General features: G+C 44.2%; 3 protein-coding genes and 1 pseudogene across 5 annotated transcripts; all 4 read left to right on the plus strand.

Moving 5' to 3' along the window:
* Positions 1-10,899: 10,899 nt before the first annotated feature.
* On the plus strand, positions 10,900-15,230 carry LOC136481451 (signal recognition particle subunit SRP54, chloroplastic-like). 3 transcript variants are annotated; one of them, XM_066478792.1, is made up of 15 exons: positions 10,900-11,055; positions 11,155-11,260; positions 11,668-11,735; positions 11,821-11,922; positions 12,206-12,358; positions 12,448-12,525; positions 12,721-12,846; positions 13,005-13,107; positions 13,369-13,469; positions 13,861-13,998; positions 14,090-14,233; positions 14,318-14,393; positions 14,494-14,579; positions 14,665-14,793; positions 14,877-15,230. In XM_066478792.1, exons 1-15 carry the CDS (start codon positions 10,900-10,902, stop codon positions 14,955-14,957), a joined length of 1,647 nt encoding a protein of 548 aa, XP_066334889.1. In that variant the 3' UTR covers positions 14,958-15,230. The 3 variants fall into 3 exon arrangements, 2 of the variants coding, with proteins under 2 accessions (XP_066334889.1, XP_066334890.1); XR_010764720.1 differs by lacking the exon at positions 14,877-15,230 and having other exon boundaries at positions 14,496-14,579; XM_066478793.1 differs by lacking the exons at positions 10,900-11,055; positions 11,155-11,260 and adding an exon at positions 11,275-11,411.
* A 584-nt stretch (positions 15,231-15,814) lies between these two features.
* Positions 15,815-20,885, plus strand: LOC136479336 (uncharacterized). The gene is made up of 5 exons (XM_066477230.1): positions 15,815-15,832; positions 16,555-16,697; positions 16,789-16,851; positions 17,039-17,128; positions 17,617-20,885. The coding sequence occupies exons 1-5, from the start codon at positions 15,815-15,817 to the stop codon at positions 18,068-18,070; spliced, it is 768 nt and encodes a 255-aa protein (XP_066333327.1). The 3' UTR covers positions 18,071-20,885.
* Positions 18,170-19,775, plus strand: LOC136479337 (plant intracellular Ras-group-related LRR protein 2-like). Its single transcript, XM_066477232.1, has 2 exons — positions 18,170-18,589; positions 19,116-19,775. The coding sequence occupies exons 1-2, from the start codon at positions 18,170-18,172 to the stop codon at positions 19,773-19,775; spliced, it is 1,080 nt and encodes a 359-aa protein (XP_066333329.1).
* A 12,474-nt stretch (positions 20,886-33,359) lies between the features above and the next one.
* LOC136479338 (uncharacterized) lies at positions 33,360-36,378 on the plus strand (annotated as a pseudogene).
* Positions 36,379-71,839: the final 35,461 nt, after the last annotated feature.

Genomic DNA, 71,839 nt, shown 5'->3' on the forward strand with positions numbered 1-71,839 from the left:
AGTGAATCATTCATCTCCATTTCGGACAATGAAAGTGTTAAGCATTGGTTCAGATCATAAAGCTCCCAGTCTCCGATACCCTACAGAACCAATATATCCATCCCTTAGGTGCGTTAGGCCAGTTTCTGAAGGAAGTTTTGTTCTAGGAGGATGAATCCACTACAGACTGTTTAAAAGGGATCTGGTTGGTTTCTTGGCAGATGAAATCAGATGGATCAAAATCACCCATAGGCCTGAGAAACTAAGCATTAGGGATGGCAGCTGATGGAATCAAGATCTTGTTCCTCATTTCCTAGAAATCGGATAAAATAAATTCAAGAAGAAAGAAGATGTGGGCTGGCAGCCGACACTCGGAAAATGGAAACTTGGAAATATACCTCAGGGATGTGGTCGGCGGTCGCCATCGCGGTCAAAAATTGGTTTGGGTCTAGCGAAGATCGCTTGGACGATGGCTCATTGGAATAGATGATCTGCTAGGGTTTGAGGCCTCGGCGATGACGGTGTCGGCTGTTTGAAGTTGGCTTAAGGAGAAAGGGGAAAGTGAACAGGCCGAGTAAGTTGCAAAATATACTGTTGGGATGTTATATAGAGCTTGGGCCAGGAAGTTAGGAGTCGCGCATATATCTCGGATGCTGCAGTTGCAGTGTAGTAAACCAGTGAACCGGAATTTCAAGATAAAATCATTTTATCCCAAAATTGGGGGGCATGTATTTACACCAAAATTTGGGAGAAGAGCGCGGGAACTCGCAGGCTTCCAGAATTATGCCAATCAAGGAGTCGATAGAGTAAAGATTGATACCTGTTGGATCAAATGCAACACTAGATCCATTCTCTTCGAATGACGTCAGCAGATAACGATGACAAGATATGATTGGCGCTAAGAAGATACATATCGGACTCTACAAAAGGAGAAAGATTAGAGTCCAAGTTATCTTAAGATAGGAATATTTCCTTCATACCAAAGAATTACATTGAGTCATACTCGAGTAGGGTTTGTTTTAGGCTCCGGGTATAAATACCAAACCCTGGCTATTGTAAAGACAATCAATCAATCAAATACAAAGTCAATTACTTTTTTCGGCTCCGGACACCCCTTAGGAGTAAGAGTAGAGTAGATCTCGGTGAGTTCTTTAGCAAGTATGGCTGCATCGATCCAGTCGACCTCCACTACTTGTTTGTAAGTACCGTCATAGTTTATACCTCTGTTCGTATGGCTGCATCGATCCGGTCGACCCCCACTGCGACTCTGGTATAGGCTAGTTATCAACTCTTGCCTAATTCAAGTATGGCCTGTGTGATTCTGCCTCACACCCCACTGCTTGAATTGGATCAAGGTCAAGTTATCGGCTCTACCTTAGTATGGCAGTCTTTGGTAGATTCATTAAGTTACTGATATTGCTTATTGCTTTCATTGTTTATCTAATTACAGCAATATCACTCTGCCTGATTGAGATTGATCTGGATTGGCCTTATATTTTATTTAACCCATTGTTTGCTAATCTAAAGTTGACTTAATTTGCACCTTAAACGATGAGTTATGCTTTATCGGTTGTTTTTTATATCAATCTTAATCGTGCATAGCGTGCAGTTAAGGCATGTCCGATCTCGAGTAGATCTATTAGTTAATGAAAACCGTTCCATGGCCCATCATCACGGCCTGTGGGATTCTGCCTCTCACCCCACTATTGACACCATGGAGCGGGGATCGTTAGTTGGTAGACCCGTTCCTGAGAAGGCATGACCTTAACTATGCGCTATGCTTGAATTGGCTGTTTAGCCGATATCGAATGCTTTCACGAACAGTTCACATCACAAGATCATTGAAGTAGAAATAAGTTGAAAGATATGTTAGCCCCATGATCTTGTTATTGTATTACGGCCTGCATGATTCTGCCTCATGCCCCACTAGTCATGGCGATAGATGAGATCTAACATATTCATTAGATTTATCTTTATTAGATGGTTAAGAGGTGTTGAGTTGTTTCTTTATATAAAAGGAGTTCGGTTACTTGTAATCATTGGCTCAGTACAAACCAATCACCATTGATATCTTATTGTCATTGATTAATATTTGCTTAAATAACATTTATCTTGAATGATAACCGATTCTTCTTACACAACCCCATGAGCTTTAACCGATTAATTCTTGTGAATATGCTGGGATCGACTATTTAGTCGATTTCCTCTCATATCGGCTCTCAGAGCCGCACATTCAGGACTGTCTGGCAACATCGGCACGTTCTGCCCTTAATTACTGATGAGCTTTCTCTCCTTGTCAATTGCATGGTCAAATTGACTGGCATGTCTCGGGAGGATTGCGTAGGGTCGACCACCCTTGCGCTAAAGCTAGGTGGATCTGCTCCATCGAGCGGACCCTTCCGGCTTGTTGCGCGTGTCCTTAGCACAGAGACGAAAATTCTATGTCAATAGCTACCAACCTCGCCTTGTTTCCCACTACCACCCCATCCTCACTCTGTTTGTTCTTGAAAACCCACTTAGTACCTATGGGATGGCAATCTGGTGGAGGTGGTACTAAAACCCACACTTGGTTTCTCTCAAAGTTCTCTAACTCCTCATGCATAGCATTGACCCAATCAGAATTAGATAATGCGTGCCCAACATCTCGAGGCTCAAAAGAAGCAACAAAAGCAGAATGAGCAAAGTGAGAAGTGTGATAAGACTTGGACCGCGTGACTCGCTAGTCAATGTCACCAATCATGGTCTGAGGTGGGTGGCGACGCTGAATGTGCTGAGGTGCTTCCCTTGAAGAAGTCGCCTCCCCTTAAACAGTAGCTGGGCCTCCTCAGGTGGAGCCAGTGAAAGCTGAGGAGGCTACTCACACGGACCCCAAGTAGTGGAAGAAGAAGGGTCAGAGCCGTGAGTAGAAGTGGTCGTCGCAGGCTCGAGAGGGGCAGCTAGTGGAGTCGGCTCGGGATCACCCCAATCGGCATCTTCCTGCTCCTCCTCCACAAAGATGCTTTTACCAATCTCCTGATCACCTGCACAATCAAAGATAGGAGTGGAACAAGGCATGGTTTTGTCGAATGTGACCTCACAGGTCTCCACAACTCGGTTAGTTTCAAGGTTAAGAACACGATATGCATGCGAGTGAGAAGCATAACCAAGAAAAATACCATCGGAAGACCTAGACTCAAATTTGTCCAAATTACCTTGTTTCAGGATGAAGCATTTGCACCCAAACACCCTAAAGTGGCTTACCTTGGGTGGTCTTCCAAATTGCAACTCATAAGAAGTCTTCTTCATGAAAGCTCAAAGGAAAATGTGATTAGAGACATGGCAAGCTGTGTTGATCGCCTCGGCCCAATATCTCCTAGGAGTCCTATGCTCATCGAGCATCGTCCTAGCCATCCTCAACAAGGGTCCGATTCTTACGCTCAACAACGCCATTTTGCTGGGGGACGTAAGGAGAGGAAAATCGATGCTCGAGGCCCAAAGAAGCACAAATGGTCTCAAAATGAGTATTCTTGAATTATGTGCCATTGTCACTGCGAATCGCTCTCATGGCATTCTTAGGGAATTCATTTTGCAGCCGAAGAATCAAATCTCGAGCATGTGAAAAAGCCTCATCCTTACCCTCCATGAAAAACACCCGAGAATAGAGAGAAAAATCATCCACGATCACTAGAACGTACCACTTCCCACCATCTGACCGAACCAAAGCTGGACCAATTGTGTCCATGTGAAGTAGCTCATCGGGTTCCTTGGTCATGACTTGATTCATAGGTGGATGAGAAGCGGCAACCATCTTCCCATGATGATAAGGGTGGCAAACCAAATCCTTCTCAGATTTCAACTTGGGCAATCCTTGGATTAAGTCAAGTGAGCTCAACGTAGCTAGTAAGTAAAAGCTCAAGTGACTAAGTCTCCTATGCCACTTCCAAAGCTCAGAAAGAGGATCCAGCCACCAAACACCGAGAAGAGCCAAAGGAATGAGAGAAATCAACTCGAAAGACACGGCCAAAAGGGACAATCTGACAAACAAGATTTCCCTGAGAATCAAGAACTCGAGACAAGCCGGTCTTAAAGCGCACCTCAAAGCTATCCTGAAGGAGTTGCGAAACTGAAAGAAAATTGAAATGCAAATTCGAAACCAAAGCAACATCCTTCAAGATAAACTCTCATTGACCTGAATGGTCCCACGAGAAAGCACTTTACCTTGCTATTGTCCCCGAATGTGATGTACTCCTTACATTGCACGAGGTTGAGGCTGGAGAACCATTTTGAACTTCCGATCATGTGGCGCGAATAGCCGGAATCAATGAGCCATGTGTTCTCCAGGCCTCCGTCCTACATCAATGGAAAGACATGGGATGAGCAAATGGCACAACACTAGGGTTAGTAAACTATGAAGGATACTAGTGTTGCCTCATTTGACCTAGAAAAGTGTTAGGAAAAACACCAAACATGCCATGTCCCATTTGAGGAAAGCAATCACCATGTGGGGGAAAACATGGTCCGCTAGAGCCGTAGGACTGAAAGCCACTACCATGAGGTCCAAAGTCATATTCATCACGACCTGAACCACACCGGGCATGACCACCATGTGGTCTCGCAACCTAAGGCCTAGCACCTTGAGGCAAAGCACCTCTAGGCCTAGCATTGCGCCTCTGAACAGGTGGTACATGCACATCAAGGGGCGGGCAGTATGTGTTCCGGTTGTTCAACTCATACTCTCGCCACTCATCTCTCTTCCTCCTAAAGCAAAACTCAGCAAGATGACCATCCCTATGGCAATAGTCACAGTGATACCTTACCTCTCTCTTGGGTGGTTGTTGGCTCACTCTCTTGTGGTTATGGATCACTCTTGGTGGCTTGTTGGCTTTAGGAAGGGGATCCTCAGAGATGTTTGGCAGAGTATCAAGTGGGTTCTTGAGATGGTTAGGTTTTGGAACCCAAACTTGTTTTTGGGGTGGAGCTTTTGGAGGTTCTTCAAACACTCCATCTTTGGTGGTAGGCAAAGTGGGCTCAGGTGGAGTGATCTTGATTAATTTAGGAGTAGTGGTAGGTTTTTCACTTGGTTTCAAACCACTATACTCTCCAACCTTGCCATAGAGATTTTCACCCTTCCCACCTATAGCAAAGTCTACACCTGATGCACCAGTTCCCCGCCTAAACTAGCTCATCATCATGCCCAACTGCGGCTCACTATAGGACACCTAGCTTAAGATGGACCAAAGACTTGTGTTATCTTCCTCGGTTCTCATCTTATCATGCCTACAGGACTCAAGCTCCAGCACCAAACTCTCATAGCATGCACACTCAACAACTATGCTATCTAAACATGCCTTCTCTAGCAAAGAGATCTTAACAACCTTCTCTGTCAGCTCAGATTGCAAGCCCAAGCAGGACTTGCACGCACCCAGCAAGCTAGACCTAGACTTCAGCCCATCATTCTCATCAAGTAAAACAACATACTTTGACTGCAACTCAGTAAGGTTGGACATGTGAATAGCACACTCATCGCACTCAACCTCATCAGACACTACCATAGCAAGCTTCTTAGCTTCCTCAAGATCCTTCAAAGCAATTTCTAGCTTGTCCTTATACTCTTTCCTCTCACGAGCAGCACGCTTCAACAACTTATCTTGGATAAACAAAGTATCATTCATGGTCTCAAGCTCAGCAACAAGATCATCAATGAAAGGTGTTACCTCAGTAGTGTCGTCATCGACGTGAGCCACATCCTTGCTAGCCTTCACTTTGGCATCGATCGCCATGGTACAAAACCCTCTATGGGTGGAGTCGGCGATGAAGCAGAGTCCGGTAAGCTTGTCCTCGCACTTCCTCTTGGACTCATTCTCACTCGAGGAAGAAGAAGAGCGGTCATCGTTGGTGTCGTTGTCGAGGTCGCTGAGGGAAGCAAGGAAGGTGCGCTCCTGGGCCTTGGCCTTCTTGAGTGTCTCCTTGTTGAAGCCTCCCTTCGACTTGTGCTTGCCGGAGGTGTACTTGTGCTTGTCCTTGCGCCTACCGATGTTGAGCTTGCCAGAGGAGTTCTTGTTCTTCTTGGGGCAGTAGACGACGAAGTGGTCGGGATCTCCATAGCCATAGCATCCCTCCTTCGGACCACCACCGTGCTGGTGCTTCAAGCGGTTGTTGTGAAACAGCAAGAACTGGCTGATGGCAAGCGCCAACTCATTGTCCCCGAGGACCTCCAGCTGCTCCTCTGTGATAGACACCAAAGAAGACAAGGCAAACGACATCTATGAAGGGTTAGCTGAAGAACTTGAGCCGTTACCTGAGACCAAAGCCATCGTCGGTGCAGAGGGATTCTTGATCTTGGCTTGGGTCTGGTAGTCGATCTCGGTGGACTTGAGCTTGCTGAATAGCTCCTCCACCATGAGAGTGCCATAGCTCGCGGACTCAATGATAGCAAATACCTTCACATCCCACACCTTCTGATCTAGGGCATATAGAAGCTTGAGTGCCCTCTCATGATCATGATAAGGTAGCTATGCTTTGTTTGCTCGCATCTTGTTGACAATGGTCTGAACATGAGAAAACATGGCATAAATGGACTCGCCATCTAGCCAAGAGAAGTTCTCGTACTCACGCTTGTACGTCTCAAAGAGTCTGGTTTTGACATGAACGGTTTCCTCATGATAGCTTTGAAGCCTCACCTAGATCTCTCGAGCATTTGCACAATCAGAGACTCTCTCGAACTCTGGAAGAGAAAGACACAAGAAAAGAACACTACGAGCTCTACTATTTGTGTTGTGCTAATCCCTTTGTTCTTGAGTGGTACAGGCACGAGGTTCAAGCACAACGTAAGTAGTATCCTCGAAAATCTCCCAAACAAGCCAATCGATCCCTTGAAGATGCGTGAACATGCAGATCTTCTAATAGGGATAGTTTGTTCCATCAAAGAATGGTGGTTTGCTAGAACCATGCTCTATGTCGCCTTCGTGGATCACTAACCAATTAAGGTGGAATGATCCTTAACCGGCTTTGATACCAATTGAAGGACCAGAAACGGTGATCAGAGGGGGGGATGAATGGGAGCCTCAAATTTCTTTTGAAACTTTCAACCACTATCCCAAAATCAACCCCTAAAAGGCACACAACCAAAAGCAATCAAGAGAACCTAGAGAAGTTCCTTAGAAAGCTAGAATCCCAACGGAAAAGACAGAACTCGAATCGGAGCTCAAAAGATCGAGAAGCGAACAACAAGATTCAGCGTACAAGCCCTCCTACCAGACATGTTTGGTGTGCTACCGGACATGTATGATAAGCTTGTAAAGAACCAGAACAAAATCAGACCCGTAGCTTCTACCGGACATGTCCTGTGTGCCTACCGGACATGTCCGAGATGCACTGAACAACATAGAGCAACTTCGGGAGAAGAGTCATAAGGCTTACCAAACTGTGTCCAAATAAAATGAAATTCTAACCATAATGTCTAGACACCTTTGGGTAGGTCTCCACTAAATCTCAGCTCCAACCTCAAAAGTTTGTCTACCAGACATGTCCGAGATGCACGAGCAAACTTCGAGAAAAATCGATTCCAAGACCACAACTCAATCAAACCAACTTGGATTGACCTGCAACTTTGCAAAAGGATTCACCAGGGAGTAGGAAGTCTACCTCCAAAGGATCATGGCCCAAAGCAAACCCTAACTCCGTGAATCGATGAAAATCTAAGCAAAGAAAAATTTTCCTCCCAAAAATTGAAATGTCCCGATCTATGAATTCGTGAGTAATTAGATGATTTCCTTCAGTGGAAAGATTCAACTCACATCCTAGTTCATCTCAAATCAATCGGTCCCAATTGAAACGCCCCAAAACTCAAGATTCAAGCAAGAACGTGAGAGGGGGAAAAGGGGGAAAACAAGAACACCAAGAACAAGAACGTGAATCACAAAATCTGCTCAAACCGTGAACCCCAGAGGGCACGAGGAGGTTAGGGCCTCCATTCCCAATCAAAAACACAGGTTCAATACATAGGTAAAGTGGCTAGAACATATGTGGACCTCTAAGCAAGAAACCCTGAGGGGGGAGGGAGGAACTAAGGAGAGGAAGAACGAAATGCAAAGAGGTAAGGAGGGGTTGGGCTCCCCTCTCCTATTTAACAGGAATTATTACACTGCCCAAACAACCCCTAAACCTAACCCTAACATGAGCGAACCGCCTAGTCTATAGACATTGCGATCCAACTCGGAGTAGTTGTAGATCCGATAGCCATGCGCCTTCCTCATCCTTAGCTTCGCCTCGACGCAAGCCTCAAGATGCCGCCACGTGCCGCCTTGCCCACCTCGGGACTTCCGCCCGGGTTTTGTGGAGCAAACCCGAGAACCGCCACCTGGGTTTTGAGGCCCAAACCCAGAAACCCTACATCGATGGTTTTTGTGGCTCAACCACCAAACCAAGCCCGAGTTTTGAGGCCCAAACTCAGAAACCGACCCACCGATGGTTTTTGTGGCTTAACCATCAAACCAACCACGAGTAGCGCACTCCTGCGCATCCCCCGCCGACACGTGCCACCTCATCCTCGACCGCCCGAACACCGAGTCCTCCTGAGCCTTCCCGCTCAACCCGCTCGCCTGCCGTCTTGACTTGGTCAACATGGTCACCTCCATGTACACTTGCGCTTAACGATGTCCCTAGATGTCAGCCACCGCAGCTAGCCACCTGACCTCCTAGTCCCTCGGTCCAAGCCTCACGTTCGTCCTTCACCGCTCCTGGTCCATCGGCACGGCACGTCCTCCTTGACCTTCACCTCGCCGTCGACCACCGCCTTCGGGCTCTAGATCTGCACACCACAAGCCAAGAGACATGCCGCACAACCCAACTCACGCAGTGGTTAGGTCACATACTCAACCTAGATCGTGAATCACATTGACAATCACTCATCACAAATCGAACCATAAGGGCACTTATCAACCTTGTGTTCGTAAAACGGCAGGGCCACTTGACTTGAGTAGGGAAAGCCCCGTGATTGGTTACAACGTGCCAAATTTGGGCGACTAAAGGGCCACAAAATGAAACCGCGTTTGGGTGTGGGTTTTTTATTTTTATAGTTTCTTATTCTAAAAAGAAATCATTTTTATTTGCAAAATTATTTGACTCAATAAAATGATACAAAACTATAAAGTTGGTGGGATATTGGTTACCACCGGTTGAATTGGTGGAATTTATTTTTCTCTGCTAGCTCATCTTAAAAAGTTCTAACTTTTATATATAAACTCGGATGAAGATAAAATTTATGAAATTTGTAGAGAAGAATAACATCTGCGACTTTGTAGTGTATGAGTTTTTTTATCATTTGAGATTATTTTGACACTAAAAATTTGATACAATGTTTAGATCTACTCTCTCTGACCAATTTAGATGGTATTTTAGAGCATCTCTAAGAGTTTTCAAAATCCGCACTCAATCTAGATTATTTTTGGCAAGATTGAAAGAACTGCTCCCCAACAACTCCCTATCTCAACTCTCAATCTTTCTGCACTTGGGGAAAACAATCCAATCACGTGAAAATATCCGCGTGCGTATTGATCCGCCAATCGGAGGTGGAAAGGACATGGAAAGAATAAATGGTAGGATAGGGTTTCCAATGCAAATGTACAAGAATGAAAGAAAGTCAGTATAAAAGTGGTTGGCGTGATTTATAAATAGTTCAGGATTTCTGATGCAAAATTGTCTTCAATATTTTAGGGGCGAGATTTTGGAAATGTTGGAGTAACCCAACAAACATGCTCCCAACATTTTTTAGCTACATGGAAAACTCATTGATTTTGGGTGTGTTTAGGATTGCTCCACGAACTCCGCTCCACAAACTCTACCGTGGAGCAGCTCCACAAAGAACATGGAGTTTGTGGATCACCTCTTTTTTCCTGAAGCAGAGATGCATGAAGCTAAACCTGTTTGACTAAAAAATGTGAAGCAAAGTTAAAAAAATTGGAGTGAAGGAGTCCCAAACACCCCCTTCCTTAGTATTATTTTGGGAACTATTGAAGATGCTCTTAGGTCCGTTTGAATCTCTCACGGAAACCAACGCTAAAACCAAAAGACAAGTGCCCCTTAAGGAGTACTAAGAAAAGATAAAGGTGTATTGGGTAAATAGAAGTATGCACTGGGAAGTGAGAAGATCAAGTATTTTGAAACAAAATTTGAATGTTATATGGTTATATATTTTTGAATGGAGGGAGAGTGTGTGTGTGTGTGTATATATATATATATATATATATATATATATATATATATACATATTCAGTAGCCAGCTACAAAATAAGTTATTCTATAGCCACCTCTATTTACGATAATTTTATATACTAATTTACGATAATGTCAATACATATTTACGATAATTGAGTTACTATAACATATGGGGATATTTACCATAATGCTATAGTAAACCATCTAGTAAGTAGTTACTGTAATCTCGTAAATGAAAATAGTAATTATCGTAACTCAAAGTGACTACAGAATAAGTTATTTTGTAGCCAGCTACAGGGTACTATATATATATATATATATATATATATATATATATATATATATATATATATTGACCAAGCCATCCGGCAAGCTTTATTTATTTGAGAACATCGTTACATCGTTTGTTAAAAAAAGGAAAAATAGGGGGTTTATCGACCCAAATACACGTGCAACAAACGAAAATGTTGTGAACTAATGAGCTTTCCATTCTTTGTCTAAAACACGTCCTCTACACTCGATGGGCTCCTACTGGGATTACGCCTAAAGAGGTGCGGTGTATTCAATAAAGGCCCGTTTCTCTTAGTTGATGCCACACAGGCCACGGAACATTTTGGCCCAAATGATTCTCTTCATCGGGGGCCCACCTGAAACCAAGCGCTCGATCGCTCTTAGCAAGCTGCTCGGCGTCGTCCGCTCCCTCTCCCTTATCTACCCCTCCCGGAAATGGAAGCCACCGCGCCCGCGCTCGCGCTCCACTCGTCCCCGGCCGCCGCCCGCCGCTCGGCAGGGAAGCCAGCCTTCGCCTCCCTCCACCGTGGCGGGCCCTCCACTTCCTCCTCCGTCCACCTCCGCACGTGCCAGACCCCCGCCCGCTCTCCGGTAATTTGCCTTTGTTGGTCCATTCATTTTTTTTTTTTTTTGCATGCGGAAGCAGGTTGCATTGCTCGGCGGGAGCGTGCTCACGTCTGGGGGTTTTAGGTATGGAGGAGGCGGAGGAGGGGGAGCGGGCTGGTTGTGCGCGCGGAGATGTTCGGCCAGCTCACCACCGGGCTCGAATCCGCCTGGAACAAGCTGCGCGGCGTTGGTGCGTGGCTCTGCTTCTTCTTCGTTCCTACGATCAATAATGCGCCTTTTCTGTTGCTTTTTCATGCGTTAAAGACTTAAGAGGAGGCTTTCATACCGAGCTCTGGAAGGCAGTCGTAGTGCTGCTCTTGCCTGGCCTGAGTTTTGAATTGGTAATGTAGCAAGTACTAGTACTGAAATATACAAGTTCAGTGCATGACCATTACGCAATCATTTGCATTCTACTCCTATGTTTGCTTGTCGAACCATATGATTGCAAGACTATAGGTGTTATGTGCTTGTTAATTTCTTACTACTACAGTACTACTTTGTTGCACACTTCTGTAACTTTTTTTTTTGGAACAAAGTATGTGCTTTAATGACTAACTCGTGAGCATTATCATTAACACATTGCTATTTTCATTTAAGACGTGCTAACAAAGGAAAATATTGCTGAACCAATGCGGGACATTAGGCGAGCGCTTCTGGAAGCAGATGTCAGTACCTTGCATTTTCATGTTCTACTCATCTTCATTTATACCTATATAGTGTGAGCACTGAAGTTTCTCCTGCTTTCGTCAGGTTAGTTTACCTGTTGTTAGACGATTTGTTTCATCTGTTAGTGATAAGGCTTTAGGTGCAGATGCTATCAGAGGAGTCCGACCGGACCAGCAATTAGTAAAGGTATTTCTGCGTCACACTGCCATTAAGGAATTTACAGATAATAAGAGCACGAGCGTTTGCTTGGGAGAACCATTTAATTTGTTTGACTTTGGTGTTCTCCGCATCTTAATACATAGAATTTTTTAGTGTTAAGCTCCCTCCAGAGTAATAGTGAATCACACCAGCAAAGAAAAATACTATACATGCACAGACAGTCTTCTCTGAAATGTTCAGTTGAAAACACGAACAGCTTTTCAAACTAATTAATTTCTAGCAGAGGAGGATAACCTAATTGGTGCTGCAGATTGTGCATGACGAACTTGTACAACTGATGGGTGGAGAAGTATCAGATTTGGTATTTGCAAAAAGTGACCCGACAGTTATCCTGCTCGCAGGCCTACAGGGTGTTGGGAAGACTACTGTTTGTGCAAAACTTGCATTCTATTTGAAGAAACTGGTGCATTCTTCACGCTCTGATTTTCAAGCATCTAGCAGGAGATTAATGCTTGATAACCTGTAGATACTTATACCAGAGTTAGGTTACAGGGGAAGAGTTGTATGCTGGTTGCTGCTGATGTTTACAGGCCCGCCGCCATTGATCAACTCACTATACTGGGTAAACAGGTAACGCCCATGAAGCTTCATGATGAACTGTTCCTTTTTTTCGCCATTGAATAGTTGTATGTGATATCTCCAACTTTAAGGGGCCAATATGCCCTCAGATTTTGTTTGAAACTTGGAAGTTAAACTGGGTACCTCTGCTTTTGAAATGCAGTCACACTTATGCCCTTTAGTTATTTTTCTTTTGAGCATTGACAGGTGGGTGTACCAGTTTACTCAGAAGGAACAGAAGCCAAACCTACACAAATAACCAAGAATGCTATGGAAGAGGCAAAAAGCAAGAATATTGATGCTATTGTGGTGGATACTGCTGGAAGACTGCAGGTTAATCTTCATTATACTCTAATTTCAGTCTCAAATGCCAACTTATTTGGAATTATACTCTGAACCTGATTTATCCATACCTTTATATAAAACTTATAATTCATATGTCATACAAACTAGCATTATTAACACCAGCTGATGACCTTTCTGCCATTCAGATTGATAAATCAATGATGGATGAATTGAAAGAAGTGAAGAAGGCTGTTAATCCTACAGAAGTTCTGCTTGTCGTTGATGCCATGACTGGCCAAGAAGCTGCAGGTATCCATCTGTTTCTTGCCATTGTTGCAGCCTGGTTGTTGCCAAGGGCCACATTTAGTAAATATTGGTTGGTACTGCAGCAATAGCATAGTTAGCCAGGAAACTGGCTATTGATCTAGAATTTTTTTAAATTAACAAATTATTAACAGTTTTTACTGCTCCTGGTGTACTCTACACAGCATGGCATTGTTCTGTTGATAGATTTTCAGTGAGACTGTAGTACTGCGACAGCCCCATATACTATTTATTTCTGATATGCAGCACTAGTCACCACCTTCAATATTGAGATTGGTATAACTGGTGCTATACTGACTAAATTGGATGGTGACTCCAGGGGCGGAGCCGCACTAAGTGTTAAAGAGGTAGTCATTTACTAGAAATCATTTCTATTATTGATTTCTTGATTACGCAAATAAGATTATTATTTGTCATTGTTGCAACTCAATTGCACTTTATTTTGCTAATTGACAATCAGCACTTTGTAGTTCAGTAGTGTTGATGGCAGTTTTTCACTAGCATAACTTTCACACCATGTGCGCATATCTTATTCGTTTCATTTTTCACTTGCTTGTTGCAGTTTTGAAGAAAAAAATGATTTATCATATCAAACTAACTTTTGGACTGCACTGCATGCATAAATCTGAGCAGTCTTTAATCCCTGGCAGTTGTCTCCATGCACTGTAGTGTGTTTAAACATTTTTTTGTTTTCAGCTGATATAAGAAGAGAACATGACTGCTTAATGAACCATGCAGGTCTCTGGGAAGCCCATCAAATTTGTTGGGCGTGGGGAACGATTGGAGGACCTTGAGCTTTTCTACCCTGATCGCATGGCACAGCGAATTTTGGGAATGGGAGATGTGCTTTCATTTGTGGAAAAGGCACAAGAAGTAGTAAGTAGCTTCCTGTGAAACTGCTCCGTTTTGTGTAAGCAATGTTGCAAGGATTTTATGTTATTTACATCTCTACATGTGGTACAAATAGATGCGGCAAGAAGAGGCTGTAGAATTACAGAAGAAGATCATGAGTGCAAAATTCGACTTCAACGATTTCTTAAAACAATCTCAAAATGTTGCGAAAATGGGTTCCATGAGCCGCATTATTGGAATGATGCCAGGCATGAACAAGGTACATGAGCATGTGGAGTTAAGCATGTTCTCCAACTTTACCACTATTCATTACAAGCATGTTTAAGTTTGATACAATAAACAGATAACTCCTGCACAAATTCGAGAAGCTGAGAAAAGACTTGCATTTGTGGAGTCAATGATAAATGCCATGACTGCTGGTACGTGTTTGCCCTGAATTCTAGCTACATATATGAAGCCTAATTGGATGCTTGTGCTGTGGACATGGATGCTTGATTGTATGTTTTCTGGGATGCATAGAGGAAAGGGAGAAGCCAGAGTTACTGGCTGAATCACGTGAGAGGAGGATAAGAGTGGCTGAGAAGTCTGGAAAGACTGAACAAGAGGTGAGGTTTTGTTCTATTCTTATCTGTTTTAGTAATACAAAACCGTGGAGCTAACAAGATTGTCATTTTAATTTTTCACTATTAGGTGAGCCAATTGGTTGCCCAGCTTTTCCAAATGCGTGCTCAGATGCAGAAGTTGATGAGTATGGTGCAAGGACAAGAAGCAATAGCAGGCATGGGAGATCTCATGGACTCGCTTAAAGATGAGGAGAAGGTAACAATGTCTGATGGTGTGAATATTTCTGAACAGTTTCCCTGGAGAACTTTGTGATTTCTGAACTGTTGTGCATCATTCAGGCACCTCCAGGCACCGCACGATGCAGGAGAAGGAATAGCAAGCCCAAGCAGAGGGAGCTGGACGCGGTTCTGAGCTTGTGACCTAGTGTGGCTTGCATTGGAGTTGAAAGTTTTTAACTGGAAGTTGCTCCTGCATGCAAGAGCAAGACTGAGGACAAGACCTACGCATTCCTCATCGATTGTGGAAATGTGTTTGGGTTCAGAAGGGCTGGGACATGTATTGTGAAAATGCATAGTTGGGCACTGCACTGTTCAGTGTAATTGTGGTTAATCCGGCACAAATTTCTGTACATAAAGTTTACTCTCATGAAGGAAGATATGCTTGTTTAAACTACGGACTCAATTATTAATTAGTGCTAAACAATGGGATTCTAGTAAGAACTGTCCATTCCGATGTAAATTCCACCGAATTACATCAATTCTTGGGTCAGGTGGAGATTAGAAGTTTCACCATAAAAAAGACTTTTATAATATATATCTATTTATGTTTAATATAATATATAGTTTTGGAAGACATGACTAGTTGAACTTAAGTTTAGAGGCCGGATCCATATTCTAGTAGAATTTTTTTTTGTGAATAGAGGAAGTAGAGTACTTTCTGTCTTTTTTTTTTTTGAAAAGTAAAACTTCCATTGCATCACAAATATGTTACAAACATGTTACAGAGAGAGGATCTTGTTACCCTAGTTGGCACGTGCATTTTTCATTGGAACTATCCGTTATCCATCCTAATAGCTCAAAAAGTGTGGCGCGTAGTTTTAAGGGCGTGTTTGGTTGCTGACGTAGTTTGCCAAGTCTAACATTCAGTAAAACTGTGGTTGCCATAAAAAGTGTGGCGACCAAATCGAGCAACACTTATGGCAAAGTTTGACAAAAAATAAGTCTATGACATACGAGACAGGATGCTAAGATATATGTGGCACGTCATAGTTGTGACAATGAATCAAACACCTACCGTAAACAAACGGTGACATGACTAACCTTTGGCACCAAGTTTTGATCACGAACAAAACATGAATATTTGTTTCTCATACAGTCGTCTCAGTTAACAATTTGTTCTAATTGTATAGCCTGTTCGTTTCGACTTATTCGCTCATATCTGACTTATAATCCACAGCTTAAATAGTGTTTTTCTCTCACACCAAACCATTCAACGAACAAGCTGGTAAATTCAAATTTCAAACCCATCGTACACTGCTGGCTCTGAATCAATGCGTGCGCGCAGCTTTATTATTGGCAGTGCCAACACGAGTACACGACGCACCATGTGCATTGGCCACCACTGACCTGACGCACCACTGCCAACAGCTAGCTAAGCAACCTAGCAGTGGGCCAACCGGCCAACATGGCCAGTTCGTTTAGCTGAAAAGTCATTGTCATGTTCGTTTTGGTTTATTCGTTCGTATTTGGCTTATAATTCATGGCTTGAACAGTGTTTTTATCTCACATCAAATCAGCCAGCACTTTCAGTCATGGCTTATAAGCCAATTCAGCCGAAACGAACAGGCTACATGACTAAAAATATTATACGCTGATTTGATGTGAGAAAAAAAAATTATATTTCAACTAAAAAACAAGCTCAGATTATAACACAAGCGAACATGCCCACGCGGAGGAGTCAGGAGTGTACGATGCTCCGGCGACTTGTTGACTCCGCGTAGCGGAAGCCTGGACCTAGAGGCTCGAGTTGCGCCTTCCTTGTGCAGATCCAGCTCTGATTGCTTCATTGCGCTTGCACACACACCTCGCTCAGGGGAGAAGGAGCGCGGCATTGGGAGATGTCAGAAGCAAAAGCAGCAAGACATCTCGTCTGAGATCCAGGTATCTACGCCATTCTACTTCAATACGACAACAGTTTGCACTCCAGCCGTCCACCGCCTTCTAATCTTCCTGCTTACACCAGTAATTTCAGACTCTTCACAGGTAGTACTGAAGACAGAGCTGTTGATTCTTCTCTACTTGGCGCTCTGGTATGGTATGTTCATCTTTAATCTTTTCACCTCTCATTTCCCTATTTGATTGATGCAATGCAAGGCGGCGCTAGTTTATGTTTCTTCATTATTGCCTAGAAAAAAAGCCCCACCTTTCTTTAGTCCTACCACCTAGTATTCGTGACAATCCCATTGATCTCTTCCCCTTTCGGCTGCTTCTTGTGATGGCAGGGACAGGAAGGCTCTGAAGGCTTGCCTGCAAAGTAAGAAGCCCCACATCAGCAGCATTCATCAATCAAGAGGCTACACTTGTTTTCGCAGGTAAGAAAATGGGAAACTGACTATATGACTCTTTTGCTTTGCAAAGAAAACGGTTACTTATTTCCAAAATTCAATTTATAGGAAATCTGGGCGCTTAAACAAACATGGTTGGTATGGAAGCTGCTGCAGTGTCCGCAGCAGTATCTGGAACGTTGAAACTTGTGTGCAACAAGTTAGGGTGTGTTTAGTTGGGGAGGTGAAAATTTTTGGGTGTCACATCGGATGTGTCGGAAGGATGTCGGGAGGGGTTTTTGGATACTAATAAAAAAACAAATTACAGAACCCATCAGGAAACTCCGAGACGAATCTAATGATACTAATTAATCGGGCATTAGCACATGTGGGTTACTGTAGCACTTAAGGCTTTCATGGACTAATTAGGCTTAAAAGATTCGTCTCGCGATTTTACCGAGAACTATGCAATTAGTTTTTTTTTCGTCTACATTTAGTACTCCATGCATGTGTCCAAACATGCTCTTTTACTGTAGGAGGCAAAAAAAAAATTGGAAACTAAACAGGGCCTTAGCTCCACTTGTCATCAAAGAATACAGCTCTATAGTAGGTGTCGAAAAGGACCTCCGGGAACTCCAAGATCTAGCTCTGGAGATCAATCAACGGCTGGAAGCAGCAGGAGACAGAGCTATGGGGGATGCTCCATCGCTCAAAAAGTTGAAAGAAGCCGTTTATGAGGTTGATGATGTTGTGGATGAGTTCCAACTGAAGGCTGAAAAATATGAAGCTGATGGTGATTGTGGTTTTGTGTCCAAATACCTGCACACAAAACCAAAATCGTTTATATTTCAATGCCAGGCTGCCAAAAAGATCAAGAAAATTAAGAAGATGTTTGATGTCCTTGTGAAGCAAAAAAGTATTTTGAATTCAGTGGTGGGCAATGATCCTGTTAGCCATATGGCCCCGTTCAGCTTGCTGAAACTTGGCTGAAAACACTGTTCTGGCTGAATTGTTGTGAGAGAAAAACACTGTTCTGACTGAAAAAAACAAGCCAAACAAGCCGCTTTTTGGGTAAGCCGAACGGGGCCTATGGATATGCAAACACTGCCCTTCGTGGATGAGGCAGCAGTAATCGGAAGAGACCAAGAGATGAATGATATTCTATCTGAGCTGCTACAGGATGATGACCAACAGAGAATCAAGATAGTTTCAATAGTTGGACTTGGTGGCTCTGGGAAAACTACTCTGGCCCAGCTGGTTTTCAAAAATGTCGAAACTATGGAGAATAATAATTTTACAGTTAAACTATGGGTTCATGTGTCACAGGAGAAATTTCAACTTGAAAAAATTCTCAAGAAGCTATTTGAAGCTTTTTCTAATGTGGGGTGTGAAGGACTTCCCTTGATGAATATGGTCAATAAAATCTTTGACAGGTTGACCAACAAAAGGTTCCTGCTTGTATTGGATGATGTTTGGGTTGAAGACCATAATAAATGGGAAGATTTCATGGTATATTTGAAGAATGGCTCGTCAGGAAGCAGGATTCATACAATACAAGCAATTGATCGACCAATGGATTGCTCATGATATGGTCACGGAAGATGGTATTAACTATTTGGAATATGTTGGCGATGACTACTTTAGTCATCTTGTGCAAATTTATTTCATACAAGATGTGAAGAAAGCAGCAAATGGAAGAGTTGAGTGTAAGATGCATGATTTGGTGCACGATCTTGCCAGATCCATTTTGGGTGGTGAGATTTCACTTGTCGTGCCCAGGAAGGCAACCAATTTCATAAAGAGCTGCAGGTATTTTTCTCTAGAGGAACACACAAGACATCTTCCACCCAAAAGCACATTTCAAAAGGCACGTGCTGTGTATATTGCTGAACACGATGATTTCATATTTGGCAAGGCGATTAAGAATGCAAAACATTTGCGCAGTATCACCGTGGAATATATGCATACATCAACACTTACAGCCATACTACAGACAAAAAATTTGAGGTACCTTCGAATTTCAAGATTGAAATAGGAAACACTTCCTGAGGTTATTTCAGAAATCTGGAGTCTGCAAGCTCTTCATGTAACATCAAGTGACCTTGTCAAGTTACCTGAATCCGTTGGTAAGCTGCAGAAGTTGAGAGTGGTCAACTTGTCATACTGTTCGAGGCTAACAAGTTTGCCGGATTCCATTGGCAACTGTGTCATGATTTCTAGCATAGACCTTTCTGGTTGTCACAATGTTGCTGCTTTACCAAGCTCTATCGGCAGGAATAAAAGGTTAAGATTATTGAGATTAGGTAGTACCAAACTTGACAGGCTACCATCAAGTATCACCGCACTGGAAAATCTGGAATGTTTGGACCTTCAATGCTGTTCTAAGTTGGTTGAGTTGCCTGAAGGCATAGGGAACTTGAAGAAGCTTGTTGTTCTGGACCTAAAAAATTGTGAAAAGTTAGGAGGTATTCCCAAAGGGATTGCACAGCTTACTCGACTTGAAACGCTGGGACTATTTGTTGTGGGAGAGGATGATGAAAATGATGCACATATCTCAGAGCTTGAAAACGTCAATAAGATTAGTGGGGAACTAACTATCCATGGTATTGCACATTGTATGGACCCAGATGTTGCACACAAGGCGTGCCTGAATAAGAAGACACTTACAGAACCTGACACTGATTTGTGCAAGTAATGTGGGGGTAAACTCTGAAAATCAACTGGAAGTGTTGGAACCACCGCCTGGAATTAAAAGCCTCAAAATTGTCAGGTATTCAGGTCAGGAATCCATGCATTGGGTGTTTCACTTCAGGATATTGAGGGAGTTGGAACTATCAGATTTCCCAAGATTGGAGCGTCTGGAGGGGCTAACAGAGTTGCCTTGTTTGGAGAAGCTTGTGCTAAAAAAAATGACCGCTCTTAGAAGCATAAGGGGAGGTCCGTTTCCTTCACTACTGGAGTTATCTATGAATGAAATGCCATGTTTGGGCGTGGTTTGGATGGTAACAGAGGGGAGCTTGGCTGACATGGAAGGGGGGCAACTGCAGATTGGTAATTGTTTATCACATGTATTTATATTTGACTGTCCCAAACTGATGGTGATGCCATCCTTTCCTTCGTCGCTGAAGGACTTGTGTTTGGCAAGAAGCAACGTGCAGCTGCTGGGACTTCCAGGCGTAGACCAAAGGTCCTCATTGCCTTCAAGCAGTGCAAGATTGCCTTCTTTTAGTTTTAGCCACCTATACTACCTTGGATTAAAAAATATGCCACCACCAGCAGGAGCGGCATCGTATGGATCTGGATGTAGATGTAGATGGGAGCTGCTGCAACACTTGACAGCACTGGAGATGTTGAAAATTGATAGCTGCAATGGCCTAACCCAGCTGCCAGAGAGCATGCGGAACGTCGCATCCCTCCGAATCTTGTGGATTTTTAGGTGCCCAGCTCTCTGTATGCTTCCCGAGTGGCTGGGGGAGCTCTGTTATCTGGAAAGGATGCACATTTGGGAGTGCGGTAGTTTGAGACCTGCTCCGTCAATGCAGCCGCTCAGGGCCCTCGAAGTACTGGATATTGATGAGAGTGGGTGGGTGGGGGATCTCTGCTCTCCGTCTCTGCAGACTCTGTTGATTCAGAATTGTGACAGCATAAGTAGCCTCCCGCAATCATTCAGGCAGCTCACCTCACTCACGTATCTTCAAATAAGAAATTGTAAGTTTCGCCGGGCCTTGTTTAGATGGCAAGAGTTAGAAAAATTTGGCACTGTAGCATTTTCGTTTGTATTTGATAATTATTGTCTAATCATGGACTAACTAGGCTCAAAAGATTCGTCTCGTAATTTATAATCAAACTGTGTAATTAGTTATTTTTTTATCTACATTTACTGCTGCATGTATGTGTCCCTAAATTCGATGTGATGAAGAGAGAGTGAAAAAACTTGGAACTTTGAAGCAATCTAAAGCAGGCCCCAGTTGCCAAAATATCTAGCAGAGTTCCGCTCTCTACAAAAGCTACACATCCATTCATTAACCAGGTTGAGCAGCCTTCCACAATCATTGGGGTACATCACCTCCCTCCAGGAGCTCCAAATACAAGAATGCGATGCACTTGGCCACCTTCCCGATTGTGTTGGGGAATTTCGTTCTCTAGTTGTATTCAGGATTTGTGGCTTGCCGAACCTGACGTGCCTGCCGCAATCATTGGGGCACCTCACCTCCCTCCAGGAGCTCGAAATAGGAAGCTGCAAGGCACTTGGCCAACTGCCCGAATCGCTAGGGGAACTCCGCTCTCTAAGGAAATTTCAGATACTGGACTTAACGGGCCTTAGCTCTGTTCCTAAATCTATGTGCTGCCTCACCTCCCTTGAACAACTTATGATCTATGGTTGCCCGGGCATCAAATCCTTGGCAGAGTGGATTAAAGGCCTCACTGCTCTGCAGAAACTGGATATCTCTGGCTGCCCTGATCTGGAAAGGCGCTGCGAGAGGAGGAAGGGGAAGGACTGGCATCTCATCTCCCACATCCCTCATCTGAGGATTGGGCAAGCAGATGCCCGTAATCGCTTCCTGTGGTGAGTTTGTTGAACTCTGACAATTGGTTCCCTTTTATTACCTTGCGCAGATTCACTGGCCAACCTAATTCCTCATCCAATTTTTTTAAGGGAACTGACTGGACGAACGGTCCCCACCTGAATGTGGCACCGTAGTTTTGAAGGCCAGTCTCAACGGTGGTTTCATCGTAGTTTCGTAGACATTAAACAGCCTCACGTGGCACCGTATTTATGAAGAGAGATGATAAAAGTTTTATAGGAATAGAGAGAGTTTTATATGGATAAAACTCTTCTACACTATTTCTAAAATATAAACATGTTAAAAATTGAGATATGAAACCTTCACAGAGACTGACCTGATATCAGATCAAATCCAGTGTGTGGAGGGTCCAAAGGACCCAAGAGTTGTGGCTTGTAGCCAGAGGTACAATATGGGCAAGGGAGAGTTTAAATTACATCGAGGAGATTGAGCTCAAATTATATAGAGAGGGGAGCTTCTAGGTAGTCTGACATTGCCAAAGCTTCAACGTCGCCTCGCATGATGCGACTAGCCGATCGACACTGGGTACCATGTTCCTGAACCCGACATCGTTAGCCTGTTCGCTTGGTCGTAAACGATCGTAAATTTCTAGCCAGAACAGTATTTTTCTCTCACACCAAACTAGCCAGCAGTAAATAATCCACGATCGTTTACGGCCTGCCGAACAGGCTGCGTGCCGATGCTTCCACAGTTCGCAGCAGAAGAGCAGGATGAGACATGACGTCCGTGCTGGCAATCCTGTTGCATCACCAGCCAATCCTGTCCTAGAAGCATCGAACGAAGGGGCACTTGGATATGATGCCCTCGGCGTCTTCACGGCCACCCCCACACAGTTCACAGGTGTCAGCCTGCAGGATCTTTTTCTTCGCTAGGTCTGCTTTGCATCCGCGAAGGAACAGTGTTTTTTCTCGCAACAAATCAGTGAATAGTACTTTCAACTGTGGTTTTTCAGCCAAGATCTTGTTCTGGACCAATTCCTCATCCGATTCATGTTGATTCATTTGATTATGGAGGTGTGCAGCACGATAGTTCAACCTCATTGTGCTTTTGTAAAGTACATAGCTTGGTCACATCACGATGTGTGGTGTCTTCAAGATAGTGTCAGACCATTTCTAATGATGCAAGGTAAATGAACAGAGACAAATCCGAACTCCTAAAGTGCTGTGGAAATGCTTCGAAGTGTTTTGTTGAAAAAATTCCTGCTGCTATTAAATGCTTCAGTTGTGTATTACTACCTCCGTCCTTCAAAGAATGCGACTATGGGTTGCGTGCTACAAAAGGTGGTTCACGTTGATCAAGTTTTTAATACATAATTTTCACAGTTATGTCTTTAAATTAATGTAGTACTACACTGAGACTCCATTCTCGATGCAAGCCACTCGCCCGGTCTCATATTAACCATATCCATATTTCATTACTTGTACCTGAACAAGGTACCAACTTGAATGATGAAATCATCATCCCTCAGGACATTTCCTGAGCAGAGAACCATTGAGAATGATGAACTCATCATGCGACTCTTAAAAACTAAGCAGGGCTAAGCATCAACTAGCATATAACTACCCTAGGGTGACAAGGAAATGTATTGGAATATCAAGGTAATCATGCAGCAACGGGTTTCAAATCGGCCCTTATAATTTAATGCACATATTATAGGACTCAAATGATAAAAGCATTTGTAAACAACAAGGAAGGGGTTGTATGCTCTGGGGCTTGCCTGTGTTGTCGGGAAGGTCAGGATCCGTAGAAGTCCACAGAAGTTAAACCCAACACACGGGTGGATGAACCTTCACCGAAGCTTGATCAACACGAACTTTCTCACTCTCGTGCACTACACGTAATAAAATGATGCATGCTTAACATGATGAAGTGCATGACGTGATGCATGATGAGACACATAAAAGTGCATAGATGAACTCAAACAAAAGTTAACAAACTTGAGTACAACTTTCCTTCACGGTACAGTTGCAAGCCAACAAAACCAACTTGTTACCAACTAACCAAAGTTTTTCATTTTAGTGTTTAATTATTCCATAAATCAAGTTATTACATGTTAGTAGGAAAAGATTAAGCATCCTCGGAACAGCAGGGGTTTTTGTGTTCCCAGGTTCTCAACAGTGTATAAAACACACACAAGTCATACAAGAATTTATTTGAAGCATTAAAGCATTTATTAATCATTTATAAAGGCATTTGACCAGGCTTAAATTAATTATCCAACTTAATTTTATCAAAACAGTACCAAACTTTTTGTGAGAGCAATTATGAACATGATTAACATACACAAAAAGTTTCAACATCAAAAGATTAATATTTTGAGCTACACAATTATTTTATTAAGCATTCTTCTATTTAAGTTCAGAATTTTTAAGCATACAAGAATTACTGAACATGGCTAAAACATATTTTTTCATGTAGAGCATCTCATAACAAAGCTAACAAAATTAGTTTCACCATTTTAGCATTTTTTAAGAATTATTTAAGCATTTTACAAGATTTAGCACATTTTAGTATTTTCTGAAAAACAAAAACGCTAAAAACCCTATTTTACCGCAGCCCTACCCAGCCTCAGCGACTGACAGGCGGGGCCTGGGTCATCTACACCGTGCCCCCGCGCGTGACCGCGGGTTCACGGCCTTTGATCGACGGGTACTTGCCGGCGGCGACCTTGCCGGTGACGAGACTGTCACCAACGTGCTCCCCTCACTCTCGCGCACACATCTAGGCTATCAGTTGCTCGGGTTAGGGCTTGGCGCTAGGGTTTACTACCGCGCTCGGGGTGCTCACCGCGACTTGATCGGCTGCTCGGTTGGGATAGGGACGAGGCGGAGATGCTCGGTCGGCGTTGAGGACTACAGCGGCAGCATGAACCGACGAAGACGATGACATTCTGGCGTGTCCTGCACAGTAGCGACGAAACGAACAAGCCAATCACAACTAGGGCATCAAGGTGAAGCCAAAGAAAAAGACGAGAGAGAGGGAGAGCTTCACCGGAGCAAGCTGACCACGGCGAGGTGCATGGCCTGCAGCGGCGCTGGCGGACGGCCGCGGCTAGAATGGCTCACGCAGGCGATTCCGGTGGTGAGAGTTGCTGCGACAGGGCTCAAACGATGTGCAAGGAGAAGGCGGAGCTGGCGGCACAAGCTATAGGGCGGGGATGGCTCAATGATGGCGAATTTTGCCGGCGACTAGAGATGGCCTGTGGCAGTGAAGAAGAGAGGAAAAGAGAGATACAGCGGTCAGGCTAGCTTAAGAAGGCGATGACAACATCTCTGGGCTTCACCCACACCTTCTCGAGCGAGCTACGCAGACAAATGCGCGCCCAAACGCGAGATACAGCCAAACAGCGCACGACGGGGGCACGACAAGTAGGCAGCTGCTGATGTTACTATAGTAGCCTTACAGAGATTTTGAATTTTGAAGATTTTGAAATTCTTACTAGTTTTGAAGATTTTATAATTCATACTAGTTTTGAAGATTTTGAATTTTGAACACATGAACTCAAAACTGAAAACCTAGATTCAGTTAGGTTTTTGATCAAATAGTTTTGACTAGCTAAGTTTGGTAATTATTAGTGGCCAAAACACTTTCAAACAATCCAACCAATGGCATAGTATCAAAGTACAAACTTCATACCAAAGCATAGAGCCAAAGTTTGACAAAATTTATTTATAAAATTCTATTTAATAATTCCTCCAAAATTGAATTTGATTACTGTTTTCCAAGACAGCCAAATATGGCTGTGGAATTCAGTATTGAATTCAAATTCGGAGTTCAAATTTTAAAATGTTTGACTTGAAAAATCAAACAAACCTTGATTCAATATTGTAGAACACACTTTTCACTTCAAAGTTTATTCGAACAAAATTGTATTTGTTTAAGAAATTTTCATTTCATAAAATCACAAAGAACCTTAATTGATATTGTTGATAGCATTTCATACACTCACATATACTATATATATGAACCAAAATGCATTATGATTGATGCATCCAAAGCATGTTTGATACAATGCTCGATGAGTATGATAATGATGCTCATGATTAGGTTTTTATTAAGTGCTTAAGACCGAGGGTGCTACATCTTCTAGGTTGCGGCTATGGTCTCCTCCTAGACTTTGAACTTTGGCCAGAAGACCTCAAAGTGGAAGCGCGCCTTTGTCGTGGCTCCCAGGGTATTAGTGTGCAGGAGGAGCGGACCGTGATCCGAGGCGTCGGAGTCGAGACCTCTCAAGTGGGAGTTGGGGAACATCTCGTCCCAATTAATGGGCACCAGAACGCGGTTGAGGCGCACGCGAGTGTCGTCCTCTCCCATTCGTTACTCCAAGTGAAGCATCGCCCATGCAGATGCAGATCCTGGGGTTGTAGCTCTGCCATGACGTGTATGAATCGGCGGAGGTTGGCTCTATCGATGCGCTGGTTCTTCTTGTCTGCGTCATTGAGAATAAGGTTGAAGTTGCCTGTGACATCCCAAGGCCCAACACAAGCGTCACGAATGGCCTCTAGCTCTTCCAAGAAGATGGCCTTCTTAGCATCATCTTATGGCATGTAAACATATGACAGCCACCAGCTTGAGTCCCCTATATCCCCTTGGCCGGGCCGCTGCACCCGCACCGTAAATGGAATAGCAGCCTACATGGACGTCAGAGATCGATCTCCTGTTGGCATCCTGCGATGAGGATGCAGCCTCGCGTATTGGGCCTAAGATCGGTGACTAGCGTTGTGGCCGCTGAAAGCTCTAGTTTGGTTTTGGTTAATTGATGAAACCCTAAGTGCTAACCTAGTTTATCAAAGTGATTATGAGATATGTAGCACTATTCTAAGTGGTGAAGCAAATGAAGATCAGGACATGATGATGGTGATTCCATGGTGATGATCAAGTGCTTGGACTTGGAAAAGGAGAAAGGAAAACAAAAGGCTCAAGGCAAAGGTATAAGTGGTAGGAGCCTTTTCGTTTCGGTGATCAAGACACTTAGCGAGTGTGATCACATTTAGGTTCGATAGCCGTACTATTAAGAGGGGTGAAACTCGTATCGAAATGCGGTTATCAAAGTGCCACTAGATGCTCTAACTCATTGCATATGTATTTAGAATCCAGTGGAGTGCTAACACCCTTGAAAATGTTTGTGAAAATATGCTAACACACATGCACGAAGGTGATACACATTGTGTTTAGCACTTGGGAGCAAGGGTTTGAAACTCCACCGGTGGAGTGTCCGCCCGTAGAGTGCGCTGCCACGTCAGCAGGACCAGACGCACCCCACCAGCGTCCGGTCACTAAGTGACCCAGCGTCCGGTTGAAGACCGACGCCAGCATCTTCACTGCTTTCACTGACCGGACGCGGGGTGAGTCCGGTCAAGGGTAACCAGACGCGTCCGATCGTGAAAAATTGTCTCTGGATGCTTACTAGAAACGACCGGACGCTGAGGTCCTGCGTCTGGTCACTTCGAAGGAGCGCGTCCAGTCACAACTTAAATGTACTGATGACCGTTGAGATCGGGCGATCAACGTTTGAAGCAGGGGCCACGTGGCATGCATCGCACGACCAAACGTTGGGGTCCAGCGTCCGGTCGATCTGACCGGCACGTCCGGTCGCCCCGTTTTCCAGTGGACTAAAGAGCCAACAACTCTATTTCGTGGGGGCTTCTATTTAAGTCCTATGGCTGGCTCAAGCTCACTCTCTTGGCCATTTGCATTGACATATCAACCTTATGAGCTTAGCCAAAGCTCTCACACGTATCTCCATCATTGATTTATCTTCTTTGTGAGATTATGAGAGAATCCAAGTGCATTACTTGAGTGATTACATCTAGAGGCACTTGGTATTCGTGTTTCGCTGCGGGGTTCACTTGTTTCTCTTGGTGGTTGCCGCCACCTAGACGGCTTGAGGCGCGAGGATCGTCGAGCGGAGATTGGTGATTGTCTCTGGCTCCAATCGTGGTGATTGTAAGGGGTCTTTGTGCCTTCCCCGGTGGAGCGCCGAAAGGTAACTCTAGTGGATTGCTCGTATCATTGAGTTACCTCACTTGTGGGTAGGTTCTTGCGGTGTCCAATTGTGTGGATGAGGTTCGTGCAACACCTCTTAGCCGCCGAACCACCAAGTGCTGGTCGACACAACGGGGACTAGCGTGCCGACAAGCACGTGAATCTCGAGAGAAAAATTGGTTGTCTCTCACCATTTGGTATTCTCCCGATGATTGATTAAGTATTCATCTTGTGATTGGTTCACTCCTATACACGGCAGTATAATCACCATACTCACTCATTTATATTCTTGCAAACTAGTTATAGCAAACTCTTTAGTGTAGCTAGAATTAAGAGCTTGCTTTGTAGTTTAAGTTCATCTAGTGGAGCTCTTTAGTGTAGCTAGAATTGAGAGCTTGCTTTGTAGTTTAAGTTCATCTAGTGGAGCTCTTTAGTGTAGCAAGTATGAGAGCTCTTAGTGAGTAGTGACATAGCAAATTATGTGTTTAGTGATCATAGCAACTAAAATTGTTGGATATGTGGCTTGCAACCATTGTAGAGCTAGAGCAAGTTTGCATTTCGCTATTTGTTGTACTAATCAAATTGCTCTAATTGGTTTGTAGATTTTTAAATAGGCTATTCACCCCCTCTAGTTATATTAGGACCTTTCAGCCGCACATGACACGAGAGAATGATCTTGTTATCCATTGAAGTATGCGACGGAAGCCGGTGTTCTTGGCTCAGATGGCCCCTCCACTAGGTCCCGCCGAGGTGCTCGACCAGATTTGCATTTGCTCGCTGGGAACAGCTCATCCAAAGCGGCAACTTGACTCATCGTCAGTTTGCCGGTGAAGATGGCGTCGTAGGATCGCTTTGCCGCTGATGAGACTGGTGCGGAACACCCATCTTCTTCGTGAGCAGCACCTCACCCGCTTTTGATGCAGGGATGTGAATGAGCTGCTGCGCCACAATTTGGGTGCTCCTGATGGGCATGGGCTTGGGTTTGCTTGGCGGCTTCGGCTTTGGCAGTGTTTTGATCATGGGTGACCGGGTGGGCCGGCCTGCTGTGCTCTGCCTCGGATTGTTGTGGCGACGGCAGGGAGCAATTGATCTGTTCCACTGCCGCCACTACTTGGGCTGCGTCAGGCATCGCCAATGGGCCAGAGGGTGCCTCCTCCCGCCGCTCTGGGCTGGGATGCTGGGCCGGCCTGCTGCGCTCTGCTGCTTCCTCCGCGTGGTGCTCTTCGGCTTCCTCCGCGTGGCACAGCTGTGCCTCGTCAGGAGAAGCCAATGGGACCGCCTGGGCAGTTGCCGTATCAGCTTGGTGCAGCGTAAGGCTGGACGAAAAACTCGAAGCTCGTTAGCTCGCTCAGCTCGTGGCTGGCTCGACTCGGCTCGACTCGGCTTGTTAGGATAACGAGTTGAGCCGAGCCAAGATTTTAGCTCGTTAGCTATAACGAGTCAACTCGAGCCAGCTCGAGCTTACAGGAAAAAAATATCAAAATTTATATTAGTTTTTGTATTACTTCATGTCTTGCACTTTACAATTGACTGGTAACTGGTCTAGACCCTATAAATTGACTGGTAACGGGTCTAGATGCATTTCTTTTGTATTATTATTATTCTCAAACTTTAGATAAATACAAATATTATATTTTATGTATTTTTTATACCTGGCTCGCGAGCTTAACGAGCCGAGCCGAGCCGAGCTGGCTTTCTGGCTCGTTATCTTAACGAGCCAGAACGAGCCGAGCCGAAACGAGCCGAGCCGGCTCATTATTCAGCCTTAGTGCAGCGTATCAGACTGGTGCAGTATCACCATATTCCACTGAGATTTCATTTCTTTCTTTAAGTTGATTAGGGTTTCATTTGCTCTACAAAAAGAGAAAATTAGTTGAGATTTCGAATAAACTTTGCAGCAATTGTTTATTTGAAGCAGCTGTCGCATTGCAAAATGGGAAAAATCAATTGATCAGATGGTGTCTTTTGCCCTTTGTTGCGTGGAAAACACGCAGCCCATAACAGGCATTACGACAGGAAGTACAAGCACAAATTCGTATTGCAATTTTTTGTTTTTTGTTTTCAATTTTCATTTCATTCAGTACACATAATTTAGGCTTCTTTTCTTTTATTGTTTTGCATGAAATGTAAACGCCGCCCCTTCTACAGAGCAGGAGTTCACTATCGGCTTGAGCCTTGTTTAGTTGGCGAATTTTTTTGGAAAATGGTACTGTAGCACTTTCGTTGTTATTTGGCAATTAGTGTCCAATAATAGTTTAATTAGGCTTAAAAGATTCGTCTCGTGAATTTCGTCTAAACTGTGTAATTAATTTTATTTTTTATTTATATATTTAATGCTTCATGCATGCGTCCAAAGATTCGATGTAACGGGAAATCTTGAAAAATTTTGTAAAATTTTAGGAAATAAACGGACACTTGGAATCGGCATCCGTACCGGTTCCGCTACCAACACAACCTAAGCGGCAGTGATGCGGCATCTGTGCCGGTTGGTCCATCCGTGCCAGCTCTGTTGCAACTGGTACGGATGTCTAGGTAGCGAAGCCCAGTCCTACAGTAATGTGTGCATAACAACGTTCCCTGGTTGAATTGAAGTGTGTTGAGGGGGAAATAAAGTTCGGAATTACGTACTCCAACGTAACTGAGAAGGTAAACGCGCGCGTGGGGTTTGACAGTTGCTTCTTCTGCTCTTGCGATTACATATACTTTTCAAATTTCAAGGGATGGAAAAACGAACATATCTATAGGAGCCCACCCTATGGTACCCTATAACGAAGATAAGGTTTTGTATAGAAGCTAATGAATGCTTGGCTGTCATTGACGTGCAAGACCCTGGTGACCAAATCATATCCAATCATATCAGCAGGCCTTTCTTTGTACGTAGTCATCCTTGACGATGATGGTTTTCTGAAAGAGATCAACGATGTCAAGATGGAAATTTTGTTTGACTAGATTTCGATTCGTAGGTGCATACTGCGAATATAGAGCAGAACCTAGTATCTCAAGTCTACATTTATTTTATCATATGGCATTCCGGTGCTTAATTTCGTACGGGAAGTCACATCTAAGATGCTTTGACCACGTATAGTTTGGTTTTCGTAAGGACTAATGTTGCTGATAGACTCGTGTCGTCATTTCCTAGTTGTTTCAATTCTGTTTTAAGTTACAAAACTTTAATTTTGTACCAACCCACTCCTTTCAGAATCACCTCGCAATATCTAGTAATACCTATCTGGTGACCTAGACGACCTCAAATAAAAATCTTGTTAACTACAAAGTTTTAGATCCCATCGAGATCTACAACTTTCATATAGGTTAATTATTTCTCCATCTGAAGCCATTTGAAAATTTCAAAAATTTGTTTGTTCAAATAGATCCGAAACATGTAACGCATATTTGGGCACTGAAACGATCTCAAATGAAAATATTGTTGACTATAAAGTTATAGATCTCGTCGAGATACATAATTTTGATATAGAGTTTGTCTTCATCTGACTTTGTATGTAAAAGTTATGCTTTCTACAAAAAATCTGTCTGGGTTGATTTATGTAAATTGATTTACAGAGGCGGTTGTAAAGATGTCCGCCTCTTTAAATCGATTTATAGAGGCAGACCTCAATATGCCCACCACTATAAATGCTTGATTTACAGAGGTGGTCGTTCTTATGGCCCGCCTATGTAAATTGATTTACAGAGGCGGGTAATGGCGTTGGGCTTGCTAGCTAACTGTGCAGGCAGTCCAAAATCTTGCCTACTTGTGCTTAGGATTGCCAAGCGCCTCGAAAAATATTTTTTCTAATAGTGACTTGAGACATGTTGTGTTCATGTTGAAAAGGTTCCATATCATTGAATGAGTAATATACTATTGTATGTCAAGAAGGTGTCTAAAATTATAAAAGAAAAGTCACTAGTAGAGAACAAACTTTCTATTTTTGGCTTTAGTCTCGACACAATTTGGCCCTGGGAGTAAAGAGAGAATTAGTCTCGGTTGGAGCAACCAACCGGGACTAAAGTCCCCTGTCCAACGGCTATTGTTGTAGGCTTTTGCAGGAGGAACCTCTAGTCCCGGTTAGAGCAACCAACTGGGACTAAAGGTCAGCCTCTAGTCCCGGTTGGACCTACTAGTCGTGACTAAACCTTTAATCCCGGTTGGTGGCTCAAACCAGAACTATAATGTGACCTGCAATCCGTGTTTGAACCACAAACCGGGACTAAAGGTCCCGAGCTATATACTTTCCGCTTCCTCCTCTAGCCCGAGCCATTTCAAGCTCACTGCTTCCTCTCTGTTCTTGCTCGTGGAAGGAGTTCATTCTTGTGGCATTGTGGTGAAAACTTCATTCCTCCATCCATTCTTTGGTTCTAAAGGTTAGCAACTTCATCCTCTCATGTTTCATCACTAGCATGGCTCATTTCGTGATCTAGAAATAGAGAATAACGGTGGATTTTTTTTTATTTATACGCCATTTGAGCTCAAAATCACTTGATAGTTTGCATATGTAGATGAAGGAAGCTTATAGTAGTTCATCAAAACTAGTATGCACCTTTCTTTGCTAGTATATAAAGCTCATTTCATGGTTTAGAAATAGAGAAATTTAAGAAAATGATAGTATGCACCTTTCTTTGCTAGTATATAGCTCATTTAATTTCATGGTTTAGAAAATGAGAAATTTATAGTAGTTGACGAAAATGAGTATAGAGAGTAGATGGCGACTGCTTTCGGGTCCTCGGCCTCGCATCGGGTTCCTAAGCGACTGAGGCCGAACCTCCCTCATTGCGTGCGACGAGTGTGAGCAGAAGATTGTGTTGGAGGATAGAGTGAAGAAGGAGGGTCCCAACAAGGGCTACATCTTCTACAAGTGTTCGGATCGCAATGTGAGTTCTTTTGGCCACGTTGTTTTTATGGTTTGTAGCCATTTTTGTGATGATATTTTGATTAAAGTCTTGATTTGGTGTTCTAATTTCAGTGGGATGGTACTAGATGTGAAGGCTGGTACTGGGAGGAAGAGTATGTTGAGCACGTGCAAAACTTGGCTAATGTGGCTGAGACAGCGGATGAGAATGCACCTATGCATGAAGGGACAATGAACCAGCAGGAGAATCCCATCAATGAAGAAGTGAAGAAGAATTTGTCTGTTTTAGTTGGAATTGGTGGCGAAATCCTTATTCTGTTGAAGTGCATTGTAGGTTTGGTTCGTTTAGTGCTAGTTGGGATTGTATACATTGTATCAAGGCATTAATAAACTAATGCTCAAGTTGAATATCTATGGTAGGATATTAATTATTCATGTTTCGAAATGTATATTTTGGACCTTTTATTTAATTGATCATGCATGTTGTGTAATATATGGATATTGGAATGTTCAAATTTTTGATATGCTCAAGTAATGCAGATGAACTAGCAATGGATGTACAATGCTGACCGCCGCTCCCAAGAGTTCATTGAGGGTGTGCCTGATTTCATACGTGTGGCAGAGGCAAACACGCGGAATGTTTTCATGAGTTGCCCATGTGTTCACTGTAAGAATGTGAAGGATTATGCTTCCTCAAGGACCCTTCATGAACACCTGTTTAGGTCAGGTTTCATGCCAAACTATATTTATTGGACCAAACATGGAGAAAGCGGGGCTATAATGGAATAAGATGAAGATAAAGGGAATGATGACAACATTATTCATGGGTTTGGTGAGTACGGTGCCTTTGATGATATTGCAATGGGGGATGCTGAAGAAGAGGTAGCACATGATGATAAGCCCACTGATGATCTTGGTCAGGCCATTCGTGATGCACAGAGAGGCTGTGAAAGTGAAAAGGAGAAGATCAAGTTCGAGCGCATGCTAGAGGATCACAAGAAATTGCTATACCCTAATTGCGAAGAGGGGCAGAAAAAGTTCGGTACCACACTGGAATTTCTGCAATGGAAGTCAAAGAATGGTGTATCCTACAAGGGATTTGGGGAGTTATTGAAAATCACAAAGAAGATGCTTCCAAAGGATAATGAATTGTCCACCACTACATACGAAGCAAAGCAGGTTATCTACCCTCTGGGATTATAAATCCAGTGCATGTCCTAATGACTACATCCTCTACCACGGCAAGGAGTATGAGAATTTGGATGCATGCCTAGTATGTCATGCATCGCGATATAAGATCAGGAAAGATGACCCTGGTGATGTTGAGGGCGACGAACAATGCCCTAGGAAGAGAATCCCTGCCAAGGTGATGTGGTATGATCCTATAATACCACGCTTGAAACATTTGTTTAGAAACAAAGAGCATGCAAAGTTGCTGCGATGGACATAAGGTAGACAATATGTTGAGATACTCCGCTGATGGGTCCTAGTGGAGAGCAATCGACAGAGAATTCTCAGATTTTGTAGATGACGCAAGAAACTTAAGGTTTTCTTTAAGCACAGATGGCATGAATCCTTTCGGGGAGCATAGCAGCAGTCATAGCACTTGACCTGTGACTCTATGTATCTACAACCTTCCTCCTTAGCTATGCATGAAGCAGAAGTTCATTATGATGTCAGTGCTCATCCAAGGCTCGAAGCAACCAGGCAACAACATTGATGTGTACCTGAGGCCATTAATTGAGAAACTTCTACTTTTGTGGAACAGAACAAGCGTGCGTGTGTGGGATGAGCACAAATAGGAACACTTTGACCTACGAGCATTGTTGTTCGTAACAATCAATGATTGGCCTGCTCTTAGTAATCTTTCAGGATAGACAAACAAGGGATATAATGCATGCACGCACTGTTTTGATGACACCAAAAGTATATATTTGAAAAAATGTCGAAAGGTCATGTACATTGGCCATCATCGATTTCTTCCTTTGAAACACCCCCTAAGAAGAAAAGGCAAGCATTTTAAAGGTAAGGCAGATCACCAGACAAAGCCTAACAACCGTAGTGGTGAGGATGTATTCAATATGGTTAAGGATGTACAATTTGTCTTTGGGAAGGGACCTGGCTGCCAATCTATTCCAAGTGACGCTAACGGACATGCACCCATGTGGAAGAATAAATTTATATTTTGGGAGCTACCCTATTGGCAAGTCCTAGAGGTCCACAACGCGATCCACGTGATGCACCTAACGAAGAATCTTTGTGTGAACCTGCCAGGATTCATGGGTGTGTATGGGAAGTATAAAGATACACTAGAAGCACGGCAGGACCAACAACGTATGAAAGAATGAGACAACCTGCATCTAGAGAAGATAGATAATGGATGCCATTACTTAAGTCCTGCTAGCTACACTCTTAGCAAAGAAGAGAAGAAAAACATGTTTGAATGCCTAAGCAGTATCAAGGTCCCGTCTAGCTTCTCAAATATAAAGGGGATAATAAATGTGGCAGAGAAGAAATTCCTAAACCTAAAGTCTCATGAATGCCACGTGCTTATGACGCAATTGCTTCCAGTTGCATTGAGAGGGATTCTGTCTGATAACGTACGATTAGCCACTGTGAAGCTATGTGCATTCCTCAACGCAATTTCTCAAAAGGCAATCAATCTAGTGAATCTAGCAAAGCTATAGAATGACGTGGTCCAATGTCTTATCAGCTTTGAGTTGGGGTTCCCGCCATACTTCTTTAATATTATGACGTATCTCCTAGTTCACCTGGTCAAAGAGATTAGTATTCTCAGTCCTATATTCCTACACAACATGTTCCCCTTTGAGAGGTTCATGAAGTCCTGAAGAAATATGTTCACAACCGTGCTCGGCCTAAAGGAAGCATATTCAAGGGCTATGGAACAGAGGAGGTCATTGAGTTTTGTATTGACTTTATTCCTGACCTAAACCCAATTGGTCTTCCTGAATTGCGGCATGAGGGGAGACTAAGTGGAAAGGGAACACTAGGGAAGAAATCATACATTGGTAGGGATGATGATTCTTTCCGTAAAGCATACCACATGGTTCTGCAAAATTCCTCCTTGGTTGATCTGTATATCGAGGAACACAAGGGCATTGTACGGTCCGACTTCCTAGGGAAGTCTGAGGCCTAGATTACGCGTCGGCACATGAAAACTTTCAGTGTTTGGTTGAAAAAACATCTCAATGGTGATGAGACTATTGATGAGCAACTGTACTTATTGTCTAGGGAACCATCTTGGCATATCTTAACATTCAAAGGCTATGAGATAAATGGGAATACATTTTACATGATAGCCCAAGACAAAAGGAGCACCAACCAAAATAGTGGTTTCCGCATAGATGCCATAGACCTGAATGGCAATAAGGAAACATATTATGGCCGCATAGAGTACATATGGGAACTTGGCTATGGACCCTCTTTTAAGGTCCCTTTGCTTTGGTGCCAATGGGTGAAGCTGACCGGAGGTGGGGTAACAATGGACCATCAGTACGGAATGACAACAATGGACCTCAACAATCTTGGGTACAGAGATGAACCATTTGTCCTAGCCAAGGATGTGACTTTGGTGTTCTATGTGAAGGACATGTCTACCAAACCGAAGATTAAAGGGAAAAACGACAAGTCAGACAATGAGCCATAGTGTCACATAGTTCTTTCAGGGAAAAGAAACATCATGGGAATCAAGGACAAGTCAGACAAGTCACAAGATTATGAAAAGAATGATGAAATTCCTCCCTTCGCAGTTAACAATGACCCAAGCATCCTGCTAAATAATGAGGACGCTCCATGGTTAAGGCGCGATCATAACCAAGGAACATATGTCAAGAAGAAGTTCATTGCTGTTCTTGCTTGATGGTGATATGTTTAATAATGTATTATACCTATTATGTAACCAAGACTCAGATTTTTTTGTAATTTCATATTTTCTACGATTTAAATGAATTTATGCTTGATGGTGCATTTCCTGTCGTGCATGTCGACAATTTGTGATGAAAAAGCCAAATTATTAATTTTAATATGATGTGAAAACTCATTTCCTATCCAAAAGCAATAATTTTAAAGATTTAGTTAAGTACTTCATTTTTGCATGAACAAAATTGTAATTATAGCCTACAACATGTTAAATATTTATAGGGTAAAACAAAATAATTTCAATTATATATTTTTATTGTGTACATCAAAGCAAAACCAAGCCAACAAATTTCTTCAATAATTTTGGACTTATATTTTATTTACTACTCAATTAACAACTCACACCATATATTTATATAAAAGAAATATATAAAAAGACAGTAGTATGCACATTCCTAGCCCGAAATGAAACTGTAGGCCACTTGTAGTCCCGGGTGGTAGATCCACCCGGGACTAAAGATGGGCCGCAGTTTAGCGGCCCGCCAAAAATTTATCTTTAGTCCCAGGAGATGGCTCCAACCGGGACTAAAGATTAGAACTTTAGTCCCGGTTGGAGCCACCAACTGGGACTAAAGGCCTTTAGGCCCGGTTGTTGGTTGTAACCGGGACTAAAGGTCCCCCCTTTATATACCACCTCCTCTTCTTCTCCCCTTCAATCCTCCATCCACTCTCCATCTGTAGGGTTTCCTCTCTGCCACGCCGACGAGTTAGCCACCGCACCTCAGCGCCGTCCCCGCGTCTAGCCCTGACGCCTACCCCCGCAGACGCGCCTTGTCGACTTCTCCGCGCTGCCGTCGTCTGTGGATCCATGCGCGCTCACGGGTCGTGCACACGGATCGATCTCCTCGATCCGTATGATTCTGCTAGCCTGGTTCGTGCCTCCGTCGTGCTCCATGCCCCGACGTCTCCACGCACCGTGGTCCTCGTCCGCCATCCAGCCGCGCAGATATGGATCCCACCATCGTCATCCTTGTCCATCAGCTATGCCCGCGCCAGTGTCATGTCCTCGTCCTCACCGGACCCACACCGTCGTCGTCCTCGTCCAGCGTGAGCCCTGGCCCAGCGTGCATGCCGTCTCTCCTTTGTCACCGGCGCCGGTCTCGTCCTCGTCCTCGCCCGCCGGCCTCGCCCCCGTCATCGTCGATCTCGGCCGCCTCTCCGCCGCCTGTGTACATGTGGGATTTCGATGTGTGTGTGTAGTTAGTGTTGTGTGTGTGTGATGTGTTAGTGTGGTAGAAAAAATAAAAATGATTATTGCCATAGAAAAATTGTAGAAAAATATATAGAAAATATAGCTGATTTATTAATTATTGCATAGTTTGATATATAGAAAATGTAGATGATTTATATAGTGAAAATGACTATTGCATGATACATGTTATGAAAAAATATATAGAAAATGTAGATGATTTATTAATTATTGCAAAGCTTGATATATAGAAAGTGTAGATGATTTATATAGTGAAAAAGATTATTGCGTGATACGTGATATATATATTGTATATATATGCATGAATTTTGATATATGAACTTTGATATATTGACTTTAGTGATGAGATGAATTTCAATATATATTGTATTTATGATCGAATATCAACATCTTGGCTTATTTGAATTTTGATATATATGGAACTCTAATTATAAACCCGAGCTCGGCGCATGCAAACCCTAACTTGAGCTCAGCGCCAAACCCTAACCCGGTCGTGCTCCACGCCAAACCCTAATATCCCGAGCTCCATTTTTGCATATGTATGACTTTACTATGGTTTTGACTTTTGATTTATATATAGTTGTGCTAATTAAGATGGCCGACTGTAAGGAAAATGGACCCTAGGCCCATTTACTTTGGATTTTGGTGTTTGATGACCAACACAACTAAATTGGACTAATGAATTTGCATGTGATTGTTTTGTAGTTCAATAGGGTGCAAGACGTGACTTGGCCGAAGGGACATGATGATCCGATGATCAACACCTTAAGCAATACCTTAGAAGCATACAAGAAGACCCAAGATATCAAGCAAAGTCCAAGCACGAAGATAGGAACCAAGTCGTACGTAAGATCACGAAGAAACGAGCTTACAGAGGTGACCGGACGCTGGAGGAAAGTGACCGGATGCTCCGATCAAGAGGCTCGGCAAACAGGCATCAGCAGCAGTGACCGGACACTGGACCGGACGCTGGCGGCAAATCGACCGAACGCAGAACTGCAGCGTCTGATCGAGTACAGAAAGGTTCTAGAGCAGCGAAATTACGACTGAACGCGTCCGGTGGCATGTGACCGGACGCTAACAGCGTCTGATCGGTTGATCGCGGCTCCAATGGTCTGGACGACCGAACGCATCTGGTCAGGATGGGTTCAGCGTCCGGTCAGTAGCAGAAAAGCGGGATTTCATCCCCAACAGCTACTTTCTCAGTGGGGCTTATAAATAGACCCCCAACAGCCCATTTGATAAGTGTGGAGCCAAGGAAACATACCAAGGGTGTTGATACACCATTTTAGTGATCTCCACTTGCATAGTGCTTAGTGATTTATTAGGTGATTAGCATATGTGCTTTGCGAAGTGCTTAGGTTGATTAGACCACCGCTTATGTGCTTGCCCTAGGTTTAGGCCTAGTGTTTAGTGAGGTTTGCATACCTCTTACCACTCGGTGCTTGCGCGCACCATTGCTGTACATTGGAGGGGCTTGTAGTCTTGCGAGATCACACCAACCGCGTTTGTGGTGTGGCCGCCACCGTGTACTGGAGGGAACAAGGCCCGCGGCGTTTCGGCCGAAAGCTTGATAGTGAAGACGGCGGGGAGCATCCAGGAGAGGCTTGCCGAAAGGCACGTCGGAGACCCACTTGAGCGTGGGGAAGGCCCGAGGCTATCCACGGAGTTACCCGACCGGGAGCTTGGCCCTTGCGAGGGATTCCTTGCAAGGGGCTCCAACGAGGACTAGGGGGAAGCTTGCGCGCTTCTTGATACCTCGGTAAAAATACCGGAGTCATCGATGAGAGTTTCCATATCTCTACCTTGCTCTTTAGCTTCCGCATTTACATTGATTACATTACTCCTTTTGCGGTAGAGATAGCAATACACTAGCAAAACCGTAGCTACACATTTAGATAGCTTATCTTTTGCATAGGTTTTGCTAGGGTTAGAAAAAGAGGCCATAGTTTAGAGTTAGAATTTTAAGTTGCCTAATTCACCCCCCTCTTAGGCGTCACGGTCCCCTTCAATTGGTATCAGAGACGGTTGGCTCGATTTGGACATTTGGCTTAACCGCCGTTGAGCCGACGCTATTTAGAGTGGTTGGGATGGATACCTCTAGGCCTCCGCACTTTGACGATACTAACTTCCCTTATTATAAAGCTAGAATGGCTTGCTACCTTGAGGCGGTTGATTTGGGAGTTTGGAGAGTCACTCGTGATGGGATGAAACCCATTAAGAATCCCGAAAAACCCACAAAGAGTGATGAAAAGTTAATACATTTCAATGCTAGAGCTAAGAATTGCTTGTTTGAATCTTTTAGCATGGATGTGTTTAACCAAGTGTTCACTTTAAATATGGCACATGAAATTTGGTTAAAACTCCAAGAGCTCCATGACGGCACATCTAATGTCTGTGAGCAAAAACATTGTCTAGCTAAACAAAATTACGATTCCTTTGCAATGAATGATGTTGAGCTTGTTCGTGATATGTATTCTCATTTGAATCCAATTATCAATGAACTCCATTCAATAGGATTAATAAAGCTAGATGATGCGGACATCGTGAGGAAGATCATCTCCGTGCTACCACAAAAGAAATATGCAAGCATCATCACCATCCTTCATAACATGGAGAACTTGAGCACCATGACCCCGGGCATAGTCATTGGCAAGATAGTGGCATTTGAAATGTCAGAAAAGATGGGTCAAGAAGAAACCTCTTCATCGAGAAATGGCAAAGCTCTCGCATGTAGCAAGAAAAAGAAGATGAGGGGCAAGCAAGTTGAGACAAGCTCAAGGTCAAGCTGCTCAAGTGAAGATGAAGAAGAAGATGAGGATGATGATGATGATGAAGATTCATGTGATGATGATCAATCTTCCTCCTCCACCTCCGACCTTGATGAAGAATCAATCAAACTTATCAACAAGGTGGAGAAGATGATCCAAAGGCTCAATGTCAAGGGTGTGCCCATCCAAATCCAAGATATCATCTTCACTAATCAAAGAAATGAGCAAAGAAAGAGATGATGCTATGGATGCGGTGAATTGGGGCACTTTGTGGAAGTTTGTCCAAACAAGCCCACACCCAAGACAAAGAAGAAGGCATGCAAGAACCAAGCCCTCACATCAATAAGGTCATGGGATGATTCTTCAAGTGAAGAACACCATCACAAGAGGCGAGGCCGCAAGCACTCATCATCAAGCTCTTCTCGCATGTGCCTTATGGCATGAGGTAACGAAAGCTCATCCTCTAGTGAGAGTGATAGTGATGATGAAATGCCTTCTTATGATGAAATTGTGCAACAAAATCTTAATTATGCTAAAGTTTGCACTAGTCAACAAAAGAAGCTCAAAAAATTAAAAGGAAAGCTAGATAGTTCACAAGAAGCATACAAAACTTTGCTTGAACAATATGAGAACTTTGCTAATCTCAATGTTGAACTATCTACTAAAATTGAGCAACTTGAGGCTAGTGCAACAACAAATGCATGCACAATTAATGATGGGCAACTTGTAAAGAAAAATGAAAAATTAAAAGAAAAGTTAGCTAGCTCACAAGATGCTTATAAAAGTTTGCTTGCTAAAATGGAAATCATGTGCAAACATTGTGATGAGCTAACTAATAAAGTTGCTAATCTCGAAGCCATTAGTACAACCCCCACCAAGGCATCTAAAAAGAAAAGTTCTATCTTTAACATGTCTAAAAAGGATGCCTCTACTTCTTGTAATGATTTATGTTTGACTTACCTTTGTGCAACCAAGTTTGTGTTGAGAAAGTTGTTGTAGATACATGCACACAAGAGGTTGCAAAGGAGAATGAGCAACTCAAGCAAGAAGTAGCTCGTCTCACCAAGGACTTGACTCAAGTAAAAGGCAAGGCAAAGCAAGCCCAACTTCATCAAGATAACACCGTCAAGGGAGTGAAGAAGCTTGATGAAGGACAAATCGTGGTTTGCTACGTGTGCCACAAGGAAGGTCACAAGTCCTATGGGTGCAAGGTGAAGAATGGGGGAGGAGCAAAGAAGAAAGAGAAGAAGCAAACAAGCAAACTCTCCAACACCTACACCAACAAGGTGGACCAAAAGGCCTCCACACCTTATCTCTTGAAGAAGAAGAAAAATGACAAGGTGGTGGCCATCAAGGTGAACAAGCAAGCCAACAATGGGGTCAAACGCTTTTGGGTGCCAAAAGAGATATTTTCCAACATGAAGAGCACCAAGAAGGTTTGGATCCCTAAAGGGAAGTAAGAAGTCTAATGGACTTTGGGGAATTTGGAGACTTGGCAAAGTATGGGTGCATTTCATGGGGTGCATCATGATGGACAAGATCATTGCCAAATGGGTTAGTGAATACTATGGACCCAAATTCCCCTTCCCATGTTAGGTAACTAGATTCAATTTCCTTCAACTAGTATCAATTTGCATTTCCTACAAGTGGTATTTCTTACAAATTGGTATCTTTAAGCATCTAGTTACTTTTCATGCCTATGTTTGCATTTGCATACTTATATCTTTTGTCATGCATACACTAGGTATATATTATGGTAGGCTTGCTCGGTTTCATTCTTAACCCTTGGAGCAAACCTACATGGTTTAAAATTGTTTAGGAGCACGACACATAGCTTGTCCTTCGATTGTTCATCTAATATGTGCCAAAGTCCAAATTGTAGATAATTTCTCCCGAATATCGGCTTTGAAAATGACTCTCATATTCATGTGATGTCATCTTTCAAGTGGTATTTTGATTCTAAAATCAATGTGCATGATTCCTACAAGTATTCCATACTTATGTGCACAAATTTAGGGAGAGGCTACTCTACAAGTTGGATTCTTCGAGACTAATACCTTTTTAAGTTTATCATGTGTGTAGTAGTCTCATTGCAAGGAAAATGGAGTCCCCAGAGTTAAGCATCATACTTCAAATATCCACCACCTATTGCAAGTGGTAGAAATCAAATTGGTTTCCACATTTGGTATTTCTAAATCGATATCATCATGTTGATTTCATTTTGATATTTATAAGCTTTCTCCATGCATTATATAGATTAAATTCCCTTGAGCAATAATTTGCCAATTATGCATATGCTTTGACTTCTACCATATGTATGCATATATTTAGGGGGAGCTTAATCTATATAATGTGAAAGTCAAATTTTGTGACCTATTCCACTCTACACACAAAGGATCACAAAGTTTGACCCTCCCTTGTGCTACTAATGTCTTTCTTTTTGGTGTTTGATTCCAAAGGGGGAGAATTTAGAGGACCAAAAGCAAGCATTAATTTGTAGGACCAAAAGCTAGACTATAATAATTTACAAGTGGTAATGGTCTACAAATGGTGTCAACAAGTGGTAATGGTCCGAGAAAGGGAGGATAGTGGATTATGGATTAGTCTATCCAAAGAGGGAGATTTTGTAGGAAGTAAGGCTTAAATCCATAATGCCACATGGGGACATTTGCAAGGGCAAGATAAGTTTATATGTAGTATCTTTTAGTCTTACAAGTAGTATCTTTTAGCATCATATAACCTTGCCCCTTGCATTGCATCCTAGCAAGTAGATAGCTTTTAAATTGCAAATTTTTATTATTTGCTTACTTTGGTCATGTTGTCATCAATCACCAAAAAGGAGGAGATTGTAAGGAAATGGACCCTAGGCCCATTTACTTTGAATTTTGGTGTTTGATGACCAACACAACTAAATTGGACTAATGAATTTGCAAGTGATTGTTTTGTAGTTCAATAGGGTGCAAGACGTGACTTGGACGAAGGCGACGTGATGATCCGATGATCAACACCTTAAGCAAGACCTTAGAAGCATAAGAGAAGACCCAAGATATCAAGCAAAGTCCAAGCACAAAGATAGGAACTAAGCCGTACGCAAGATCATGAAGAAACGAGCTCACAGAGGTGATCGGACACTAGATCGGACGCTCGAGGAAAGTGACCGGACGCTCCGATCAAGAGGCTCGGCAAATAGGCGTCAGCAACCGTGACCGAACACTGGCGGCAAATCGACCGGATGCAGAACTGTAGCGTCCGATCGAGTACAGAAAGGTTCCAGAGAGGCGAAATTGCGACCGGACGCGTCCGGTGGCATGTGACCGGACGCTGGCAGCGTCCAATCAGTTGATCGCAGCTCTAACGGTCCGGACAACCGGACGCGTCCGGTCAGTAGCAGAAAAGCGGGATTTCATCCCCAACGGCTACTTTCTCAGTGGGGCTTATAAATAGACCCCCAACCGCCCATTTGATAAGTGTGGAGCCAAGGAAACATATCAAGGGTGTTGATACACCATTTTAGTGATCTCCACTTGCATAGTGCTTAGTGATTCATTAGGTGATTAGCATATGTGCTTTGCGAAGTGCTTAGGTTGATTAGACCACCGCTTATGCGCTTGCCCTAGGTTTAGGCCTAGTGTTTAGTGAGGTTTGCATACCTCATACCACTCGGTGCTTGCGCGCACCATTGTTGTACATCGGAGGGGCTTGTAGTCTTGCGAGATCACACCAACCGCATTTGTGGTGTGGCCGCCACCGTGTACCGGAGGGAACAAGTCCCGCGGTGTTTCGGCCAGAAGCTTGATAGTGAAGATGGCGTGGAGCATCTGGGAGAGGCTTGCTGGAAGGCACGTTGGAGACCCACTTGCGTGTGGGGAAGGCCTGAGGTTATCCACAGAGTTACCCGACTGGGAGCTTAGCCCTTGCGAGGGATTCCTTGCAAGGGGCTCCAATGAGGACTAGGGGGAAGCTTGCGCGCTTCTCGATACCTCAGTAAAAATACCAGAGTCGTTGACGGGAGTTTGCATATCTCTACCTTGCTCTTTAGCTTCTGCATTTACATTGATTACATTACTCCTTTTGCGGTAGAGATAGCAATACACTAGCAAAACCGTAGTTGCACATTTAGATAGCTTATCTTTTGCATAGGTTTTGCTAGGGTTAGAAAAAGAGGCCATTGTTTAGAATTAGAATTTTAAGTTGCCTAATTCACCCCCCTCTTAGGCGTGATGGTCCCCTTCACCGACCTGGTGCAAGACAACAACCAGAATGACACCATGATGGAGGTTATCAATGACGTCACTCAATATGGCCCAACGAGGCCGATAACCCTTATTTCGAAGACAGTAGTCAATACTTAAATTTTGATGGTGATGAGCAATTGCAAGAAAATGATGCGCAAGAGAATGTTGGTGAGGTATATATATTGTTAATCAAGCATCTATTATTTATGAAATTAAACATAATTCTATTCGGATATTACGTACTGAATCTTTATGTTTGTGCGTAGCCCTATGGATCAACGTCGTCGAAAAGTAGAAATGTACGAGGGCCGACAAAATAGTTGGAGGGATGCTACATAATCTTAGAAGTCAATACGAGTACCGGCAAACCACTTCTGCCAAAAGCAAATGCAAAGAAATTCGTAAATCACTATGGGTTTCTTGTTAGGGACAAGATCCCGATCAGCGTTCGTGAATGGAAAATGAAGAAGGAATCTCCTCAAATCAGTTTTGTCTCTGATTTGGACAAGAGGCTTATTTGGAATGAAATCACTGCACATTTTGAGCTACCAGGAGATAACAATTTAAAAGAAATAGTTAAGAGTTGGGCTCTCAAGAAGATGGCTACACAATTCTAGACCTGGAAGAAGACCCTATACAAGGATTTTGTCAAGAAGAACCTGACTCCAGATTTCAATGCTGGCCCATACAAAAAGTGCAGGGCCCACTAGGATGAATTTGTGAGGTACAAGACTTCAGAAGAGGGTGAGGCGCGGGTGAGAAGAAACCAAGAGAATGTGCAACAAAAGGTATACCATCATAGACTAAGAACTGGTGGCTACAAGATTGCCATTGCCAAGTGGGAACATATGGAGGCAGACTTCGTTGCGAAAGGGATCACACCTCGTACCTTAGATTGGCCTAAATGCTCTAGGACTTGGTTTTTTGGGCATGCGGGATCACTGGACCCAGAGACAGGGGCCTATATTATTGGCGAAACATTCCAAACAGCCGCACAAGGATGAGTTGATGTACGCCCTTGGGAATCCTAAACACCCTGGATGAACGCACGGAAAAGGGGCGATTTCATGGAAGGCTGGCTTCCCTCAGGACACCGAGAGCTACAGAAGCCGTCAGAGAAGAAAGGCAGAGGAGGCAGAGCAGATCCACAAGTTAGAGGAGGTGGTACTTCGGTCGCAGGAGTGAGAAAAAGAAGTAGATGTGAGAATGCAGGAAGAAGTCAGATGGCAAGTGGAACTAGCATTGAGTTGCCAATGGTAGACCGCATCAGAGCCGACAGTCAACATTAGCCCCGCTCAGCTTAGAAGCAGTTGCGCTTCCATGGAGCTCCCAAATAAAGATGATGAGACATTGCGGCCCTACCTTGTGGATGACATCACTCAGATGATGACGCCTTGTGAGTTGCACATTCCAATGGGGAATATCACAGTTCTGGTGGCTACCGCTATTGTTTCTTGTATGGACCCTAACAAATCACCACCAAGAATCCATGGGAATCTGGTTTCAGCTGGCTATGCTAGCGTCTTGGTGGATAGAGTTGTCAAAGATTATAGGGAACTAAGTCTTGACATTCTTGGAGGTGATGGGGAGATGGCCCTAGGACAAGCAGAGCATGCATTCATTCTATGGCGCAAGCGCTACATCATCCTTCTCGGCGCGCCTAAGCTACCATTGCCTCCTCCTCAACAACCTCATCATAGGTGCGGATGAAAGTGAATGGAACAATTTTTCAATCATTTTCAATTTGCTTATCGTAAATAATCATTTCCTCTCACTCATTTTTGTACTCACAGGTCCCCCAGCTTAAGTAAAGTTGTTCAATCTACAGATCATGAGAGTGCTCTAGATGATGATGCCTTCCATGGCAAGGCTACATCTCCATCGGCTTCATCTCCTCCGTCACCGTGATGGTCTCCCCCTCCTCCGCCTCCCGCGCTCGGTCAGAAGCATAAGAGGAGGTCCCTGCCCCCCCCCCCCGAAGAAGAAAGCCCCCTCCCGAGAAGCTGTCTTATGAAAAGATTGAAGAGGAAGTAAGAGCGTCGGTAGCTGCCAAGTGAAGTCTTATTTCGCTATCGAAAATATAAAGAAGCGTCGTGCCAAGATACAACTGCCGAAGTTCCTACCCCTCAATGTACTAAGGTAACAAGTCGACCAACGCGAATCAAATAGGCGTGAAAAAGCTAAGGCCCCGCCATTATCAGACTATGAGCACTCTCTCAGCAAGTCAAATAAGGCAGCGATGAAAGCAAAGAAAGCAGGGAAAGATGTTGCGCAACTCGGACAACAATCTTTGCAATCAATCAACCCGCTCGTTGTTCACGACGATCCTCCTGATGGCGGAGTTGATGAAGAGGAACTGTGAGCGTTGATGGATTTAACTGGTCTCACAAGGGATAAACTTTTGACATGGAGAGGATCGCCACCAAAAGCCCAGTGCCGTGATAAATGGCAGACCTATGAGTATGGCAGGGGTCTTGTCAACCCTGAGTCGTTCTCATCACTGCCAACAGAAATGTACTTGTTGAACCAGTGGTACTTAGATGCGTGTAAGAAGGAACTGGCATTTATTATTGTAAGAGTTAGAAACCAACATTACTTCCATGGCGACGACATGATACATGTTGAGTTCAGTGAATTACACCAACTATTCCACCGGGACGCTCTCAACAAATCTCTCATCAGCTGCTTTTATCCGTAAGTGATTCTTTCTATAATTTAAGTCTATTGTATGTTATTTCGTTGTATAAATATAATTATATATCCTCACACTATATTATTCTGTACTATACATATGCAGAAAGGAGATGTTGGAACACAAAAAAGGGACCTATGATGTTGGTTTCTTTGATCCATATACCATATTCCATGATAATGTTGCTCAATGGCCTGCTGAAATGGAGAGGAAAATGTTCAGGTTCTTACATAAACAACATTACAAGTCAAAGATACTCTTCCCTTACCACTTCGAGTGAGTGTCGTTAATGTCTTGTGCACATTTTATTTTGCTTACTCCATATTGAGTGTAATTAATGAGGTATGCTTGTGTATAAACATGCAGCTTTCACTAGATACTGTTGGTCATCAAGCTTGACAAAAGTTGTGTTTGTTTCTTGGACTCAATGAGAAAAGACAGATCAAAGTACCAAGACATGTTAGATCTTCTCTAGATGTAATTTCGGTCTCACACTAAACCTCTTATGCCATTTTCTTGATATCATGGGAATAACTCCATTTATTTATTTTTCTTGGGCAGTGCTTGGGAAAAATTCACTAAGAGATACCCCGGTTCATGGAATGTGCCTCTGTCGATAGTCGACCACAGGGTAAGTACTAGCTAGGTCACCGTATCTTTATTTAGTTCAATTCATTATTACCATGCTTCATTTCTTGATGAATTGTTTCCTCGTAAAGTGGTGTCTGAGGTAGGAAAAGGCGACCAACTTATGTGGATACTACGTTTGCAAGCACCTCATGCGGTACTCATTGAAAACAAGTGAAGAGTACCTCGAAGTATGTAAACAATATACACAATTTATTTATTACCATCGTGTTGATATATATATACACACACACGCTAATCATATATTCGTACTTTTTTCTTCCGTTCTAAGCGTGAATGGATGAAGCAAAAGGTTATACGAAGTGGACAGATCAAAGCAATTCAAGAGTCATTAGCAGGATTTATTAATGACCAGGTCTTAGATCCCAATGGAGAGTACTACGATGACGGAAGCAAATTAGTTCCCAACCGTGATGATGAAGATTAGGATTGAATGTAAAGCTTATTATATAGTTCCTTATGTACAAGCTGTTGAAATATGTGTATAGTTTCATACATTTCAATTTGTTATTTATGTACAATGCTCCAACAGAAAGTTATATGTATGGACGTAGACATATATTAGTAGCGTAGAATACGTATACGAAAACCTAATTGAAACAAAAAAGAATTGAATTGAAAAGAAACCATAAAAAAAAAAGAAAAAAAGTACATTTAATACCGGTTGGCAACACCAACCGGGACTAAACGCGCCAGCCCGGGAGCTAAGTCTAGAGGCTCATTTAGTCCCGGTTGGTATTACAGACTGGGACTAAAGGTCCCCTTTGAGTCTCGGTTCCCTGACCCAGGATTGACAGGGACTGAAGAGGTTTGCCAACCGGCACTGACGCTCGGTCTGCACCCGTGAGTATAAAGTTGACATGTGATATCTATGGGCTTGTGAGTTTGAAAGTCTATAAGCCGCGCTAAAGTGACATAGAGAGGACGACTTTTTCCTGAGAGGAAAACATCAAAACAATATTTTTTACTGGTTTCAAATTGAAGTTGCGTCTTATACTTCTTAACAACATTTTAGTCTTATCATCGAGTCATGATGAAAAGGAGCCTTATCTACTTCAGACGGAGACTAGATGTATATACGTACTCCTCTAGTAACACGAGAGTTGAATAGCTGATGCATCGTGCATGCTCGATCAACAGGTCATGTCAATCTGTCACCATTGAACTATAGACCGTACCTCAGGTATCTTGTTCAGCATAGGAAGCAACCAACAGCAAACAACCGATGCGGGTACGCTTTGCCTGACCTCTGGAGTAGCAAATAATTTGTTTAGTTCTGCCTCCAAGTGACGGTTGCAACGAATTACTTACCAAACATGCAGCAGTATCACAAACCGGAATTTCTCTGACCGACATATATATATGTAAACCAGTGACAGGGGCACTGGGATTATTTTCTAGGCCTGTTTGGTCTGGTCCAAGAGCTTCGTTGTTAGGGAAATTTAATCATTTTTTCATATTTATTTTCCTTCTAAAAAACAATCAGACAAGCAACTCACCAGTGGTAGCGAAAGTACAAACATGTAAGCTATCACTGCAACTCTGCAAGGATCAAGTTTTATCTTTTTTAATAACTTACAGCCGAATTTCGTCTTTATGAATCTCGGTATCTGGTAACTGAACGTGCTTGAGTTTATACTTCATGGATCCATAACATTCCGAACCTAGAGCTCTGCAAAATTTCAAATTTCTGAAAGCTCAATATATGTATATGTTTTTTATTTGAAGAAATAACAAAATTTTCAATTTGATGATTATGATGCTTTCACCTAATACGCATCCTGAACCCCAATCTCTCTAGCTAATTTCGAATTAATCCAACTAATGCAATCTACTACGATGGGACCGTGCCAATCGTTCAGGTCCTGTTTGCTATTCCAAAGGAACCGAGCAATTTTCAATTAAACCGGCTGCACAATCCTGTTTGAGTGAGAACAGAGATTTTCATTGTTGATGATACATCCATATATCAGCTGGAACCTACTCACCTAGGTTCAAGTCCTTCACTTCAGACGAGATATCGTATTTTACTCGATTTATTTTAGGATTTACTGGCGCTGCTATGCTTTCAGTGGTAGGCGACGTTCCCGTCGACAGCGAGGCGCCTTTGGTGACTTCGTAAATCTCGAGGTCCAGCTTGCTCATTCTCTCGAAGGCATTTATAGGGGTAGGGTTTGCGTACGTATGTTTCACTGCTACACGAATTTTTTACCGAGGCGGGCATTTTAGCTTAACCAAGGCGGGCAGGCCAACCGCCTCGGCACGAAGGCCACGGTTAATCGTGGCCTTAACCGAGGCAGTTGGCCAACCGCCTCGGTTAATAACCGAGGCCGTTGTCGTAACGCACCCGCCTCGCTTAAGATTTTAACCGAGGCCGTTGAATAAAGACGCCCACCTCGGTTATGATTTTAGCCAAGGCAGTTTTTATTACTTGGCCGCCTCGGTTAATGATTTCTAGATTTAAAAAATGCCTTTTCAAATTAGAATTTAAATTTGAATTTAAAAATTTTGGTAATGAAAACACAGATAAAGCAGAAAAATAGATGACAAACATATATTACATTCATTCTCATTCGACGAACCGACATTAAGTTATTACATTAGTGATGTCTTCATCATTGTTTCACAAACACAAATCATTCGTACATCAGCAACTAAGGTCATTCATACATATCATTTTTTACCGAAAATGAGGTCTGGCAGAATGTAATCCGAGATTCATAACTTGGTGCTCTAGTTTCTGATCCTATCGAACTTCGGATCCCGTGCTAACTCGATTTCCTGGTTGAAGAACGTATTCCCTTCATGCACGCTCTCTGTGACAAACTTACATATGTCTGCTACTGTTTGTCTGAAGTTTTGGTCGACCTTCTCCCTTCGCCACCATTCTTGTGCTTTCTTGAGCTACCGCCAGCTGCTGCTGAATCTGCTGCACATCCTTAGGTACTCGCAAATGTAGAATCCACATAGAACTGAGCCATAGGGTTGTTTAGCGCACTGCACGATGCATAATACACAATCATTGGAGCATATATAATAAACAATCAGTAGGAGTAGTAGAACTAGTAGTAGTGAGTAGAGTAGAATAGAGTAGTAGTACTAGTAGAAGGAGTAGTAGTAGTAGGAGTACTAGAGTAGAGTAGAGTAGAGTAGTAGGTGTAATATTAGGAGAAGAGCAGCAGTAGTAGTGTTAGTACTTACCGGGAACTCACGTCTGAGTTTCATTTTCGTGACATTCTTGATCTTCTTCTTCTTCTCAGATCTCCAATCATGGCTGTCGGGATCTTTCACGTACTTCTTATAAGCGCTATACGAAAAACCACTAGTGTCAACGACATTTTAAACAAGTATGTTAACTATAAATGAATAAGTTCTGTCACTTACTATCTCAAATAGCTTTCAAATTTCTTGTACCCTGCTTTGTTTGTATCCCGCAAAGAGTCAAATATACAGGCCCTTCTGTCCTGAGGATAGATTACAAATGCAATCCAGTGGCCCATGATGTCCTGGCTACACCATTCACACAATACAGATTAGAAATGTTCAAATATGAGATGTCATGATCCCAATACCTATATATATATATATATATATATATATATATATATATATATATATGTTCCAAGTATCTTTTGGACTTACTCGAACTGGTGGGCGGCTATGACACATCCATTTCCCCGGACCTTCTTCATGGCCTCATAGATGTATATTCCCGCCCGATACTTATATTCGATTACCAGATCTTCTCTGTATTTTTTCTCTCCTCCAGGTTCAAGTTCACTAGCTTTTCATGAGTGTCTGGTATATCGTAACCCGTGATGGTTCTCTCTGTAATAAGCATCGGAGAGAGAGAGATAATATCCTTGCCCAATTCCTTGCTTACATAGGCATGCATCCTGCAAGGAAAAGTCATCATGGCATTATTAGTTTGTTCCTAAAGTACCTACATCATTGCAGTGGTGTCAAAGTCATAAGTAACTTACAAGGAAAATAAGGTGACTTGGGCGACGTCGAGGTCCTTTCGCCGCAGTAGTCTACACATGTCGTGGAAATCTACGATGACATCACCATCCGTGGGCGTGTGGATGTACTCCGCCGGAATGTTGATGACGAAGTTTTCCAGGCCCACTTTCGCTGCCTCCATGTACCACACATGGAACCAACTTACCTCCCACTTCTCTTCAAGGAGGTCGCCCATGGTCAACATGAACTTCCCATGCACGTAGTTTTCGTGGCAATCATCCGACCGGGGCCAAAACGATGGCGTTGTTTTTGGCCTGCAACACCGGGGCTTGAGATGTTAGCACGTGGAAACAACAAATAGCATCTCGAAATGAATTATAGATTGAATATGCTTGCTAGTAGCATACCTTTCAAACGTAGTTGAGTATGGGTGCTCATCGGCTATTTGATAGGCCACCCAACTTGACTTGGTGTGGTTCAGAGGTATGGCCTCCTCTTCATCTGTAGGCTTCCTCGGCGGGGGAGGACATTGGTTTGAGCCCTGCTTTGAACCAATTGTAGGTGGTGGTGTCACATCGCCTGATGCTGCCCCTGTGCTTCCCTGTGGATTGCTGTTGCTGGGAGGCAGACTGCCTAGAGGACTGCTGCCTGCGCCACCAGCATTGTCGTTGTCATCGCCGCTGTCGTCATCGTCGTCATCACCTAGGTCACCCGAGGGAGACGACGATGGGTGTGAGGGCTATGACACCGGCGTCGACATATCCAAGACAATGTCGCCCTTGTTCCATAGCATGTGCATGCCGATAGTAGCGCCGATGAACCTGTACCCATCTTCAGTGGGAATGTCAATTTCATCCTCATCAAATTCTTTGTTGGTCCACATCACGTCGACCCGAGCATAGTCCGGCAGGATCGGCTTGCCATCGCACATGATGCCGCTTTCAGGCGGTACTGCCACTCTTGTGGCCAAGTCCTTCTTCCTCTGTGCCCTACCAAAGGGCACCTGGAGCGTGCGGCTCATTTTTTCAATGATGTCATCCACTGGGTACCTGGGGAGTTGTCTAGTCTACAGCACCATCTGCCCTTGTATGGTGGCTCGACCCTATGGTAGCAGCACGCCAGCCTGGCAAAACATTTGCATCCTCAGCTCAACCATCTTGGGGTTGGTGCTCGTGAAAGCGTCTTGTATCTTCCCCATGATCATGTCCTTGACTGCCTCATCACGGCCTTTCTAGAGTAGCCCTTCCTAGTACCTCTGCCTCGTGCAGTAAGAGTTGGCGTCGGATTGCCAGGCCTCCACATCCTTCTAGCTCTGCCTTGAGGAAACCCCACGGATGCGGCCACGGTGTTCGAGGTTTCCCAGTGCCTCGGTTAGTACGTCCCTCTCTCAGTGAGATTCAAAGGACCCACTCTTCTCGGCCGCAGAGACCTCCAAGGTCCTCTTCTCCACCTCCTCGACCTTCGGCTCGTTGTACTTGGTCCTACCCTCCTTTAGCTTTTTTGGCTTGCGGGCATAGAGGTAGTTACATGACCTCTCATCGATGCCCTATAATGGATTTGGCTACCTAGCCTCAGCTGCCTCCCTTTCTTCCTGCCGTCACTTCTCTGTCTTTGCGGTGTACCCTATCATGCCTAGGTGGTGGTGGAGCTCGTTCCTGTTTGAGAGCTTAGAGAACTTCTCGCCCTTGGCCTTTGCTTCTTTGGTCGATTGTTTCGCGACAAACTCTTCCTAGACATCACGCTTGATGAAGTTGTAGTCTTCGAATGGTGTCCACCCTTTCTGCACGTACTCCCAATTGAGCATGGACCTGAAGTTGAGAAGTGCTTTGCCTACAACAAACAACGCATGCCTCATGCACTTGTCTTCATCATAGCCCTTTGCTGGATACGTGAACTGCCTCTTCACCTCTCCCCACACATTTGTCTTGATGTCCTTGGGGACTTTCCTCCAATCGTCATATGTTATAGGCACCTTCTCCCTAACTATACAAGAACAATAGTTGCTAAAGGTGCCGACGATGGTAGTTGGCTCCAAGGGCTCTCCTTTTGGCCCTATCTTGTGTATCGCACGCACTTTCTTCTTGCTAATCTGATGCCTCCCGTGTTGGCCCCTCTTTAAGTCTAACTTCTTCTTGCTACCCGTCGTTGTGGTCAAAGAAGTGCCCGAGGAGGGACCGGGTGCTTCCTTCTCCCCTTCTTCACCGTCGGGGTACTCCAAACGAAGAGGCACCATTAGTATCTGTCGAGGACAAGAACTCGCATTAGTTATATCCTTGCGCGAGGTCTGCGAACGTTGTGTAAATTAATGTGCACTGCTTCGTCTACGTACCTCGTGCCTCGTTGCTTGGGTATCACCTTCCGGAGGCTATCGTGGCTCCGCGCGAGAACCTCGTGCCTCGCCCTTTGGATCAAAGTCTGGATCATCTTCTTCCTCACCACGAGGTCTCTTCATCGGCCTCGGTGTTAGTTCCTCACTCTCGTACGTGGTGCTCCTGTCTGATGAGGAGCCTTCATCATCGCTCGTATCAGGAGTAGCCTCGCGCCAATTTTCAAGAGCCTCCTTGGTCGACATTGATAGCTATGACGAAGAGAGACTTATAGGAACATTTTATAATTTTACAAACACGATGCTATATTCATCTCAAAACATATATAAAGGAATCATTAATTATATATATTCATTTGAAAACAAGATTACATCCTTTTTCATATACATTGGGTGTAGGGATACAAAAAGTGAAGAAAAGTACAAAATTGTACAAGGAAAGTACAAAATTATACAAGAAAAGTACAAAATTTAATAATTTGGAGCAAAATCATGTACATAGTTGGCACAGACTCGCCCCATTGTCATCACATCGCTTCTAAACTGGTTGCTTGTATACAGACCATCCTAGTTTTGGAGCTTATTACCAGTAGGGGGGCATTTGATCATCATAGCCGCTGCCTCAACATAAAAGGGTTCACATCATTGCAAATGCCACTACCTCAGCACATTTTTCAAAGTTTAAACAGTTCATCATTGCATATGCCACAGAGAAGCTCAAATTCAATCAAAGCATAGTATATAGGTATCTTAACCGAGGTAGGCAAAAACGGTTAACCGAAGGGCTAAGTCCTTTGGCCGTTTCAAATCGACCCTGAAGGGCTGCCAAATAGGAGTAGGAGTGTGATAATTGTACAAGTGGCAGCAAGTAAGTAGTAGGAGTAGAAGAGAAGTAGTAGTACGAGTAGAAGAGTAGTAGTAGTAGCAACAGCAAGTAGTAGATAGAGTAGAGCAGAGCAGTACAGTAGTAGAAGCACAGAGTGGATAGCAAAGAGTGTTGCTGAAATTGGAGATAAGGGCATGTGCCACCAGCTTTCAGTGACTATAGAGCAGTAGTACAGTAGTAGACAGTAGGAGCAACAATAAGAGTAGAACGCAGTGAACTTAGGCAGCATCATAGGATGCAAAAAGCATGGGCATCATAGGATGCAAAAAAAACTTAAGCACATATCCAGTGAACCAGTGAACTTAGGCACATTTGCAGTTAACTTAGGCACATATTTTCAGTGCACATGGGCACAAATCCAGTGACAAACAGTAGCAAGGTACAAATCCAAAATTCCAATAATGGCAGCATGGCATGTGCTCAGATTAGGGATTAGGCATCATAGGCAGTGGCATTGGCATAGTTATAAGAAAAAAAATTGCATCACAGGCAGCAGTTCATCAAATTGGGCGAAAACATAATTAGCAACAGTTTACTATCGAAGGCATTGCTCAATTCATCTTTGGTGCATCTCAGGCAGTGGCATTGTTCAATTGAACTTTGGCATCACAGGCAGTAACAAGAACATCACAGGGGAAGATGGAGCAGTGTACCAGACATAGGCAGTGTACCATCACAGTCACAAGATGAACATAGGTAGTGTACCAGGCACGATGGAGCCGGGGAAGATGGAGCCGGGGGAGAAGCCGGGGAAGACGGAGCCGACGGAGATGCTCAGTGCGGAGGCGGGAGCACACGTCAGCAGTGGACGGCGGCGGCGCTAGGGTTCAGCGGAGACTCGGGCTGATCTCCTCGGTGTAGGGCGGATCTCCTTGGTGCACGGGACGACGACGGGGAGCGCAGGGCAGATCTACTCGACGCGGGGGGCATGCAGCGTGGGCACCCGTGCCGACGGCCAACCGAAGATGAAGATGGCGCGGCAGATTAGGGTTCACGGCACCCCGACGGATGGCGTGGTGTTGCTCTCGGGGCTTGGGCTACGGAAGAGCTCTGGGCTCTCGGTGGCGGGGGCAAGTGCCAGAGTGCGCGAGGTCAGGGGCGGGGGTGGGGGCGGTGGAGCTCGGCGACAGCGATGGCGGTGGCGGCGGAAAAATTGGGCAGCCCTTCGGGGTCAATTTGAAATTGGCGAAGGACTTAGAAAAATACGGGGGAAAGGAGGGGGTATATATAGACAACTATTAACCGAGGCGGGCCTCTTAAGGTGCCCATCACGGTTAATATTTACCGAGGCGGTTGCTTTAGGGTGCCCGCCATGGTTAATCATTAACCGAGGCGGGCAACTTAGGATGACCGCCACCGTTAATATTAACCGAGGCGGGCAGCTTAGGGTGCCCGCCTCGGTTAAGATTTTGCATTTTTAACATTTCATTAAATTCCTTGGTTATTTTGGTTTTACAATGTTTTAAAATTGATATTTAATTTGTAATGCTTTTTAAAATTCATAGGAGTAGTAGTGTAGGAGTAATAGAGTAGTGGGAGTAGTGTAGAAGTGTAGGAGTAGTAGTAGTGTAGGAGTGTAGTAGTAGAGTTGTAGGAGTAGTAGTAGTAGTGTTGTAGGTGTGTAGTAGTAGAGTTGTAGGAGTAGTAGTAGTAGTAGTGTTGTAAGAGTACTAGGAGTAGTAGTAGGAGTGTTGTAGGAGGAGGAGTAGAGTTGTAGTAGTAGTAGTAGTAGTAGAAGTAGTAGTGTAGTGGTAGTAGAGTAGGACTTGTTAATGAAATACTTGTTTCATTCCTTTCAACAAATATCAAATTATTTTTAAAATCAAACACTTAACACGTACAGATTATGATCTCCCACGATCATATATATATATATATATATATATATATATATATATATATATATATATATATATATATATATATATAAGTTCTTGTTAATCAATAAGTGACTACATTATTACATATTTGTGTTGCACACATATCATTTGGCTGCAAGTGTTCCCACGACGGTCTTCTTCTCACCGTCGGGGCGGAACCAGGGCATCATCTTGGTCTTGTTGACGCAGGTCTCGACCAACTTGATCTTCTGTGGATGATCGGTAAAGAGCGAGAGCTCAGCGTAGTTGTTGTATTCTTCGGGGCTCTAGACTCCATCAGCTCCCACAATCCTCTGGTTTTCGGACACAACCACGTGTTTTTTGTTGTCTTTGGGCATCGGCCAGTAGGCTACTTGCGCACATCGGCTTGCTAGTACCCACTGATCATCTTTGTAGCCACCACTTTGGAGCTCCACGGTGGTTAGCCCAAAGTCATCCATGACAACCCCCTTTGATTTGACCCACTGGCACCGAAAGACAGCTAACTGTAGGTCACTATCGTAGTCAAGTTCCCATATCTCTTCAATCTACCCAAAGTATGTCTTGGTCTGCCCTGTTGACTCATCGATGCCCTCATATCGAACACCATTGTTCTGTGTCGTGCTCTTCTTGTCCTTCTCCTTTGTGTGGATCCTATATCCATTGATGTCATACCCTTGCCATCATGATAGTCCATGTGTTGTCTCCATGCCTCCATGTGTTGTCCATCATGAGCGGCGCGGATCTCCTCTAGGTGCTTGTCAACATATGGTTCCATAACCACTAGCTGATTGAGGACACTGTGATGAGCTTCTTGCATCGTTTGTACTGTACATCGGTGCGTACTTTCCTCCCCGTGCAACCAGTTCCTGAGGTTCTGCCTTCATGCTGAGGGATGGGCAAGCCAATCGGTTGTGTACCTAGTGCAGCAGTTAACGGCCCCTCGGTTGTGTATGCCTCGATCATAGAGCCCTCCGGGTAGGCACGGTTAAGGACATATCTATTGAGGGTCGACATGAACCGCTTGTACGTCCACATCTGGTGTAGGTACATGGGGCCCAGTTCTTGTATCTGATCCACCATGTGCATCATCAGGTGTGGCATAATATCGAAGAAAGACAGCAGGAAGCACATCTCGAGCTAACAAAGGGTCTCCGTGATGAACTATTTCAGGCCTTCTGTGTGATGGAGTTGAAGAAGTAGGACACGCGTGTGATGACCATCTTCACGTACTCTGGACTAATAGCCCTGATAACAATTGGAAGGAACACCGTGAGCATGACATGGCAGTCATGTGAGTTGAAGCTGGTTAGTGTGAGGTCCTTCATCGAGACCAGGCTCTTGATATTGGAAGAGAAACTGGTCAACACCTTGACACCCCTAAGCCACTGGCACACGGACCTCTTCTCATCTCTCGTCAGGTTGTAGCTCACGCCTGAAAGGTCAACTTTCCCGCTCTGCGTCGCCGGTGTCGGGTGAATTTCGGACCTGATGTCCTGGTTGACATGATCCATCCATGACTTCAGACCATCCTTCATCTTAGTCTTGATGTCTAGCAGTACGCCAATGGTGCTTTCGAATACATTCTTCTCGAGGTGCATGTAGTCAATGGCATGGGGCGTATCTAGATCCTTCCAGTACGACAGGTACTTGAAGAAACACGACTGCTTCTCGAAAGGAACGGGGGCGACAGGTGGTTCCTCCATCTTATCCCGCTTCCTCTTCCTTGTCGTGGGCTAGGGAGGTAGGTTGTAGATGGTGAGGATGACCGGCCAAGTGTTGTGCGAGCTGCTCAGGTCACCGAACGAATTTATCCCATCGGTACTCAGAGCGAACCTGACGTTTCTCGCCTCGTCGCCAAACTTCTGAAACTTGGTATTGAAATGCTTCCACTGCTTGCCATCAGAAGGGTGCCGCAGCTTGCCATTGTCCTTCATGTGCTCATCAAATGCATGCCAGGACATCAGCTTGGCATCATCGGGGTTCCCAAATATAGCACGCAGGTGATCGATCATGGGTAGGTACCACATCGACAGGGCCAAACTTTTCATCTGTGTGTAACCCTCTTCTTCCTCATCCTCAGGAGACAGGATCTGCTTCTTCACGGTACTCTTCTTGTCCGTCTTCTTCTTCTTTGGCCCTCTCTCGTCGTCCGCATCTGAGCGACAACCGACATTCCTCTTGTACCGACTCGCGCCACAGTGCGGACAGCTCTGCAAGTTCTCATACTTGCCCCGATATAGGATACAGTGGTTAGGGAAGGCATGGAACTTTTTAAGCTTCATCGCCACTGGCTGGATCAGCTTTTTCGCTCGGTAGGTATTGGCGGGCACCTTGTTACCCTCTGGGTATGTGTCAGCAAGGATACGTAATAGGTCGTTGAAGCTAGTGCCGAACCAGCCATGGTGAGCCTTAAGCATCAACATCTGGAGGTTAAAACATAGCGCCGTCCTGTGCTTCGAACAATCCTTATAGAGGGGATCAATTGTCGCCTGCTTCATCTCTCTAAAATTCTCCAGCCACCTCGGGCTCCCAAATAGAACGTCGTCATGGTCAAGACGGTTAGCGATTGACTCAAAAAGGTCCATAGTCTCGGGATCCCTCACTGGCTCACTGCCATCACCATCATCGTCGTCAACCGTGTGTTGGAGCAGATCATCCATCGTGATATAATCACGATCTGCATTGTTGCTAGTAGCGGCATTGTTGTGCCCGCCGGCCGCTGCTGATGGGGTTTGTTGTTTGGCATTCACCGCCGTCGTCATCGCTGTCGATGAGTTCCCTCCTCTAGATGCACCGTCACTCCGATCCTCTGCTTCCCCATGAAACTTCCAAACGGTGTAATCCTTGACGAAACCGTACTGGATCAAGTGAGATTTCACCGTGTCATCTCTGTGGCCAAGAAGGTTCTTGCAGCTCTTACACGGACAGATGGTGAGTTCCCGCTTTAGACTCAGACGATGTCTTTTCGTAGCGACAATAAACTTTGTCACATGATCTAGGAAAGCTAGATACAACCTTGATGTCTTGTACATCCATTCCCTATCCATGACCGCAAACACCTTGTACACACAAACAATGAAAATGGCGCATATAAGCATAGCAGTACGAAAAAAGACAGCCGGGTAGCTCTAGATCTGATGATTTCTCTCTCCTCCAAATAGATCTAGATCTAGATATTGAGAAAAAACGCCCAAATCATGGAAAAGAGAGAGGATTGAGGGTTTGACAGCGATAATCAACCTCTTGCGGTGCCCCCTTCACCAAATCTAAGGGCAAAACCTCTCCCCCTAGAAAATGGCCATTTTTAGGGTTTTGAGGTAAAAAACCGGAAAAATGGAGAAGACGTGGGGAAGAAGGATGGGGGTGGCTGTATTTATAGCCAGACTTAACCGAGGTGGGCAAGCCACCTTGGTTAATCATCCATTAACCAAGGCGGTTGATTTAGAACAAATGCCTCGATTAATTCATTAACTGAGGCGGTTACTTTAACGCAACAGCCTCGATTAATGTGGATTAACAGCAACCGCCTTGGTTAATCAATTAACCGAGGCAGTTGTGTTAGGGCAACCACATCGGTTAATCTACATTAACCGTGGTGGTTTCTTTACAGCGCCCGCCTCCGTTAAGGATTAACCGAGGCGGTTGCTAGTCCGGCTGCCCGGCCTCGAATAACCGAGGCAGGTAACCAGGCCGCCCGCCTTGGAGCTCCAAAGTGAAACGCTGCGCAAAAGAAATCCTGTAGTAGTGTTTGTAGGGATGAGTGTGCATGCGTTGTGAGCGTCTAAGTCTGTACTGGTGTTTCGCAAAAAAATACATCCATATATCATTTTATATGGCACGAAGAGTTTCATGCAACTTGCTATCAAGAAATTTAATTCATTAATGCATAAGTCGCCGGGAGAGGTTTTCATCCCTTACGATCCTTGAACATAGGTGTCGGGATACTATAATCAAATAGATAAACTGTAATGTGCGGGCTCTACACGGTCGAAAGTCCATAGACAACTTTTCCGAGAGAGAAATTTGGTTGATTACATCAAATCAATCACTAGTAGAGAAATGGACTGTAGTCCCAGTTGTGAACTGGTTTTAGTCCCGGTTTCCCAACCGGGACTACGAATTCGGGACTAAAGGTCCTGGCCTTTTGTCCCGGTCACATATCCGGGACTAAATGTCTATCCTCAGGAGAAAAATAAACGAAATTATAGGGAGACATCTCTTGTGATGTGTGAGATTCGAACCCAGGACCTCTTTCCTCGCGCATAAACTCCTTACCAATTCAGCTGTACACCACATTTGACAGGGTCCTGGACACTCTCCTTTTAAATTGACCTATGGGGTACCTTTAGTCCCGGGTGGGAGACCTTTAATCCGGGTTGGTGACACCAACCGGGACTAAAGGTTGAAGGACCTTTAGTCTGGGTTGGTAACACCAACCGGGACTAAAGGTCGACCTTTTAGTCCCGGTTGGTGTCACCAACCCGGATTAAAGGTGGCCTGCTGCGTAGCGTGCCAGGACAGGGGCCTTTAGTCCCTGTTGGTAGCTTCAACTGAGACTAATTCTTCCTTTACTCCCGGATGCAAAAAATACCGAGATTAAAGTCCAAAATCGAAGCGGATGAAATGTCATTTCTTTGCTAGTGAATGTTACTTGCGTAACTTTTCATGCTATGCTTCTGATAGATCTGACCTTCATCATCATTCATGAAAAAGGAGCCTTTATTTCTACGAAGCTTGATATTCCTGTAGTACCACGAGGGCTAATAGACTACTAGTTCTCGGATCCTGCTCAGCAGCCAATCATAGTCTTGCTAGCTTGTTGGAATTCACTCTGTGTTTTCATTTCCAGACTGCTAATTGCATGGTATATTGGCAATTCAATTCGGGCTGATATAATTTGTTTGAGAAACTAAATTTGTAGTCTCACCTCACAGAACATTTTCTGGAGTTCGAGGGACACTTCTCAGAAACAATCTGGCAACCAAGTTACGAAAAGTGAGAAATTTATGGTGGTTGTAAAACAAGCCATCCATCGGTAGGAATCCAATGGTGGAAAAATAAAAGGTACCCATAACAAGGTACCAAGTAATACCAAACTAGTGGGACCGATACAAAGTACACGAGGGACCAGTACTCAGTTTAATTTTTTTTCTTAGTCAGCAAAGTATCCTTACCCCATAATTTAATTGTTCATAAATTGTTTTGATTGAAATTATGAGATCAACAGTCAGAAAAAATTAGAGGGGTAAAAGAACCTGAAAGTACCACCGGTAACTTCCCACCACCGTAAAAGCTCCACGAGAAGTAGGAAACATGCTATATTTATTGGCACTGTTTGGGACTGATTTACCCAACTCCACTCCACCATATTCACCATGGAGCAGCTCCATAATAAAGTTGTTGTTTCAGCCTGAGCAGTTCCACATGTTTGGCTTGCAGTCTAGCTTCAGCTCCAAGATCATGAGGTGGAGATCATAATGGTCCATTTTGCCCCTGAGTCGTGGGACCCACATGTTAGTCATATGCTTTTTTCCATCCCCACCCCTCACCTCCGCACTGCAAACTACCGCCGTCGCTTGCTGCCTGGGGCTGCCCGCGTTGCGCACCGCTCGCCGTTTTAGCTAGATTGCCCTGTCGCGCACCACCTCGGGCCGCTGACATCGCCTGGGTCAGCCAAGCTAACCACGGCCGCTTGCGCGCCACCTCGGGCTATCAACGTCGCCTGGGTTGGCCAAGCCAACTGTGGTCGCTTGCGCGCCTTGGTCGGCATGCCAGGCGCGTCCTAGCTAGGCATGCCAGGCGCGGTGAGCCCATGGCCGCTGGCGGCCGGCAGCGACGGCCCGAGCCTGGGGAGCCCAACCCTGGGTGCCAGCGGTGAGGTCCCAGGACAGAGCGAAGCCGGCGTTGGGGACTCCAAAAACTAGGTCAGGCAGCGGTGGGGCCCTGGACCCCTCCATTCCGGCAGTCCCCTCGCCGGCGGGGAAGGTGTCATGTGGGGCCGGACATTCGCAAGGCAGCGCAGGGCGCGAGACGTCCGCAGGGCAGCAGAGTGGGCTGCAGCGCGCGACGCGGCAAGGACCGCGATCACCTCGGACGAGGATGGCAGGGCCGGGCCCATTGGCTAGGAGATAATTAGGCCTTAAAATTAGGATCGTTTGTTTCCCAGTTTGTTAGCCGGTTGGCTCATATATTTCCTGGACTCAAAACAATGAAGGCAAGCAATCAGTTATCATCTAATCTCCTACCTCTACTCTCGTTAAGCCACCAGCAGAGGGGTATAACCTCGCGGTGAGGACTGGAGCGCGACTACGAACTACGTAGTCGCGGGCCGCCGTCATTGAGTGCCAAGGCGCTTGACAGAAGGGGTGGCGGCCGGGAGATGAGTGGGCGGCGGCGCTAGGTCGCATGAGGATTGAGGAGGCCGGGAGAGCGAATGAATGGGGGCGCCAGTCGAAGAGATGAGAATAGAAAACGATCGGTACTGTGTAATTAGTGGCATTGGGGATAATTTCACCCCAACTCTGTGAGAACTATGGAAACTTCAATTCTTGGAGCACCTCGTGAGGAGCTCCACAAAAAACGTGGAGCTGGCCCCTATATTCGATTTTTTTTTCTGGAGCTGCAAAATTTGGAGTTGGGGTGTTTGGCTTGACTTGGTGGAGCAGAGCTGAAAATTGTGGAGTGTAGCAGTCCCAGACACCCTATCGTAGTCACTGGAACGATCCAATTCTTTTCCTGATGGTCCAGCGCCGCTAGGGAATACTAAAACCATGAGTGGGTTCTAGGGTAGCTTTTCCCTAATCGAGTGACAATGTTCTCCAAAATAGTGGTCTGCTATTAAGAAAAGAAATGACCAATTGACTTATCTGCGGTTACACGGTTGGATACTTTGGCTACTTCTTGTTTGTCATGCTTAACCTTTGCCCAAACTCCAGTTTTACAATTCACATAACCACGGACCACAGTTTTACAAAATCGATTTAGTAGTGTACAGCTTGACATGGAATTGCCCCATGGTCGATCCACGTTATCACCCGGTCTACAGGCCGTTCATATAAGAAATAGCTTGCAAAAATCACCATTTTCATATGTGGTTCTCGGGGCGGTCGGATTATGTAACCGCCTATGGAAATGAATCGAAGGTCTCTTAAAATGGTTGTTTAAAAAAAAAAGAGGTGTCACGGACATGTAAGCAGGAAGCACACATGGATGCACAAATAATCGTGAAGTACTAGTCCACATGTTCTTGTTCGAGCTCTAGTGCTCTAGCTACCTTCAATTCCAATTCCCCATCTCTATGTCCACGGAGAGATCATTAGTTATGTGCCCATATATGGCGTGCACGTACATGTCAAGCTCAAAGAAATCTATACCTCTTGGTACTCCCTGCAGTTAATGTCAAAATGAGCTACGAGATGAAGCTTTGACCAACAACTTCAATGAAATGTGACATTTAAATAAAATAAATCGTTTGAAAGTGCCTTTGATATTAAATTTAGAGGTCTTTTACAATGGTTGGAAATGCTTCCTAACGCCTCCCAACACCTCAGAAAAATAGCTATTTTGGTTGATTTTATTCGTCCAAAGGTAGTATGGTCATTGCGCACAGCCTTCCCCCTCCAACGCCGCCACCACGTCCAAGGGTTCACCCGGTCACCCCACGCCAATAGGAACCGCCTTCGTGCCCTCGCCGACACTGCCCTCGCTCTCTTCCTCGCACGCCGCTGCACTGCCCACACCCCCGCCTATCCTGTTATGGCTTCACCACGGCCCGGAAACCGACCCTCGACAACTACTGTTGGATTTATTATGGGCTAGGCCCATTTATATATCTAATAAATCAATAACTCTATGACCTGTAATTGTGGGTATTATTATTTGTACCGGATTGGAAGTTAAAAGGACGTTGACTCAACTTAAATGATTGGAATTGATTCGTCTAATTTGAGAAGTTGAGAAACAGACAAAGGCGTGCCACACGCGTGCGCGCGCGCCGCCGCCGCCGCCGGCCGGGCTCGGGCGAGGCAGGCGGGCGTGGCGTGGCGTGTTAACTTTTTAGCACCCACTAACCACGGAAGTTTCAACTCTAAGCCGGCCTGACTCCTGATCTCCCGGGGGTCTCTCCGTCTTCCCGGCGCATGCCTCCGAGGCCTCTCGGCTTCCCCTGCGAGTCTTCCAACTCCAGTTAAAGAGAGAACACATTCCGGAAACACGATTCAGTTGCTCGATGGCTTTCCTCATCTCGTAACTCTGCACGCACGGAGAAGCGAGAGGGCAGGTGCCTCCGAAGCCCTTGTCGTTCGGGACCTTGCTCGGGGCATCAGCAATTAGGTTTTTGGGGAGCGTCTACGCGACTGCCCAAAGAGCCTCTGTCTCCGTACTTCTTCACGAACCGTCTCCGTATGTCGTCGTCTTCCCGATCGCCGACGTCGCCTTCTTCTTCTTGGCAGAGGGAACGTCTTCTTCTCCTACGGCATATCCAAGGAAGTTGCTGGAACTTCAGAATTGCGGATGGGAGGGTATGTTCATTTCATCTTCTCTCTGTTTTACGTTCTGCATGTTTCAGCATGTAGTCTTCTGCTTGTTGCAAATATGAGATGTATATTATGCCATCTGTTTCTTTTTGTTATGATTCATGAATCAAGTTTACATGCTTCTGATCTTCATATGTTTCACATGATATATGATCTAGCATGTATTTTCACCATGGATATAATCGATATCATGATTTCAATGATTAATATTTCTTTATATGTCATCATCATGCTGTTAATTTATGGAATTAAAATGACATGGAAATTGCCTATTATCCTAACATTCCAAAAACCTAATTATAGGCATTTTTCTGTTAGAGGTTTTGCTGCCGTGTTAAAGCTTGATCCTTTTGATGGTAAAAACTTCTTGATTTGGAGAGCTAAGATGGAATTGTGGCTCACTGCAATGTCATGCTAACATGTCTCTGAGGGCAAACCTACTAACTTGCCTCCTGAGGATGAGGCTAAGTTTAAGGCTGATGACAACCTCTTTCGAGGTGCAGTGATTAGCGCACTTGATCCAAAAATCCAGAAAAGCTATATCATCCTTCCTACAGGGAAAGAGCTGTGGGATGCACTTGTTGGAAAGTTTGGAGTTACCGATGCTGGTAGCGAGCTGTACCTCATGGAGCAGCTGTATGACTACAAGATGGTTGAGAACCGATCTATAGTGGAACAGGCTCATGAGATTCAGGCACTAGCTAAGGAACTTGAGCTTTTTCCATGTGTCTTACCTGACAAGTTTGTGGCTGGCGGTATAATCGCCAAGTTACCACCTTCTTGGAAGGACTTTGCTACCTCACTCAAACATAAGAGACATGAGTTCAATGTTGAAGAGCTCATTGGTACTCTTGATGTTGAGGAGAGAGCAAGAGCAAAAGACAATGGAAAGAGCGTTGAGACCTCTACTGCTAATGTGGTGCAGAAGAGAAACTCTGGATTCCGCAAGTTTAAAAAGAAGAAAAACCAGGACAAGCAAGAGAACACAACTAAGCCTGTTCAAACAGCACAGTTTAAAAAGAAGAACAACAACAAGAGAGATGGAGGCTGCTTTGTTTGTGGCAGTGAACAGCACTGGGCAAGTGAGTGCCCTGAGCGCAAGTTCAAGCAGGAAAAGAAATCAGCAAATGTTGTCACTACTGATACTGGAGAAGGAGCATCTGGGTATGGTAATTCTTTACCATTTGTTCTTTCAGTATGTAATTCACCTGAGTGGTGGATGGATAGTGGTGCAAATATTCATGTGTGTGCTGATGTTTCTCTGTTTTCTTCCTATCAGGTCGAGAGGTCTGGCGCCTTGTTGATGGGAAATGGGTCGCGTGCTCATGTTCTTGGTGTTGGTACGGTCACTCTGAAGTTTACTTCGGGGAAGACGGTGCCATTGAAGAGCGTGCAGCATGTGCCCTCCATCAAGAAGAATCTTGTTAGTGCATCTATGCTATGTCGAGATGGCTACAAAATTGTTCTAGAGTCGAATAAATGTGTTGTGTCGAAACATGGTTCCTTTGTTGGTAAAGGATATGATTGCGGAGGCTTGTTCCGCTTATCACTGCATGATGTGTGTAATAAAATGGTGAATTATGTTAATATTTCTGATGAGTCGGATTTATGGCATTCACGTTTCTGTCATGCAAATTTTGGCTGTCTTATGCGGTTAGCAAATCTAAATTTAATTCCTAAATTCAATTTGGTCAAAAATTCTAAGTGCCATGTATGTGTTGAATCAAAACAACCCCGCAAGCCTCACAAGGCTGCTGAGGCGAGGAATTTAGCACCTCTAGAACTTGTCCATTCTGATTTGTACGAAATGAATGGAATTTTGACTAAAGGCGGTAAAAGATACTTCCTCACTTTTATAGATGACTCCACCAGGTTTTGCTATGTGTATCTCTTAAAAACAAAAGATGAAGCGTTTAATTATTTTAAGACCTATAAAGCTGAAGTTGAGAACCAACTTGAGAGGAAAATAAAGCGGTTAAGGTCCGATCGAGGTGGAGAATATTTCTCTAATGTTTTTGATGAGTTCTGTGTGGAACATGGCATTGTTCATGAGAGGACACCGCCATTCTCACCACAATCCAATGGGATTGCTGAAAGGAAAAACCGCACTCTAACAGAGTTAGTGAATGCCGTGTTGAGTACAGCAGGATTATCCAAGGAATGGTGGGGTGAGGCGATTTTGACAGCATGTCATGTCCTGAACAGAGTCCCAACAAAGAACAAAGAAATCACACCGTTTGAGGAATGGGAAAAGAGAAGATTAAATCTCTCATATTTGCGCACTTGGGGTTGCTTGGCTAAAGTAAATGTGCCAATCAACAAAAAGCGTAAACTTGAGCCTAAAACTGTTGATTGTATTTTCTTTGGTTATGCCTTTCACAGCATTGGTTATAGGTTCTTAATTATAAAATCTAAAGTTCCTGATATGTATGTTGATACAATCATGGAATCTAGAGACGCTACATTCTTTGAGAATGAATTTCCAATGAAAAATACACCTAGTGAAACAAGTCATGAGACTATAATTCCCCATGAACACGAACTGTCTATTCCAACAGATCATGCTGAAGACTCTCATGTGCACATCCCTGAGAAGGATGACACTATAGTCACTCGAAAGAGCAAGAGACAGAGGGTTGCAAAATCCTTTGGTGATGACTATTTAGTGTACCTTGTGGAAGACATACCAACCACCATTAGAGAGGCATATTCTTCTTCTGATGCTGACTTGTGGAAGGAAGCAGTAAGGAGTGAGATGGATTCTATTATGTCTAATGGAACTTGGGAGGTCGTTGACCGTCCTTATGGTTGTCAACCTATAGGTTGCAAATGGATTTTCAAGAAAAAGCTTAGACCTGATGGTACAATTGAGAGGTACAAGGCAAGGCTTGTGGCCAAAGGATATACCCAAAAGGAGGGTGAAGATTTCTTTGACACCTATTTACCAGTTGCTCGATTGACTACAATTCGCACCTTAATTGCCGTGGCTGCCTCTTATGGTCTTATCATACATCAGATGGATGTTAAGACAACTTTCCTGAATGGAGAGTTAGAAGAGGAGATCTATATGGATCAGCCAGAAGGGTTCATTGCGGATGGTCAAGAGAACAAGGTGTGCAGGTTGTTAAAATCATTATATGGCCTAAAACAAGCACCTAAGCAATGGCATGAAAGGTTTGATAATACTTTAACATCTTCTGGTTTCTCTGTGAATGAAGCTGACACGTGTGTGTATTATCGATATGGTGGGGGTGAAGCTGTTATGCTGTGCCTATATGTTGATGACATCCTGATCTTTGGATCAAATCTCAATGTGATTGAGGAAGTAAAGAAACTTCTGTCGAGCAATTTTGAAATGAAAGATTTGGGAGAAGCTAATGTTATTTTAAACATCAAGCTTATTAGAGAAGGTGATGGTGGGGTAACTCTGTTACAATCCCACTATGTGGAAAAGGTATTAAGTCGCTTTGGTTTTAGTGACTGTGATCCTGCTCCCACGCCTTATGATCCTAGCGTGCTATTGAGGAAAAATCGAAGAATAGCAAGGGATCAACTGACATATTCCCAGATCATTGGCTCACTCATGTACCTGGCGAGTGCAACAAGGCCTGACATCTCATATGTTGTGAGTAAGCTGAGCCGGTTTGTGTCAAATCCGGGAGATGATCACTGGCGTGCTCTTGAGAGAGTGTTGCGTTATCTAAAAGGTACTATGACTTATGGTATTCAGTATACTGGACATCCAAAAGTGCTGGAAGGCTATAGTGATGCCAACTAGATTTCTGATGCTGATGAGCTTTATGCCACGAGCGGACAAGCTGCTGTTTCCTGGAAGTCTTGCAAGCAAACTATCTTAACGAAGTCTACAATGGAAGCAGAACTCACTACATTGGACACTGCTGGAGCTGAAGCCAAGTGGCTTCATGATTTCCTGTTGGATTTACCGGTAGTTGAAAAACCGATACCGGCTATCTCAATGAACTGTGAGAACCAGACTGTGATTACAAAGGTCAACAGCTCCAGGAATAACATGAAGTCCACAAGGCATGTTAAAAGAAGATTAAAGACTGTCAGAAAGTTGAAAACCTCCGGAGTTATAACGTTGGACTATGTCCACACGTCGAATAATCTAGTAGATCAATTCACTAAGGGACTGTCACGAAATGTGATAGAAAGTGCATCAAGAGAGATGGGTATGAGACCCACATGAAATCTACTGTAGTGGTAACCTGCTCTATGTGATCGGAGATCCCGTGAAGTAGAGTGGTGAAACAAGCTATGAGTAGATTGAGAGGAAAGTTCCCTACGAACCTATCTCTGATGCATATCTTTCCTTCTGTAAGGCAGGATGGTATTTACCTTAATGTATTCCGAGAGTCTTATTAAGATGAGATGTTGTCCTACAGAACATCTTTTGAGAAGTAAACCTATATGAGTCAGACTGCTGGTCACAGTCTATGGGACCTGGGTTATCCCTAAACACTCATGAAAGGCATAGAAGTGTGACTTATATGCTTCAAACAGCGGGGATGCTTGTTGCAACCTAGTACCAGCAAAGGACTTGAGTGAATCTCACCTCACACAAAACTGTCAATTCAAGGCATAGTCCATTGTTCAGTTGTGACTGAGTGAAACTCTTGTTCTAGGTGGATGTTCAACTTAACAGTCTCCATCGAAACACTGGTATATCAAAGAATTGTGATTCTGGAACTATACAGTTACAAACCCTAGAGTTTGGTGGGGATTGTTGGATTTATTATGGGCTAGGCCCATTTATATATCTAATAAATCAATAACTCTATGGCCTGTAATTGTGGGTATTATTATTTGTACCGGATTGGAAGTTAAAAGGACGTTGACTCAACTTAAATGATTGGAATTGATTCGTCTAATTTGAGAAGTTGAGAAACAGACAAAGGCGTGCCACACGTGCGCGCGCGCTGCCGCCGCCGCCGGCCGGGCTCGGGCGAGGCAGGCAGGCGGGCGTGGCGTGGCGTGTTAACTTTTTAGCACCCACTAACCATGGGAGTTTCAACTCTAAGCCGGCCTGACTCCTGATCTCCCAGGGGTCTCTCCGTCTTCCCGGCGCATGCCTCCGAGGCCTCTCGGCTTCCCCTGCGAGTCTTCCAACTCCAATTAAAGAGAGAACACATTTCGGAAACACGATTCAGTTGCTCGATGGCTTTCCTCATCTCGTAACTCTGCGCGCACGGAGAAGCGAGAGGGCAGGTGCCTCCGAAGCCCTTGTCGTTCGGGACCTTGCTCGGGGGATCGGCAATTAGGTTTTTGGGGAGCGTCTACGCGACTGCCCAAAGAGCCTCCGTCTCCGTACTTCTTCACGAACCGTCTCCGTACGTCGTCGTCTTCCCGATCGCCGACGTCGCCTTCTTCTTCCTGGCGGATGGAACGTCTTCTTCTCCTACGGCATGTCCAAGGAAGTTGCTGGAACTTCAGAATTGCGGATGGGAGTGTATGTTCGTTTCATCTTCTCTCTGTTTTACGTTCTACATGTTTCAGCATGTAGTCTTCTGCTTGTTGCAAATATGAGATGTATATTATGCCATCTGTTTCTTTTTGTTATGATTCATGAATCAAGTTCACATGCTTCTGATCTTCATATGTTTCACATGATATATGATCTAGCATGTATTTTCACCATGGATATAATCGATATCATGATTTCAATGATTAATATTTCTTTATATGTCATCATCATGCTGTTAATTTATGGAATTAAAATGACATGGAAATTGCCTATTATCCTAACAACTACGGCATGGAAGCAATCCTGTGCGGGGCGTCAGGCGGGGCGGCGGCGCTGCAGACGATCCACGACGGCAACTCGGCGCTCCGTCGTGCGGCGTCTATCTTCCCCAACCGCCTTCCCGCCAGTAACACACATCCTCTTTTCTCTCGGTCCTAGCTATGGTTCTTGGGTGTGCATTCTTGATCTCGCCCTAGGGTTCCTGGGTGCGCGTTCTTGCCTACTGCCTCCGGGGAGTTAGCTGTGTAAGCAGAGCATGTGATCCTGAGTTCCTGCTTATTTCCTTTTTACAGATAGCGTTGAGCTTGGCATGGAAATTCTCCTCCCGAGCGCATCCTTGTATGGTATTGGTACGTGTACATGCACGTATGGTATGGTGGACGGCAAGATTACCTTGCTTGTTCCTCACGTATGCATCTTTGGATTTCCTTTCTTTTACTTTCCTGTTTTAGCGTCAATGATGTATATATATAGTTGCCTATACATTGAGAAAAGCTGTAGCGGTTTCCAC

Source organism: Miscanthus floridulus, chromosome 9, assembly GCF_019320115.1.
Source record: "Miscanthus floridulus cultivar M001 chromosome 9, ASM1932011v1, whole genome shotgun sequence".
Taxonomy (NCBI): Eukaryota; Viridiplantae; Streptophyta; class Magnoliopsida; order Poales; family Poaceae; genus Miscanthus; species Miscanthus floridulus.

Excerpts from the sequence above, each read along its gene's own strand:
- LOC136481451 (XM_066478792.1), top strand. The coding sequence starts at position 10,900 with ATGGAAGCCACCGCGCCCGCGCTCGCGCTCCACTCGTCCCCGGCCGCC. Across the intron at positions 11,056-11,154 it reads AGACCCCCGCCCGCTCTCCG|GTATGGAGGAGGCGGAGGAG; the intron begins GTAATTTGCCTT and ends TGGGGGTTTTAG. Across the intron at positions 11,923-12,205 it reads CGGACCAGCAATTAGTAAAG|ATTGTGCATGACGAACTTGT; the intron begins GTATTTCTGCGT and ends TTGGTGCTGCAG.
- LOC136479336 (XM_066477230.1), top strand. Across the intron at positions 16,698-16,788 it reads ACATCTCGTCTGAGATCCAG|ACTCTTCACAGGTAGTACTG; the intron begins GTATCTACGCCA and ends CAGTAATTTCAG. Across the intron at positions 17,129-17,616 it reads GGCTACACTTGTTTTCGCAG|GAGGCAAAAAAAAAATTGGA; the intron begins GTAAGAAAATGG and ends CTTTTACTGTAG.
- LOC136479337 (XM_066477232.1), top strand. The coding sequence starts at position 18,170 with ATGGATATGCAAACACTGCCCTTCGTGGATGAGGCAGCAGTAATCGGA. Across the intron at positions 18,590-19,115 it reads ATAAATGGGAAGATTTCATG|GAAACACTTCCTGAGGTTAT; the intron begins GTATATTTGAAG and ends AGATTGAAATAG.